Raw genomic sequence first — 72089 nt, 5'->3', positions numbered from 1 at the left:
ATACAAAAAAATCTACAAGCAAAGGAGTGGGATCCTTTAGCATAGAGATAGAATCTAGGAATAAATCATGATGTAATAAATGTTAAATAGTTAAGCCATAGTGGAGGTTCTCTAGGAGAATACGTCACTGAATAGATAGGATTAGTTAAGCATAATGGAGGTTCTCGAGGAGGTTGTCTCACAAAACTGATAGTTGCAATAAATTAAGCCTCTGTTTTAGGATCTGGTTGTTAGCATGAACCAATATATATGTAAGTTTGATGTTATTGTAAAATGATTTGGACCGCATGCTTTTATCATATATTTCCTAAAGGAAGAGGGGATTTCTCTATGTATTGGTCGATCCTAGAGGTGTGGTGACCTCCAAACCTTTTCTGTGCATCTGAACTTGTATTTTCCTGTTAAACTGGTATTTATGCATGTATTCGGCTTCGTTTTTTCTTCTGAGTCTTTATAATAGTGATTCGGCCTTGTTTTCCAATGAATACTTCGATTGAAGCTTGTTGGCGTGCATTTCCTTTATATCAGCATGCCCTATTTCCTTTATATGCATTGTTGAGTTCTGTAGGCGAAACTCTGGTTTACACTAGAAAACCGTGAAAAACTTAGTCAGAATTGAGTTCCGGACTTGAAATCCTATTAAATATGGCCGATACCCTTATCGGGTCCGCAACCATTATCGCATCGCAGTGTTTGAGTGGAGAGGGACTAGCCCTTTGAAGTGCCGAAGTCTAAAGTGCGACATTTGGATCCGAAATATTATAAGGGAGGTTTTATCACCTATCGGGTCCGCGGACTTATCGCATCACAAGTCTTCGACAGGAAGAACTTAGCGAGGGAGTATTGGAATCGCCAATTGCGATTGCCGATAACTCCACGTGTTATCGCATCGGAAAGGGACATCATGTTATGTTCCATTCCATAGGAACTTCTGATAGTGATTTCCAATAGTGTTATTCCATTTTATGGAGTAAAGACCCGTCGATAGTGTATTTGCGTATTAACGCATCCCTTTGTAAAACCCCATCGATAGTGTATTTTCATGCGTAATAGCACTATGGCAATTAAACCTCACCGATAGTGTATTTCCATGAATAATCACATTATGGCCATTTGGAGCCGCCGATAGTGTATTTCATGCATAGTTGCGTTAATTCCATTCAAAAGCCCCACCAATAGTGTAATTCGTAATTCCTGTGGAATTACAATTCCAATAATGGAAAAGAGGCTCTATTGTGTAAATTGTTCTTGATAACAAGGGTTGGGGTGATTAAGGAGAAAAGAGTGGTGATAGTGGCCAAAAAGGGAAATTTATGAACAATCAGTCTAGAAATAGATGACTGATACTCCAGTGGAGCAAGAAGAAGGAATTCCATTAGATTTAGAAGAAATTGTAACAGGATTTGCACGATTGTCTATATCGCCTGCACCCAGGCCACCATTAGTGGTATCAGAGCAACCTGTTGACACTGAATTGAATCTCAGAAGCAAAAGAAGGAGACCTAATATGGCTTTCAGAGTTGGAAGAGGACGAGGACATGGTGGAAGAGGTCGGCCAGTTGCAAATGCTAAAGTGATGGAAACTGTGCAACAGATGTAGGCTAGAATGGAAGCATTAACAACAAGGAGAAATATAGATGATGGGGATGTTAGTGAGCCTGAGGCTGAAGCTGAAGGAGAGGAGGAAGCTATAGAAGTTACTCCTGAGATGAGATTCTTCCAGTCAGTGTTGAGATCCACAGCTAGGCCGAAGATTGAGGCTTCAATATACGAAGGAGGACTAAATCCAGAAGAATTGATAGAATGGATTAATGGCATGGAGAAATTCTTTGATTATGAAGAAACAGAAGATGAGAAGAAAGTAAATTTTACTGTCACCAAGCTAAAAGGACATGCAATAGTTTGGTGGGATGGAGTGCAGGTAGAAAGAAAGAGTCTTGGCAAGAAACCAATCAGAAATTGTAATAAGATGGTAGCAAAGCTAAGAGGTAAGTTTCTACCAAGTAATTATCAGCAAACCTATTCAGATAGATGCAGAATCTTAGACAGAGGTCTATGATAGTGAGAGAATATATAGAGGAATTTTATAAGGTAAGCATAAGAGCTGGACAAACTCAGGATACAGATGAGGAGGTGGCTATATATGTGAATGGCCTTAGGATGGACATTCAAGATGAGATAAGTATACTGTCTCCTAAAACAGTAGAGGAAGCTTATCAAATGGTACTAAAAGCTGAAGAAAAACTCATGAGGAAGTAGTCTACTAGAGGGAGAGGTACTTTCCGAGGAAGGGGAAGTCAAGGTGGTAGAGGAAGATCTACAACACCTAAATATGGAGCTAGCAGCAGCTCAACCCAACATGCAACCACAGGAGGTGATGCAAGTGGCAGAGGGAGTTTTTCTAGAGGAAGAGGAGGTAGAGGAAGAGGAAGAGAAGTAAGATGTTACAGATGTAACAAAATGGGACACAGAGCTTTTGAGTGCCTAGAGAATGTAGGAACAAGTCAGAGGAATGCAATTGTTGCTCAAGTTGAGGGAGAAGCAACAACAACAGCAGTGATAGAAGAAGAAAATATACTAGAGAGAGGAGAATCTTTGGTAGTCAATAAAGTTTTTCTCAAGCCAACAAAGGAGATAGTTGAACCATCACAAAGAAAGACTTTGTTCAGAACAATGTCTAAGGTTTAAGGGAAATGTTGTCAGATGATCATTGATAGTGGTAGCACCGATAATTTGGTCTCTACAAAAGTGGTGGATAAATTGAAGCTGAAGACAATGAAACATCCAACACCTTACAATGTGTCATGGTTACGAAAGGGACATCAGTTGTTAGTGAATGATTTGAGTGAAGTGGAGTTGAAGTTGGGAAAATATAAGGATAAAATTGTATGTGATGTGATGCCTATGGTTGTGTGTCACATATTGCTTGGAAGACCTTGGCAATATGATAGAGGAGCTATGCATGATGGGAAAAGAAACACCTACAAGTTTGGTAATGATGGTATCAATCATACATTGCTGCTTATGAAAGAAGAAGATGCATCAGGAAAGAAAACTGATCCAAAAAGTCTATTACTAGGAGGAAAGGAATACTTACAGCAGATTGAAGAGAATGAGGTAAATTTTGTTGTAATTTGCAAGCCAAAGGTAATAATGACTTCTACTAAAGTTTCTGATTTACCTATTGAAATCCAAGAAATGTTGGACAACTATTGAGATATCATTGTTGATGATTTGCCTAATGAGTTACCACCCATTAGAAGAATTAACCATCATATAGATTTGATTCCTGGAGAAAATCTACCTAACAAAGCAACTTAGAGAATGACTCCCATAGAAAATGAAGAGGTTAGAAAGTAGGTTCAGGAACTGCTTGACAAAGGACTGACCAAAGAAAGTTTGAGTCCTTGTGTAGTATCAACAGTGTTGAGTCCAAAGAAAGATGGAGGCTAGAGAATGTGTACTAATTCAAGAGCCATCAATAAAATCACAATCAGGTACAAATTTCATTTACCTAGAATTGAAGATTTAATGGATTGCTTGAGTGGAGCAAAATATTTTACAAAACTAGATCTTAAGACTGGGTATCATCAGATAAGGATAGGAGAAGGGGATAAGTGGAAAACTGCCTTTAAGACAAATGAGGAATTGTATGAGTGGAGAGTAATGCTCTTTGGGTTGTCAAATGCACCAAGTACATTTATGAGACTCATGAATGAAGTTCTTAAAGAATTTATTGGTAAATTTGTAATAGTATATCTGGACGATATATTAGTTTATAGCAGGTCTAAGGAGGAGCACATGAGACATCTGAATTATGTCTTACAAAGGCTACATCAAGAGAAATTATTGTTGAATTTGAAGAAGTGTTCATTCATGAAAGAAGAGTTAGTGTATTTGGGTTTTGTTATTTCTGCTGAAGGGTTGAAGATGGATCCAGAGAAGATCAAGGCAATCATGGAGTGGCCTTCACCTAAAAGTATCTTTGAGGTAAGAAGTTTTCATGGTCTTGCTAGTTTTATAGGAAATTCATAAGGAATTTTAGTAAGATCAATGCCCCTATTATTGAGACCATAAATAAGGATAAACAACCATTTAGATGGACTGCTGAAGCAGAAAAAATTTTCAGTTGTTGAAGAAGAAAATCACTGAAAAACCTATTTTGGTTCTACCTGATTTTAGTAAGCCTTTCCAAGTGAAATGTGATGCCATCAGAGAAGCTATTGGAGGCATTTTAAGTTAGGAAGACAGATCTATAGCTTATTTTAGCAAAAATTTGAATGATTCAAAGAAGAATTATTCTTCTTATGATAAAGAGTTCTATGCAGTTGTGCAGTCATTGAAGAAGTGGAGACATTATCTGATGTCAAAAGAGTTCATACTTTATTCAAATAACCATGCACTATAGTATATTATGCAGCAGCCAAAGCTTAGCCAGAAACATGCTAAATGGGTAGAGTATCTTCAAGGTTTCCATTTTGTCTTGAAGCACATAAATGGCCAATCAAACAAAGTTGTAGATGCCTTAAGTAGGGGAAATGTATTACTTCAAGAGAGCCAAATTCAAGTGTTAGTTTTTTATTTTCTAAAAGAATTATATGAGACGGATCCAAATTTTAAAGAGACATTTGAAGCTTGTAAGAATCCTATTTTGATGGATAGGAATAAATCGTTGGATTATTTCTTACAAGATGGATTATTGTTTAAGAGAAATCAACTGTGCATACCAAATTATTCTATGATGGAGAACTTAATCAAAGAGAAACATAGTGGTGGACTTGCAGGACATTTTGGTACAAAGAAGACTTATGAACAGTTGAACAGATTTTATTATTGGTCGAAAATGAGATCTGAAGTGGAAAAGTATGTGAAAACTTGTAAAATCTGTCAATATGCAAAGGGAAGAACCCAAAACACAGGTTTGTATGTTCCATTACCAATTCCAAATAGGCCTTGGGATATGGTAAGCATGGATTTTGTTTTGGGCTTACCAAAGACTCAAAGAGGGAATGATTCAATTTTTGTTGTAGTGGATAGATTTGCAAAAATGGCACATTTTATTCCATGTTATAAAACTAGTGATGCTACTCATATTGCTAATTTGTTTTTCAAGGAGATAGTAAGATTGCATGGGTTTCCTAAGAGTATTGTCTCAGACAGGGATTCCAAATTTGTTGGACATTTCTGGAGAACATTACGGAAGAAGTTGGGAACTAAACTGAGTTTCAGTTCTGCCTATCATCCACAAACTGATGGACAGACTGAAGTCGTGAACAACAGTTTAGGCAATCTTTTAAGGAGTCTTATTGCAGAAAAACCAAAACAGTGGGATCAAGTGTTGGCACAAGCTAAATATGCATATAATGACTCACCTAACAGGAGTACATGACAAAGTCCATTCCATATTGTTTATGGAATGCATCTAGGAGGAGTATCTGAGTTAAGAAACTTGGGAAAAGATGAGATAAGAAGTGCAGAGGGAGAATATTTTGCTTTAGAAATGCAAGCAATACATGAACAAGTGAAACAACAGCTGCAGGATAGCAACATCAAGTACAAAAATAGAGTAGACATGAGAAGAAGAGAGGTGAACTTTGAAGTTGGAGATTTGGTTTTAGCACACCTCAGAAAGGAAATATTTCCAAAGAGGACATATAAAAAATTGAAGTTCAAGAAAATTGGACCATGCAGAGTATTAAGGAAGTTTTCTGCAAATGCATATGAAATTGAATTACCCCCTGATGTTGGAATATCTCCAATTTTCAATGTTGCTGACCTGTACAAGTATGAAGGTGAAACTGCAGATGATACAACACAAGATCAAGAGACACAAGAGATTGACTGGGTAAAACAGTTACCTATAGCAAAAGAATGGCAATTAGAAAGGGTTTTAAATATGAAAGTGTTCAAGAAAACCATAGGACAGGAGTACTTTCAGTATTTGGTCAAATGGAAGGATTAGCCAACTGCTGAAGCTACTTGGGTAACAGAAAGCATGCTACAGAAGCTGGGCAGTTCTGTAGAAGAGCTCATGGACAGGAGCCCATGAAGAATTTTGTCCTCAGGAGTATGATACAGGAGCGTGAGACTTGGGGGGAAAAAACTTCAAACTTATTTCAAAAATACCAAAAAATCTACAAGCAAAGGAGTGGGATCCTTTAGCCATCAATTTCCATGTTTTTCTAGTTTAGCATAGAGATAGAATCTAGGAATAAATCATGATGTAATAAATGTTAAATAGTTAAGCCATAGTGGAGGTTCTCGAGGAGAATACCTCACTGAACAGATAGGATTAGTTAAGCATAGTGGAGGTTCTTGAGGAGGATGTCTCGTAGAACTGATAGTTACAATAAATTAAGCCTTTGTTTTAGGATCTGGTTGTTAGCACGAACCAATATATATGTAAGTTTGATGTTATTGTAAAAGGATTTGGACTGCATGCTTTTATCGCATATTTCTTAAAGGAAGAGGGGATTTCTCTGTGTATTGGTCGATCCTAGAGGTGTGGTGACCTCCGAACCCTTTCTGTGCATCTGAACTTGTATTTTCCTGTTAAATTGGTATTTATGCGTGTATTTGGCTTTGTTTTTTCTTCTGAGTCTTTATAACAATGATTTGGCCTTGTTTTTCAACGAATACTTCAATTGAAGCCTGTTGGCATGCGTTTCCTTTATATCGGCGTGCCCTGTTTCCTTTATATGCATTGTTGAGTTCCGCAGGTGAAACTCTGGTTTACACTGGAAAACCGTGAAAAACTTAGTTGGAATTGAGTTCTGGACTTGAAATCCTATTAAATATGGCTGATACCCTTATCGGGTCTGCAACCATTATTGCATCACAGTGTTTGAGCAGAGAGGGACTAGCCCTTTGAAGTGCCGAAGTTTGAAGTGCGACGTTCGGATCCGAAATATTATAAGGGAGGTTTTATCACCTATCGGGTCCGTGAACTTATCGCATCACAAGTCTTCGACGAGAAGAGCTTAGCGAGGGAGTATTGGAATCACCGATTGCGATTGTCGATAACTCCACGTGTTATTGCATCGGAAAGGGCTATTATGTTATGTTCCGTTCCATAGGAACTGCCGATAGTGATTGCCGATAGTGTTATTCCATTTTATGGAGTAAAGACCCGTCGATAGTGTATTTGCATGTTAATGCATCCCTTTGAAAAACCCCACCGATAGTGTATTTTCATGCGTAATAGCACTACGACAATTAAACCCCACTGATAGTGTATTTCCATGAATAATCGCATTATGGCCATTTGAAGCCACTGATAGTGTATTTCATGCACAGTTGTGTTAATTCCATTCAAAAGCCCCGCTGATAGTGTAATTCGTAATTCCTATGGAATTACAGTTCCGATAGTGGAAAAGAGGCTCTGTTGTGTAAATTGTTCCCGATAACAAGGGTTGGGGTGATTAAGGAGAAAAGAGTGGTGATAGTGGCCAAAAAGGGAAATTTATGAATAGTTAGTCTAGAAATAGATGATTGATACTCCAGTGGAGCAAGAAGAAGGAATTCCATTAGATTAGAAGAAATTGTAACAGGACTTGCACGATTGTCTATATCCCCTACACCCAGGCCACCAAGTGTCTCCTACATTATAGGAGCCCTGGTTGAGTTTATTTTGAGTTGTAAGTATTTAGTTCAGCCTAACTAAGTTAAAGTGAGTTAAACTAGTTCAAACTGAAGGAGGAACTAGTGGGAGGTCTAGTAGTGTGGTGTTGCATGTAGTCGAGTGTGGTGTTGTCTGAAGTGCAGTGCAGTGTTGTCTAAAGTGAAGTGTGGTGCTGCATGATGTGTAGTGTGGTGTTGCCTGCAATGATCAACCAATAAATTTAAGATTCACTCATAATTAACTAATGCATGTCAGATCAGAGAAAGACCTAGTTGAGATTGGAGTTCAGGGTTAGTGCACTATCAGTTGTATAATCATATGAACTGTATAGATGTTGCATGAAATTAGAAGAAGAGATTAAAGTAACTGCACAATCCAATGGAGGAAAATTCTTATTAATAGTGACTAATTCCTCATTGAACAACGCAATGAAGTAGGAGCTTGGAAGGCTAGGAATTTGGCTAAGTATTGGCAGAAGGCAGTTAGTTAGGCAAAGGACAGAAAATACTTGTGCAAGTTGAGCTCAATGCTGAGAAGAGAATATTGCATTCATCCATGACTTGTCTAGGAAATAGTGACACAGATAGAGATAGTGTAGAGGTTTCTTGGGCTTGAGTAAAGCATTGTAATCTTCTCATATTTTCCGATTAATGCAATATACAGATAGCAAGGGTTTTTAGTTATGGTTCTTCTAAAATCTCCGTGTATTTGTGTTGTCGCGATTGTTTAATTGTTTTCATTGATTAGTAGAGTATATTCAAGTCTTTTGTTTTAGCATATTACAATGTATGGTTTGAATCTACAAAAAATTTCTACACGGTATCAGAGCTAGATTTATAGAAATTTCTACATGGTATCAGAACTAGATTTATAGAAATTTCTACATAGTATCATAGATGAAATCAAAATAGAAGAGAGGAACTCAAAGTTGTCCTTGCAGGTTGATGGAGCTCTAGTTTAGGGTAGATCCAAAAGACCTTATGTGCATACTTCTTAATGGAGCAATAAGGTTGCTAGTGGGAAGATCAATGAGACAATGTTTAGTGACATAAAAAGGAGTTGTGATCATTCACTTTGGTAGATTGAAGGGCAGAGAGATTTCCCACAGGGAGATCGAGACTTAGAAAGAGTCTAGTTTTAGAGGGAGCATCCCTATAGAAGCTAGTACTTCAGGATTTGGGGAGATCAGACTCATTATTGCAATAGTTGTAGCAACAGTGCAGAAGAAGAAACAAAGTAGTAGTACCAACAGTATGAGTAGATTAGATTTAGGTCATGCATGAAAATCGTTGAGGAAAAAGGCACAGGTTAGAGACTTGGTGATTGAGAGGGAACATGAATTACCTCTCAACATGCAGCCTCAGAAGAAGCCTCAACAAGTTGTGGAGCAACCACAATTGGAGAAGCAGAGAGGAGACTGAGTGGAGACATCCACTTAATCAGAGACATCTAGAAGGGGGGGATTTTGAGCTAAGTGGGAAGAAGGAGCACATGAAGCCATAGCTCCAGGTGTGAGGTGGGGCGATGTTAAACCTTAGTCCAAGAGTTTGAAAAATTGGGTAGGATCCATTAAGGTGTTTTTTGTCTCATGGATCATTACCTTGCTACGGGGGCCCATAATATTCAGTAGTAGGAGGATCAGTGTCAGTCAGATACTGAGGAGTGTAGAGTAGTGTTGACAACAAAGAAGGAGGCTCATGAGCAGAGTCAATAGTAACACAATTTTCCCAGTAGACAGTTGCAGACACAGTTGATTCAGTTTTTTTTTTTGGATGCTTTTTGGTTGCAGATGTTGTAGTAGAAACAACAACAATGACAAGAGTTGCATGCAGAACATTCCAAAGGTACTGGATCATAATAGAGTTGAATTCCTTTCTTGTCGAGAGGCAATGTTGAAAACAGCAACAAGAAATAAAATCCTAATTTAATTTGTCTTTGAGTTAAATTAGGAATAAAATTGTAATTCCACATCTCATGAAAACTTGTAATAGTTAACTAATTTATGTTGACTTAGTCGACTCAGTTAATTCAAGTTGAGGGAATAACTAGAGTCATGTAGAGTGTGTCCTACATTATAGGAGCCATGGTTGAGTTTATTTTGTGTTGTAATTATTTAATTCAGTCTAACTAAGTCAAAGTGAGTTAAACTAGTTCCAACTGATGGAGAAACTAGTGGGAGGTGCCTACAGTTGAGTGTGGTGCTTCCTAAAGTGCAGTGTGGTGCTACCTGAAGTGAAGTGTGGTGCTACTTGCAATGATCAACCAATAAACTTAAGATTCACTCATAATTAACTCATGCATGTCAGACCATAGAAAGACCCAGTTGAGATTGGAGTTCAGGGAAAATGTAATATTAGTTGTATAATCATCTGAATTGTACAGATGGTGCATGCAGTCAAAAGAAGAGCCTAAAGGAACTGCACAATCCAATGGAGGAAAATTCTTATTAAATATCGACTAATTCCTCATTGAACAACGCAAGGAAGTAGGAGCTTGGAAGAAGAATTTTTCTAACTATTTACCAAAGAAATCAGTGAGGCAAAGGATAGAAAATACTTGTGCAGGTTGAGCTCAAGGTTGAGCAGAGCATATTGTATTCATCCAAGACTTGTCTTGGAAGCAGTGAGATAGATAGAGATAATGCAGAGGTTGATCGGGCTTGAGCAAAGCATTGTAATCTTCTTATATTTTCTTATTAATGCAATATATAGATAGCATGGGTTTTTAGTTGCGGTTTTCCCCTAGACAAATCTTTGTGTATCTGTGTTATCACAATCATTTAATTGTTTCCGCTGATGAGTAGGGTAGATTCAAGTCTTTTTTTTAAAGCATATTACAATATGCAATTTGAATCTACAAGGAATTTCTACATTTTGAATCTAAAATTATGGAGGAGGTTGTTGATTGGGTTCCTAACCTTATTCATACGAGGGGAAGATGGAACCAATACCTAAATTCCATCACCCTCCATTGGCAGACAAAAACTCTTTTGGATAGAGTACTGAAAGAGGAGCATGAAAAATAAAAGAATGGCATATTTATTCTCTAAATGAGATCAAGCAAGTGCAACGATATCAACATTCATGCTTAGATAACTTGGATGCTCGAATGGCACACTTGGAAAGTCACCTACAATGCGATGTTAGGCCCTTTTCTTTAGCTAAAACAATTATAAAGGATCCTTCTCTAATGACTTCTAACTCTTGATCGTATGTTATATTTAATTGTAGTTTTCTTGATTATTTATGTAGCTTTGTTGTAGTTAGTTCTTGTAGTTTTAGACTTGGATTCTTATTTTTGATACACTTGACTTTAAAATAGTGGTCAACCAATTTGTTTTCCTTTGTGGTAGATAGTGGCCGATAATAGTTTGAATGTTGATGATGGAGAAAATGTAACTTGAATTTTTAAGGAAATACAAATTAACTTAAAAAAAAACTATTAATATTAATTAATCTGTAATTCATTCTATATTCAGTTGATATGTAATATTTTAAAAATATTTATGTTAATAACAAAAAAATTATTTTTGAGTTAGCTATAAATAGAATATTTCAATATCCTTATTAAATAACATGATTTTATATCTACTAAGAATAAAGTAATTTAAAATAATAAAATCCTTATATTTTTACATTAGGAGAAGATGTGTAATTTATTTTATTTTTAATATAGAGTTGATATATAATATTTAAAAAATATTAATAATGTTTTTTAAGTGGGACTTATAAAACAAATATTTCAATATCCATGTTGACTTTAAATCAAATATATAGAGAGAAAGAAATAGAAAAGTGTTCTTATTTCATTATTTCATTAATAGATGCTTTCTCATTAAGGTGTTATATGTAACATTTAAAAAAATATTAATAATAAAAAGAATTCCAAATATTATTTCATTATTTCATTAATAGATGCTTTCTCATTAAGGTGTTATATGTAACATTTAAAAAAATATTAATAATAAAAAGAATTCCAAATATGTCTGATATGGAATTTATGTGTAGCACCTAATAAAAATTAGTTAAAATATTTTATTAGTGTGTTTCTCAAAACTAGCATACATTTAACTTAATTCTTGATTTACCAAAAGTAGATTTGTATTAATATTTCAATGTGGAGAATGTCAATCATAAATAAAATATTTCAATGTCCACTAAGTATATATTTTATAAAACTAATAAAAATTAGTTAAAATATTTTATTAGTGTGTTTCTCAAAACTAGCATAAATTTATCTTAATTCTTGATTTACCAAAAGCACACGCGAATCAAATCTTTTAACGTGTCATTGAGAAAGATATTTGGATTTAAGAGATTTGATGCCTCCATATACTTGGTAGATTTGGAATTAATATATATATAATTTAATTGCAAATTTTTATAAAATTTTTTAATAAAAAAATATGGATATTTAAGAAATTTGATGTGTCTGCATACTCTGTAGATTATATATATCTATATATATATATCTATATATATATTTTAATTTTAATTTTAATTTTAATAATAAAGGGAAATTAAATATTAAAAGGGTGTATGAACTGATTCATCACACCACAACCCATCCGATCGCTAATCATGAGCGTCAGGCAGCCTAGCTTCCAGATGTGAACCGCTTCTTCGTCTACATCACTATTATTGGTTGAAGAAATTTGATGCTCGAATGTTAAACTCTTCTTCCATTTTTGTTTAAGTCAAACGTTCAGAAATTCTTTATTGGATATGGCTACATATGGTTTAACTGTGTTTATTCTCAGCACGTCAATGTGTGTTGCTTAAATGTTTTTAGTTCTTTTCTCTTCTGGATCTCCTTTTCAATATATTTCAGAGAACTAATTTTTTATTCAGTCAGTCTGGACGATACAGAGCATCGCCGACATGTGGAACAGCATGTGTCATCCCATCTTCAAGGGCCATATGGAACCTCCCGATTATCTCAACAATGCTCTGAAAGAAGTGCTTATAAGGAAGTATTACATGAGCATTGTCAAAAAAGTGGTGTGGGAATTCTACTGGGACCGTCTGTCGAAGCCCGGAAAGGGTGTGGCTATGTTTGTTGGTATTCTTTTTCTCGCCATTGGTTGTGCACAGACCTTTGTTTAGAGGGATTGGACTAGCAAAAAGCTCCCCACCTAAGTAAGGTGCTGTGCTGAGGGTTGTTAGAAATAATTCCAGAACTATAAATTTTTTAATTCGAAGTAGACGTTGAATGGGAGCTCTGCTGCTCGGTAGACCATACAAGTATTAAAAAGCGGTGGAACTGAGGTATATGGATTTTTTTGATAATTTAATGTTTATTAAAAAAATTTAATTGAGTGTTTAAATAATTTTATTAATAATGCAAACCTTTTCTAGAGATTTTAGCCCATAGTTCAAAAAGTACATATGAAAACCATATCTAACCTGTAAAAAGTCTAGTTAGATTTACCTGCCCACGGAAAGGCTGCATACTCTTATAAACTAAATTTGTTAGAAAAGGAAAAGTTCGTCTAATTATTGGGGAAACATCCAAAATATTTAAAATTTTAAAAATCTTAAACATAAAAAGGAGACGGCGAGCCTAGGCCTAAATTTATGGTGAGACTGGAAATAACTTTATGAAAAAACGTTTAGAATACATCCAAAATATTTAAAAATCTTAAACACAAAAAGGAGATGGAGAGCCTAGGCCTAAAGTCATGGTGAGACTTGGAAATAACTTTATGAAAAAAACGATTAGAATACATCCAAAATATTTAAAATTCTAAAAAATAAAAAGAAGACGGAGAACCTAGGCCCAAAGTCATGGTGAGACTGGAAATAACTTTATGAAAAAAACGATTAGAATACAGACTAGTCCTTCACCCCAAGGGATAGCCCTGCGTCGAATTCTCTGGAGAGACTAGCATGAATGTGATTAATGATCCCATAGTGCATTGTGGATGTTGCCTTGAAAAACATAATACCGTACTAGCATGCAATGAGATGGGATGACATAAACCCTTTTCAAATCCCACACTTCAAACATAGTTAATTAATTTATGGAAATGAATTTAACTTAAAATATTTAATAATATAAAAAAGTAATTAATAATATTATTTAAAAATAATAATAATACTAATCTTCTAAATTCCAATCCTTTTATCTACTTTTATTCCCTTCAAGATTGCATCTTTGCAAGGCACTTTTCTGTGTACCTTTATTAAATATTTATCACTTTAACTTCATCCAATACAATTTTATCTTATTCTTTAAACCCTATAAAATGTGTAATATTTATACATTATTTTATAATATGTTTTATATTTTTAAATATATTTAAGTTATATGTTTTAGATATCCTTAATTTATCAAAATATAAAAAGTAAATTTTAAAACAATTTAATTACTTTTATTAAATTATATTAATTTAGTGAGGATTAATAATTATCTTTAGTATTAAATTATTGTATTTTTAAATTTCTATACATTTTATATTAATAAATATTAATTTATATTTATATTTTTAATTTTTCATTTTATTTTATGTTTTATAAATATTATCCTATCTTCAACATTTAAAAAATAAATATAAATACAATACTTTTATGTTCAAATTCAAATTTATAGTTGCTTACTTGTAACTTTGGGTTAGAAAACGTGAAAGTAAAATAAAATGAAATGATTTTCAAAATATTATTATATTTAAATTTACAACATATTCTTTTATTAATAAATATTGCATTTCTTTATAATTTATACTATTCAGAATTTATATACTATCACATTTTTCATTTCTCTGTCCTTACCATTTAGTTTTTGAAAATATACTATGTGATTCAAATTTACTTTACACTTTTATCTAAGTAAAATTACATAACGGTTAATTTATTATTAGTTATGTTTTTTTAAACTAATTTTAATTAGTTATACTTATTTTAATTTTATATTTCCAGCTTACCCTATTATACTGAATAATATTTATACTTTTCTACATTTTTATTTTAAAAAAAATATTATTTTATATTATAATTTTTTTAACCTCTTACTTTAATAATTACAACCATGTGACCTTCACCAGTTACTTTTACAATATATCTCTATCGAGTCCTTTAAACTTACCATATATCTCTTATTATTATTTAGACCTTTATAGTAGGCAATACCCTTAAGCGAGAAAGGGTTTAATATGAGTTACATTGTGTATTTTTAACATTTAAATTATTAAAGTATTATGTATTTCTTTTCTTTTTCTCAGTTATTTTTATGTTTTGATTTATTATATATATATTTTGATGAATTATAAAAAAATAATTTTATTATATATATATATATATATATATATATATTATTTGTGTAATATTTAAGTTTAAACAATAATATTTTTAATATATATTTTTATTTTCAGAAGTGTTAAGTATTGAAATTTTACTATTATGTTTTCAAATATTTTCACATATATTATATTATATATATATATATATATATATATATATATATAAAAGAGTTAAGATCATATTTTGATGATTGTTTAAGAATTTTAACATAATTATTTTTTTAATAAATTTTATATTTATGTGTGAAATAAAGAGGGAGTAATAAAAAAAAAGAAATTATAATTTATGATTTTAATATATTTTTGAAAGAAAAAAATTATATATAATGTAAGTTGTGTATAAATTTATATGTTTTGTTTTATTTAATATAGATTTATGTAATTTATCGAGAAAGCATGTAAAAATTAAATATACTAAAAAGTTGTTTATTAGCTTTGCAATTAATACCATGAAATTTGTAAATACCAAACTTAATCTAAAAAAATTAAGTCATTGAACATGTAATTTGGAATGATCAATTCTATCAATAAAACCCTGAATTTAAAGGATGTGAATTCTTTTTAAGAACTTTGATTGTGGGGACAACTCCTCTACAATCTAATATAGAGGAAATGTTGTATTAGTGTTAATGTCTAAACATTTACATGTCAATTTAATTAAAAATAAATAAAAGCTAAAAATAATATAAAACTCAATATATCATAGATGTTGTAGTGTTTGTTCTAAAATGGTAAAAGTAATATAAAGCCCAATATGCGACAAGTTGTGTTGAAAAATGACTATAAACATTTAAATATTGGCTTAAATAATAAGAGTAATAAAATAAGAGTGACCTAGGGGCAATGCCACTGCCTTCTGTTTTTCTGCACATTGTTACCATGTGGCTTTTGTTCACACATAATTATTGTTATGCAAATTTCTTTAGTTTCGACAATGCATGCATATAGCTGCGGTTGGTGTACTTAAACTAATGTAGTATATGCAAGCAAACAAAAATACACTAAATTTTAAGATTGCGGGACATTACTTCCTAATCTAGTAATAGAAATATTATTTTTTAAACTAACTACAAATATTACATGTTTTAATATCAAAACATAATTGTTGCCTAAATTGGAAGAAATTGGTGTAGAAAATAAACATTTTTAAACGCATGAATTTTTTTACACCAAATATTTATGACTAGAATAAAAAAATACTAAAATAATACAACTATACAAATCATATAAAAAAACAAAAAACAAAAAAAAATTAAACATTTTCCCAATTAAATAAAATTATATTATATACCTTACAAATTAATAAAATTAAATTATTACAAATAAATAAATATAACACTAATATCATATTAACTTTTTCACATATAAAAATAATATTAATAAAATAATTATTCTACAAATAATTATATATATATATATATATATATATATATATATATATATATATATATATATATATATATATATATATATATATAATTTCATCTCATTTTAATATCTTAAAAATTAAAAAATAAAATCCTTCACAATTTTGAGCTTTACACTAATTAGGAAGATCCTCACAAAGTCATTTAGAAAATTACAAAATGGAATCTTGAAGAAATACATGAAAAGACATGTGAAGAGTGATCCCATTTCTCATAATGGACTTCTGTCATCAATAATTATAAAATTTTAGATAATAGATAATTATAATAATATTAAATTATTAATCAATTTCCACGGTATTAGTAAATAAATTACAGAAGCAACAAAATTTGCAAGTCAAATACAAAAGTTGCATATACAGTTTCGAAAGACCATTCACCAATCCGAAATTGAATATTTAGCTTTTCATAATATTAAACTGAATCTTCTCGAGACTAGAAGGAGTCGAATTTGCATATAAAAAATTATAAATAAATTTCACATTAAACTTCAATGGGAAGACTGTAACTGTGACCCATAAAAATCGAATTTCAATAAGAAGATTTATGAATACTTTTCTCATTAAAAACCAATTGGAAGTCTCTGTGATCATGAATTCCAAAGGATAGGTATTTTACACCTATTTTGTGCATCGATTCTCTAGGAATATGTTTTAACAATAGGGACACTATAAACTTACTCTACTCAGCCAGTTTTAAAGGAGCAAAAAAAAAAGTTGGGCAGTTGGCAGGCCCCATTCAGCTTGAAGGACAAAGTTTCCCTATTATGTATTTGAGTCATTTCTGTCTTAGGAGTTTGTTTTAAACTTTTTCCTGAACATAAAAGCTTTGTAAAAGTTGTTAGAACAAAATTTCACACACATTGAAGCAAAATATTATGTATGAACAATAACAATGCCCAGCAGATTAACTTGTGAGCTCTTATTGAAATCACATAGAATATCATCAATGGATTACTAGGAAGTCTGAGATCTCTGCACTCAAATATATGAGATTGATCCATATTAGCACAGAGAACATGTAACTTCAGTGATTTGATTATTACTAATTAGGCGTTGAGGCATTTAGTTAAATATCAAAAAAATATAATTATAGAGAGGATTGATCCATATTAGCACAGAGAACATGTAACAGCAGTGACTTGATTATTAGGCGTTGAGGGATTTAGTTAGAGAGGATTGATCCATATTAACGGAAGGAGAACCTGTAACTGTAATGATTTGATTATTAGGTATTGAGGCATTTAGGTAATATCAAAAAAATAAAGCTATAGAAAAGAGTATGTATGAATAAAAATCTGAGGTGCAGATAGTTTTAGACAATTATAAAATTCTATGGATTAAAATTTCTATTCGTGACTGCAATTAATTTATATACATAATTCTAAATAATAATGGACAGATAAATCTAGACAACAGGAACAAATTAAAAATCATATTAGAGATTTATGGACAATAATCAAAATGGTCTAAGCAGTCAAGGTGTAGCGACGTGTTCCCTGAGATACAATTGCTCTTTTGACTCTTGGATATTTTTCTTGAAGTCTCTGTAAACAAAAGTGTAATTGGAACAAAATTGTGTGGAAATGATACTTTTTTCTTGAAGTCTTTGTAAACAAAAGTGTAATTGGAACAAAATTGTGCGGCAACGATACTTTGAACTAAATACAGATGCCATTGGTACTAAGAGTGGTAATGTTCTTTTGGAATTGACTCAATTTCTCCAAGTGGCATTGTGACAAAACCTGTGTAAGTGAGCAATTGAGGAAATATTAGTACAAGAAAAAAAGGTAGCATATGAAGGATATTGTGCAAAAGATCTAATAAGTAAAGTTATTAGTTACACCATGTTCACTGAAACAACAAAGTTGGTGGAATTGATGTTGCAAGAGAGTTTGTTCAAAGTGGCTTGATATGAGCAATAATGTTGTTGAGTGTTAAAGTGAAGATGTCGTGTACAGAGAGTTTTCTTATATGTCTTCCACGTACTCTTTGAAACTTGTCTCTGCAATTGTTGGGCAGTATTGTTGTAGTTGTGCCATTTGCAAAGTGCAATCTATCTTGTTGTCACTTGTCTCCACTGTTCAACTATGGCACTTGCAAAGTGAAATCTATATTGTTGTCACTTGTCTCCAATTTGTAATCGACATTGAGGTGATAATAACTTATTGTGCTTTCTTTGCACAATGTGCAGATTGATGAGTTCAGAATCATGGGATTTGAACATTTTTGACAAAATTGTTAATAGGGTGGTGAAAATACATTTTTTGCTTTGTGCATTCCTTGCGCATTTTTCAAAAGAGATTAGAATCATTAAGTATTGATGTTTTTTGGTAGACAAAATGTGAAAAGTTTGAAAAAATATAGCATGTATGTAGAATGAGAGAAAAACAAAAATATAAGTAAATACCTATATTTTTTATTTCATGAAGGATAGTAAGTGTGTTTTTGCACAAGTTTGGTTTAGAACATCGATGCAAGTTACTATTGCAGACCACAACACTTGCCATCCTTTTGGCCCATTTCTGACAATGTTTTCGAATATGTAGAATGTTGTGTTTTTGAATGCTAGCTGATGCTTTATTTATAAGAAATTTTCTTTGTAACTTTCACTTAGTTGCAGCTGGCAGTGATTGCAAATAGGAAAGTGTCACAACTAGGAAATAATGTAATTATTAAAGCACAAGTTTTTTTCTCTATGTCATTTGACAAGAAAAGGAAAATCACAACAAGAATAATTGATCAAGCTTGCAGCATAAAATGGAGAATAGTTTGGAGTAAGAATTCACTTACAATGGCCGTATCACTGGAATTTTCACCATCTTCATTGCTTAATTCAAATTGTCTATTGTTTTGGTGGCATGCTATCACTACATCGACAATAGAACCAATTGGATATGCATCTATTGATATAATAAGTTATTATATCATTGTGTCTGGAGCAAGTCAGTCTACGATCATTGAAAACTTGGGATATTAGTTCCATTTTATTTTTTCCATGTAAAATTATACAACTCTTTGCATCACCTCTTTCATATATTCCTTTGTTTCGTACTGCAAATTCTGTAATATAGATACTTTTTCCATGACAAAATTTGTCACGGAATCGGTCTATAAGGTTGTTGCTTATATTCACTGTGATAGTTAGCTGACTAGTTTTTTCAACAAGATCTACCTACACAAGTTGTGCTTTGACTAGTGAATTTTAATTTCTGGCCTATCCTAGTCCATATACTAGAAGCACATCACCTTCAAAATCATTTGTATGTGCACCTGTGCACAATTGTATGATTGAGCATGAAAATGTTTGTAGAGTTTTTAATATGTGCATTTACAAGAGTAAATGCACATATAATGTTTGTTGTGTGATATAATAGAAGTGGTTCAAAGTGGCCGCATATAAGATTTTGGTTATGTAATAAAATATTGAATTGATAACCATAATGCTAATTGAAATGAAGAAATGGTTGCCCATTTGTAAATAACTAAACATTTTCTGGAATTGACAACCAATTAGAAAACCATTTGATGCAAAAAGTGTCTCTCCATAAGCTAACTCTTGAATTAGTAGAAGCAGAAGCAGGTGTAGACAATCCTTCTAAATATGTTTCACCATCAGTAACTTGGTGAAGATATTCAAGGAATTCAAAATTTAGTTCAATATACAATATTGCAAAGAAGCAACATGTTTTTGAGTTAAATAATGTTGAAAGTCCTTTACAATTCCTTATGATATTTCAATTGATGTATAGTGGAAGTGAAGGAGGACGAGAAATGAGTCAAAAAGACAATACCCTGGGTTGTAGAAGAAACATTGCAATCTATATCGGTGAAACTTGGATAATTTTTTATCAATTTCTTGGAGATGTGATTCATGCAATGCAAAATCATTTTTAACTCAATCACCAAATATGGCAAGTTGTTTAGTGCAATTTTTATATAGAGTTCAGAGAGAACAACTTATTTCAAATATTCAACTCGCAAGTTCTATTGAAGAGGACTATGGAACTTTCTATGTAACTTGTAGTTTGTCGCATTTTTCTTTTTACTTTTATGATAATAGGACAATATTTAGTTTGTTTTGTCACAAAGAAAATCAAGAAGAAGCCATAAGTAAATAAAGAGAAATTGTATTGTTTGCATGCTTTCAAATACTAGCAAACATAGGGAAAAAAATCTAAAGAAACATGAAATGCATTTCATATGAGGCATAAAGGAAGCAATCACCAATTTGGCATTCTTTCTGCAAAAGAAAAATGAAAATCTTTCAATGCAAGTAGATTCTTGAATCTCTTAGCAAAGAGATATTCTTCAGTAACAAATGATATATCGAAGAACATGTAAAATAATGTGCTCAGTGTAGACGGCGAATGTTTTAAGGAAAAAGAACAAAGTCAAGTTACATGCTAGCAATAGAGATGAACTTGACGAGGTAAAAGACAATATTTTCTTCTCCCTTCTACGACAATAGCACAATCTTGTGTAGCTTTTCTGTCACAAAGACGATGAAGAAGAGTCCATAAGTAAATAAAGAGAAATTGTATTGTTTTCATGTGTTCAAATACTAGCAAACAAGGGAAAAAAAATCTAGAGAAACAAGAAATGCTAATTTTAAACAAATATTGCATATGAGGCATAAAGGAAGCAATTCCCAATTTGGTATTCTTATTGCAAATGAACAAAATGAAAATCTTTCAATGTAAGTAAATTCCTGAATCTCTTAGCAAAGACATGTTTTTCAGTGACAAATGATATATTGGAGAACATGTAAAATAATGTGCTCAACATAAATGATGAAAATCATAAGGAAAAAGAAAGAAGTCAAGTTCCATTCTAGCGATAGAGGTGAACTTGACGAGGTAAAAGACAATATTCTTGGTGTTACGGTGCGGTTGACATGTCTTTCCATTGTTCATGATTGGATAAGAAACAATGTTCATAAGAATGAGTGTCAAGGGATTTTTGCACTCATTGTTTTCATTTTCGATTATTTGAGTAAAGCAAGTTGTATAATTGAATGTTTTGATATAAATAGTATGTTTGATCCACCAATTCTATTAAATTACTCTTTAGTTGAGATGTCTTTGTTTAGCTTCAATGCAAATTGAATGCATGTTACATATTGAACACCCAATTCAATATTTTCTTCAAAGATGTTTAAACAATAATAATAATATAGCTCTAAATATATCAAATTTTATCTAATTATACACAAAAACCTTTTAGAATACAAACCTTTGGTCTCATGTCACGACTTCTCAAGCTTTCAAAAAGTTGATTTGCAATTCAACTCATGAGGAAAAGAATTTTAATTTCCAATAATTATTTTTAAATTTTTTATGAATCATATCAAGTCACTCTTTAGCAAGATTAAGGGTGGCCTGAATAATTGGTTGACTTTGAGCTACAGAAACATGGTTGGATAGGGTATCAGGTGGGTTCATGCTAGCAATGAGAAGATACCCATGGATGTTGTGATTAAAAAATTCAGATCAAAATTGAAAGAAAGAAAATTTATGGGGCAATCAATGACAAATAATTTCACCTTTTAACTTGAAAATACATAATATATGAAGGGATAAAATGCATAAAGTCAAAGAAATGAACCACCACAACAATATAGAGTTGGGCACATGATTCAGTTGAAAAAATTATGAATACAAGCCAAAAAAGTAAAAACACAACAACAATATTTGAATAGGACATATGTTTTACAAATAGTTGATATTGGGTCCATGCAATAATTGGTCATTCTAGAATTATAATTTATAAAGGTTCTCTTTAAAAAGAATGAATAAAATATATTAAATTTCGTTTTATTTTTGGAGTTTTCCTGTAGTGGCCTTCTATAAGGTAAAATATGTGTTTTTTATAATTGCTTGTGTGTATTTGCTCCCATGAAATTTTATTGTTCTTTTGGCAATGAGATGTTAGATAATGCATTCATTGCATATATAAAAAATAATAAGATTATATAAATTGAAGATGCGTTATCACACACTATTTAGACAAATAATTTCCATCATAGAACAACTTAATAATTTTTAATGACAATACATCACACATGACAAAATCATCAAATGAATTTAATTGTGTAACTAAATTTTCACTACTTTCAAATTGTTAGTTTTGCATATCTATACATTCAAACTAAGAAATAAAAATCCAATTGATCTTAACCAAATAAGTCTGACTTATTGAAGATCTCCTTATTGAAGATCTATTGATTTCAAGTGTCAAAATTAAATTAACTAATTTGATATTGATTTACATCTTTGCATGGAGAAAAAACATGAGATTTGGTCTATCAACATATCCATCATGTAAATTGCAAGAATAAGTATGTTTCATGCCAAACTTTGACACTGACTTAATATCCTTTACACATGAGGAGGCATATTACACTCATTAGCACCAACATATGCACCAAAATAAGATGCATCTAATTCACCTACCACCACTTTTGCAATGAAAGTGTTTACCACTGGTGTTCTTATTTGCTTTATTTCTACAACCCACTATGTGACTATCAACCTCTCCCTCTTTTGTGAACTGTTACAATGATTCTAATGGTGGAATCACAACACATTCCACGATTTCAAATTTTTCACAGTTGCACGTGACTGCTTGTTAATGGATTTCACTCAAACTAGTAGATGAGTCCTGACTTCATCACAACATTGAAACAAAGAAAAATGTAGCTGCCTAGGGAGCTTTCCTCTTTCAATCCTTTTGAGTTTCAATTACAATAACTAATATTAGAAAGAGAGATGCAAAAACTAGCCCCACCAGCTGAAAGAGTTTAGATGCCAACAAAATAAACATTTTATTTCCTATTGCACCCCCGTTAATTGACTAAAAAATACAAATGGCCTCGGGAAGTTTACATGCAACCTTACAATATTTCACCTTGCCACATAGTACTCATACTCTATGTGCTCATAGCTCAAAGTTCTCTCTACATGCACAATGTGCTCCAAAGTCTCTTTGAACTCTTTGTAGATCACTGATATATTTGATTATGCAAAGGGCAACAAAAACATTGCTATGATGCAACAATATTCCTAAGTTGTTGTTAGAATTTAAGACGTTTACAATGTCAGTTCAATTTGCAAATTTGAAAAATATGTAGTTAAAAATAAATCTGGAGAACTTAATCTATATTTTTTGTTAAGTGATCATAGAAATAACAACGGGGTTTATGTTAGCATGTGATTTCTTTCCAAAATCAAGTGTAATGAAACATAGTCTTAAGATTGCATGTAAACAAATAGGCCAACATGTTTCATTTTAACGTGTTTCTGTAATTTTAAAATTCAAGAAATAACATGGTTGACTCTAAACCTAGGTATTGGATTTTGGATATCCTTCAATGAAATCTATTCACTTAAGTTAGACCTTGGCTTATGAGAATTATATGTGAGACATGAGTAGGGTTTATGAAAGTAATATGTAGCACTAGAGACCTGTGTTTATGAGAATTATATGTGAAATAGGAGTAAGATTTATGACAGTAATACATAGCACTAGAAGGAAGTGGACATATGCGTTAGAAATTTTGGCACTATGAATATTCATGATAGATAATCATTAGACAATTATATAAATTGTAATATAGTCCTCGCATTTTCTAGTTATTCACATTAATATACGTTTTTTCTTTCTATTACATTCTTCCTATATTTATCTTGAGGTATCTAATCTATATCCACGCAATTTAATATGGAAAATTTTATAAATGGTAACTTTGTCCTTGTATTTTTTATTATTGAAAGTGTCTAATAATGAGCCATTAAACAAATACAAAACATAACATAAAATTTATGTGAATGTCATTTTACTATATTCTCATCCAAAATAACAAAATATACACTTCAATAACATAATATAAAGAATCACAAATACTTCTTTCAAATCTTTGTGAGACCATGGATACTTGTTTTTCACTTCAACCTTCAATGAATATACGATTGCAATAAATTTCTCCACAATAAAACGTCCACGACACATATGGATACTTGTTTTTCACTTCAACCTTCAATGAATATACGATTGCAATAAATTTCTCCACAATAAAACGTCCACGACACATATTTTTAAGATATGCATAACCAAAACAAGTAAAGAAATCTCTTTTAATATCTTTGTTTCATCCATATACTATTAAAACTTGGGATGGCCTTCATGACTTAGAAGATATGCTTAAGATGTGGCATAGAGGCATGATGATATAAACATTACCCATTATAAAAAAGGAATAAATATAAAATACTTAACACGTAGAAAATGTATGGCCAAAGGATCAAATTGCTTCTTGCAAACACAATTTTGTGAAATTCAAGAGCGTTGAATTCTATTTCGGAAGCGAATAAATATACAAAATTGAATAATCATGAGAACTTTGTGTTGAAGGAATTCAACGCAAGATGCTCTTTTCATAAAATAAAAAAAGAATGATTTGAACATAAATTAAAATAAAAAATAAAGTCATCTAGAAATAGGCTTTAATTAAGAATTAAACAAATATATATATTATCATCTCAACAAATTTCTTCAAAAAAAAAAGCCAAAAACATGGATTAGAGTTACTTGAGAAAAGAAACCTCCAAAAGCATAAATTGGAGTATGCCTCCTTTCATATTTAACATAAGTGTTAAAACTAGCAATTGTCCCAAAAGATACAAAGAGAGGCCGATAGGATTATTAAATTGGAATTGTTAAATTTTTCTAGAAGAATTAATTGGTTTGTGGAAAACCTTGTTTTCTTGGACTGGATCATTGTGCAATTACTTTTCTTTAGATGTTTTGTTTATATCTATATTACAAGGAACACATTGGATGTCTTATTTCATTTCTGCTATCCTTACTAATATCCTTTCCGTGCTTTTTCTTGATCAATTTGATGAAATATTCCATTATCCTTTGGTCAAAGTCCTCACCTGCATATTAGTGTATATCCCTGTAAGTTCAAAGCTTGAAAGCCAACCAAAAAAGTCAATGATAACCACCGTGCATGTATTCAAATTCATAATGTAAAACTGCTAAACAGCCAAACAGAGTTTAGACAGATTACCTCCAAGATGGGTATCATTGTTTGTAGCCAAAACCTCAAAAACTTTGTTGTCAATAGTCAGACCGCTGACATCAAACGTGCCCACCAAGATCAAAAATAAAAATATTTTTCTCTCCACCCTTCTTGTCCAAGCCATAAGCTATTGCTTTCACTGTGGATTCATTGATAATACGAGCTACATTCAAGCCAGCAATAACACCAACATCCTTCGTTGCTTGGTGTTGTGCATCAGTAAAATAAGCTGCGCAAGCCCACAAGTTAACAGTCACAATGCAGTCAACAATTGGTTACCCACAAATTTGACTTGGTATGTCTGGGTGAGTCAACTTGGCAGACCCAACCGGGTTTCACTAGGACAGGCCATGCCCTCAGACCCAACCGTTACAAAATCACTGGAAAAACGAGCACAAATTTGACTCACTGAGTCTGAACAAGTCGACTTGGCAAACCCAACACCTTAGGCCCAACCAGGTCTAGTAACAGATTTTCTTTTCTCTAGTGTTTTAACAAAATCAATACAATGCATTTTCAATAAGATAACTACAGAGACTCCATTAATGCTAATACCTACACATTGAAACTTGATTTTACAAAAAGTGAAATAATTATAGAATGACTAAGAACATCATGCACAAATCTAGCAGACTTGCCGAGATCTAAGAAAAGGAATATACCTCGAAGAACATTATAATTACAGATGAGTGACAATAGCTGATTCTTATGTGTTTTGTAACTCATTGTTTAATTTATGACTAAAGAAATACCATGGAAACAAAATATACAAACTTATCATATCAAACATCTTAAAATGAAAAAGGGTACAGAGGGAATTGACAGGAATTGTGAGAATCCACAAATTTGTCTCTTAAAATATGTGCCACAGCTGGATATCGAATCCTTAAAAGAAATGCCCATGAGAAGAACCTGAAATGCAAAGTTCATGATGTAGTGTCCAACGAGACAAAAGGTACCTTAATGCAATAATACATTACCTTCCAGCATCAATGGAGCTATGCTAAACCTATAAATAGCCTACCAAAAGGAAGGTACATATACTTGCTCCTTCAGATTCTGTGTTGCGCTTTCAGTTGGGAATCCCCGGACAACACCAATTGTCCATTGTGCGATAATCCCAGCACAAATAGCAAATCTTAATTGCTTCTCCAACAACACTTGATCATCATATAGCTTCGGTTGTGAAGTCAACTTTCTGATAATGCTTGCAAGACATACACAGTTACTAACAATGTTGAACTCTGCATCGACATATCATCCTTCTATTAGAAGTATAAGAACTCTTCAGATAGATCCTTGAGCAATGTGGCTGCATTCAATGACTACCTGCTACAATAGCATCACTAGAACCATCCCTATCACACGTGAATGGCGTGACCAAAACATCTTCTGTTCCTATTACTGCACCCTCAAATGTAGATGTGTAGTAGTGTATGCGGAAGGTGCCATCAATGACAAACATAATCTTTATGTTATCATGCCATAACGGTGCAATTTCCTCTTTGGTGTAATGATAACACCTTCGTCGTCGTTGCCTTTTTCTTTCTACGACTGACTGTTCATAGGAATGTGCATAGTATTAAGGCCTGTAATTCCTCTTTCGCTCAAAATAATCCTCATCAATAAAAAATTCCAATTCTTGGATGGTTACCTCAATGACATTTGCCTCATTCCATGCACTTTGGATAAGTTTTCTTGTCTCATCTCGAGACCTCCAAAGTGGCAAAGGGAGGTTTACATAAAAAATTATAACTCCCCCAAATTCTTTTGACGTTTTGATTGCAGCAAGAAGAGTGGCATGCATGGATTGTTCAAGAAGAACCATGGAATTGAAATGAAACATCCTGGCCTGCGTGAAAAGTTTAAATATTTAGTCACAGATAAAGAGCATTTAACTCCATCCTATGGTTATCAGCACATACTGATTACAAAGTAGCCTGCTTCTGTAAGATGATCGAAAAATTGGACCAAACTGAAAAAATATAAAAAATGGGAAAGGTCAAATATATAAAAGGCGAAACTAATCAAGCACATGAGATAAGGAAAATGTTGCGAAAAAAGAAGAAGTTAGAAGTATACATTTTGTGTGGATGACTATAAGAATACCTCTTGCAATATGTCGATGTTAATATCAGAAATGTGAAAACCATCTTCTGGACATGGGTTGACACATTCCATTCCTAATTTTCCTTCCCGACGGGTTAGCTTCATGTAGGAAACTGCTGTGGATGCATAAGGATCAAATTTAACACCACGAGTTTGGACATGTTCCTTGTTCATTGTGAGAACCATTTGATAACCAGTGGGATCATTACCTACTTTACCCATAAATGCTACTCTACCTCACAACCTTACAAGTGCAATAGCAACATTGGATGCTGGTCCTCCCGGTGCCCTGACAAATTCTAGAGGACTCCATTGCAAGCCCTTCCATGTAGAATACTTATCTTCATCCATTTGTCTGTCTGATACCCTAACAGAAGGAATAAACTCATTCTGCGCCAAGCCAAAACAGCATACCAAAGGAGGCCAATCATATTCAAAGTTATGATCATCCTCCTCACCCTCTACGTCCAACTCCATAATTTTTTCTTCTTTATTTTTGTTGGTCATTTTTCAATGGAAAAATACCAAAAACCATTCAAGCAAATACCACAGAGCCAATGCTCTGTTTCATTTCTTCCAGGACCTTTTCACAGCGAAGCTAATAAAACCAAATGACTCATAACAGTCCATTACACAGCATAAAAACATTTCTATTGCTTAAAATATAAAGCCTCATACAAACATTCATCCTCTTTGCTGAGAGGAATTCACCAAAAACAATATTAAACAAAAACTCTGTTTTCACCCTGAGAAATTACTGAGCTGGGTTTACTGCTGTAAATCCCCTTTTACATTCACTGCAGTCAAAAACACTTTACTGCTGTAAAATAAAATTTACATATGCATACAAATGCGCTCCACCATTTTCCTTATACACTTCTGTACAAAACCACACATGGTTTTTCTTACACCTCTGTTTCACAAAAATGCCACACAAAACATTACAACACTGTTCTTGTCTTTTTACACACTGCTGTGTGTTTCACCTTTTACTGCACCATCATTTTACAATGCTCCACAAAAAAAATTCAACCCACGAGCTCTTTTCATTTGGCTCACACTATTCTCTTCTTCATGCACTGCTGTGCGTTTTCTTCTCTTACACTACGCCCTTCTCTTTACCTTCTCTTTACAATGAGCAATAAAAAAAATAATACATGCGCTCCCCTGTTTTTTTTACACAGCTCTGCAATATTTTCTACATGCATCATACATTGGGCAACAAACTGGCATATGCGTTCTTCATCTTCCCATATACTACGGTGCATTTTACAACTTACCATATATTAACCTACGCTGCCTCCATCGTTTTTACAATAGCCAACACTTAAAAAATTTACAACACACCGAGCGCTACTTCATGCACTGCTGTGCATACTTCAACTCACTTCAGCTCCCGCGCGCTCTCATAAAAAAATGTCAACACATATTACAACCCACATATATATTTGGCTCATTAAAAAAATCAATACGATGCATTCAACTACCGTGGGCCTTTTAAATTTGATATGGTCAATGTTCATTTAAAAATATGACACATATAGTGTATGTACCCATAACCATTTAAGACGGGACTCACCAAAACTTACGACCAACCATTAAAGACCATTAATTCTTCCATCGCAGACAGGACGGCAGTCAACCAAGCTTTGTCCTCACTCCACGCAAAAATTCTGACTTGACGTGGACGGGCTGCAACTTCGGAGATCGACGGTGGAGAACACGCAACCAGATCGGACGGCGGAGGTTGATATCGGAAGGCAGCTTGTTGCTGAGCTTTACCTACCGATGGGTCAAAGTTGCCTACGTCAGGCGAGAGCCACGTGCCTGCACCAAAACGCATCGGAGCAACGAATACGGAAACTGCTTTTCCGGAAAAGCGGTGCGATATGTTTCTGGGCAGTTTTGTGGTTTTGCAGGCAGTTTTGGTTGATAGCGTACGGCAGCGTTGAAATTAGATTTCAACACTCCCCTTTAATTTCAACTGCTGGGCTTTCAATCTTACCCAAGCACTTCCTCACATAGAGGGGTTCACCAACTGCTGTTACAAGAATATCTTCCTCACATAGAGGGGTTCACCAATCTTCCTCGCATAGAGGGATTCACCAACTGCTTCTGCTGCAGTTCATAAACAAACAACAAAGTTGTCTTCCTCTTAATAGAGGGATTAACCTGAAACTGTGCTTAAGAGCACCTTCCTCATGACAGAGGGATTCACCTGTGACTATGCTGAAAAGCATCATCCTCTTGATAGAGGGATTCACCAAATGACTGTGCTGAAAAGCACCTTCCTCATTAACAGAGGGATTACAAACAGACACTGCTTTACATGCAGTTCCAAAACAAACAATCGTTGCACTGCTGTGTGTGCAAACTCATTACAATGTTCTCTTATGCTGATGCATATTCTCTGCTGCACTGTTGTGCCATCTTCTTTACTGTGTCTATCCCACACTGCTGTGTCTACACTTGCTGTTGTGTTGCTGCACTTCACTTACATTTCTTTGCAAACTCTGCATTGCTGTGCCTTCCCTTTCTCACATTCACACTGTTGTGTGAGAATTCTTTACTTGCGCACTTATGCGTGCTTCCCTTCTTCACAATGGGAAAACTTTTCTTCACGCTGCTGCGTGCTCCCCTTCACTCATTACAATCATACTTCTGCTGTGTCTCACTTGCATTTCAGATGCAACCAACACACTCACTGCTGTTGCATTTCAATTCAAATGAACAACAAATTCATTACATTTACCTTTACTGCTGTAAGGAAAATTTCTTTTGCATGTGCTGCTGTTCAAAACTTCTTGCTGCTGCATTTTTTTTTATTTGCATTGCTGTGTGCTTCTCCTTCTTGCCATCATGCTGCTGTCCATAACTTCTTATTTTCTTATCACTGCTTTGCATTTTCATTCCCAATACAAAACATTTTCCATCTGCTGTGTATTATACTCACTCTGCTGTGAGTATGTTCTCTCACATTACATAAAATAAAACTACATTCCATGCTATGCATTTCAATGCATGTGCTCCAAAAAAAAATTCAAGCTGTTGTTTTATGTTTTGTCCTCCCACTGCTGTGAGGGTCTCCATGCTCTGCATTTTTCTCTTATCTCGCTGCTGCTCTTTACATTTCAGCGCTGCCATCTTTTCTTCTTTATGCATTTCTGTGCATATTGCATAAACACAAAGCAAAAACATTGCTGATTTCATCACTGCTGCATATTACCTTTCAGAGGGATTAACAAAGATTTCATTTGCAACTGCTGTGCTGCAATACTTCCATCATCAACAAATGACTGTTAATACAGTTCAGCAAACAAAAATTCAAGCTCCCCTTTAGTGTATGCTTGTCTTCTTTTGGCAGACTCTTCTCAAAACAAATTTAGATCAGCTGCGTTGCTTAAGGGGCTTTCACACTGTATTTCTTTTCTTCTCCATACTTGTGTAACTTTCTTCTTTTGCATGGGTCTAGCTTGCATAGCAGCCCATCTTAAGTTACAATCTCGTGCCATATGCCCAATGTTATGACACTTGAAGCATTCAACATTTTTCATGAATGACATTTCATGATTTCTTCTAAAATTGTTTCTTGGAGATTTTCGGAGACCACAACATTTATCTTTATGAAATGTTCTACAGTCTTTTGCCATATGACCAAAGTTTGAACAAGCATAACAATAACCATAAAATGAACTTTGGTACCTGTGAGATGGAGGTTTCCTTGATGCACTTCTGAAGCCTTGCTGCCTTGAGATCCTTTGATGATAACCATTGCATCTTGCCTCTTTGACATCAGCTACATTGCTTCTTGGAGCTGGTTTTCTACTTGGAGCAGGATCTCTTCTATTGCAGCCTTCATTTTTCTCCTTGCCTTTGCTGGAACTAGGAGCATCACCATCTCTTTCTGGCTTCTTCGCATCTCCTTTGCTTAAAGCATCCTCATCCTTGTTTGAGGGTTCACCTACATACCCAAGTCCTGATTTGTCAAATGGAGATCTGTGATAGCTGAGCATGTCATCCAGAGCTTGAGAGCTCTTCATGATCTTGTTCATCCCTTCAACCTTCTTCCTGAGGAGGACAATCTCTTCTTCCAACTTTTCACACTCATTATTTTTCTTTGCTAGTTGTCCCTCAGTTTCTTCCTTGCTACAAGTAGCTTCAGCTGCTGCTACTTTAAGAGAGATGATGTCTGTCTTCATTTTGGAGATTTCTTCATATTTTGCTTGACTGCTCTTCATTTTCTTTTCAGCTCCTTGTGCCTGCTTCTTGGCTTCTTGTAGTTCAGACTTAAGGGAGGAGACCTCTACCTTGTACTGTCCAATCTCTTCCATAAACTTATTCACTCTCTTATGTCTTTGTTCAAGTTGGCTTGTCAAGGCATCTGCCTGCTTCTTTGCTTCATTCAATTGATTTGTCATGGATATGACTTCTTCATGATGTTTCCTCTTGCATTGATCAAGCTCCTTCTTGAGCTTGGCAAGCTCTTCATCTCTTTCCTTTACTTGAACCTCGATGAGGTCAAGCTTCTCATTCTCAGCTTCTATGATGGGTTCATGACTTTCTTCTTCACTGATGGTCATGGTCAGTGTTCCCTTTGCATGAAGGTCATGCAGTCTGTCCCATATATCCTTTGCTGATGTGTATTTCCCTAGATTCTTCTTCACAGAATCAGGCAGTCCATCCAAGATAGTCTTTGCTGCCTGTGCATCATATTCCATGGATTCTTTATCCATCTTGCTGTCATCAATCACTGACTCCCAGACTTCAATCCCCTCAAACATTAGGAAAGCCCTCATCTTTATTTCCCATACATCAAAGTTTCCATCAAACTTTGGAACCTCAAATACAATGCTTTCAAATAGATTGCCTTCTAGTTTAGTAGAGGAGGGAGACACATTTTTAGCAGGCTTGGAGGCTTTCTTCTTTGACCTTGCCATTCTTATCTAGGCTTTAAATACTTGACTGTGTTTTCTTTAAATCACTCACTGTTCCTTTAACAGTAACACAAAAACTTTAAGAAATACCTGAATCCCTTTGGCTGAAACTTCACACTGCTGGAGAAGCTTTACTGCTGCAACAACACCTTCCTTCAGCTTCTTTGAGTCTTCAAAGAGCCTGGACTAGCTCTGATACCACTGTTGGTCATTTTTCAATGGAAAAATACCAAAAACCATTCAAGCAAATACCACAGAGCCAATGCTCTGTTTCATTTCTTCCAGGACCTTTTCACAGCGAAGCTAATAAAACCAAATGACTCATAACAGTCCATTACACAGCATAAAAACATTTCTATTGCTTAAAATATAAAGCCTCATACAAACATTCATCCTCTTTGCTGAGAGGAATTCACCAAAAACAATATTAAACAAAAACTCTGTTTTCACCCTGAGAAATCACTGAGCTGGGTTTACTGCTGTAAATCCCCTTTACATTCACTACAGTCAAAAACACTTTACTGCTGTAAAATAAAATTTACATATGCATACAAATGCGCTCCACCATTTTCCTTATGCACTTCTGTACAAAACCACACATGGTTTTTCTTACACCTCTGTTTCACAAAAATGCCACACAAAACATTACAACACTGTTCTTGTCTTTTTACACACTGCTGTGTGTTTCACCTTTTACTGCACCATCATTTTACAATGCTCCACAAAAAAAATTCAACCCACGAGCTCTTTTCATTTGGCTCACACTATTCTCTTCTTCATGCACTGCTGTGCATTTTCTTCTCTTACACTACGCCCTTCTCTTTACCTTCTCTTTACAATGAGCAATAAAAAAAATAATACATGCGCTCCCCTGTTTTTTTTACACAGCTCTGCAATATTTTCTACATGCATCATAAATTGGGCAACAAACTGGCATATGCGTTCTTCATCTTCCCATACACTACGGTGCATTTTACAACTTACCATATATTAACCTACGCTGCCTCCATCGTTTTTACAATAGCCAACACTTAAAAAATTTACAACACACCGAGCGCTACTTCATGCACTGCTGTGCATACTTCAACTCACTTCAGCTCCCGCGCGCTCTCATAAAAAAATGTCAACACATATTACAACCCACATATATATTTGGCTCATTAAAAAAATCAATACGATGCATTCAACTACCGTGGGCCTTTTAAATTTCATATGGTCAACGTTCATTTAAAAATATGACACATATAGTGTATGTACCCATAACCATTTAAGACGGGACTCACCAAAACTTACGACCAACCATTAAAGACCATTAATTCTTCCATCGCAGATAGGACGGCAGTCAACCAAGCTTTGTCCTCACTCCACGCAAAAATTCTGACTTGACGTGGATGGGCTGCAACTTCGGAGATCGACGGTGGAGAACACGCAACCAGATCGGACGGCGGAGGTTGATATCGGAAGGCAGCTTGTTGCTGAGCTTTACCTCCCGATGGGTCAAAGTTGCCTACGTCAGGCGAGAGCCACGTGCCTGCACCAAAACGCATCGGAGCAACGAATACGGAAACTGCTTTTCCGGAAAAGCGGTGCGATATGTTTCTGGGCAGTTTTGTGGTTTTGCAGGCAGTTTTGGTTGATAGCGTACGGCAGCGTTGAAATTAGATTTCAACAATTTTCAGCGGTTTTCTTTCTCCTACTCTTCTTAGGCACATCGCTCCCACTAACGTCTGCTGAAATTGTTTTCTCTTCACTTTTTCTTCTCCTCGCAATCCTCTTGATAACAAGGGATGTCTTCTTTGAGCTTGAAACAACATTACCTCCTATTCCAAAAGAATCAGGTCAAGGGAAAGAATCAGGTCAAGGGTAGCAAAGGCAGGTAGCGATTCATTGTAGCATCCCACAAGCCCTCGACAATGACTACTACTACAAAAAAAAAAAGAACCCACAATGCGCTGATGGATAAAAATAGAATACTTGAAACGACTAGTCGTACTCCTACTTTCCTCACAAGCAAAGTAAACATTTATGTAAGAAAGCAACTACCTTTCTTTCTACTCTTTTGAGGAGCCTCTTGAACATCTGTGAGTGGTGTATTTGAAGTGGCTTCTTCTTTTGGGGATGTTGCTCTGACAATGCACAGTTTATGTAACTTTGCAATCCTAGAGAGAACCAAATGAGGAACAAACAACATAGAACATTTTGGATTGGTCCAGCGCCTACAAAAATTGGGTGTCAAATAAGGGTTGAATGCAATGCCCTAGCTTATGAAATATTATTACATGTCTATATTTTTGTATAAGCTACGTATCCATGTGAAACAGAAAACATTCATAGTCCTGTTTTAGTTTGTGGAAACAGAGTAATAAAACACACACAGACATGGCAGCAGACGAGCAATGTTTTTGGTGTCCACCGTAGAAAAGAGAAGAACCTCAGAGGGTTAACCACTCAGCTGGGCAGAACCGATGAATGAAGGGGAAGCGCAAGGAAGTTACGGTTGGTGAAGACACACTCCATGGGAATTTGTTGCAGTGGACTAGGGTTTGAATCTGAAACTAGTGGAAACCTCCAAACCGATTATGTTTACCCTAATGTAGCAAGCTGGAGCAGGCCTGCATTTAGTCGATCTGAAATCCCTCGCGAAGGAAAATCCTAGATGACGAAGAAACGAGTGACTATAACACAGTCAGCACTGAAGGCAGCCCTATTTTTAGCGGAGTAGTCTATAATGCGACAGTCAAAAAATTTGTGCGTGGATTGAAATTCTTTGCAATGATTCAGAATGTCAGGGATTTATGGATCATTTTAAATGATCTAGGAAAATAATGGTTTGAGTCTTCTATCCTTCTTTCAGTGGCAGAGGAGTATTGTTTCCGTCCCCGGTACCTAATAGACTAATTTTTTTTTTCAAAGATCCCGTCCTTCGTTGCAAATTGCGCCGCCCACGCTAGGGCGAGCTGCTCGTTTTGCCGTCGGCCCACGAAGTAATTGATGGCAAATCCGATCAGGAAAGTGACGCAGAAGAACTCTATGTAGTAAGACTGAGGGTCTGCGGGGATCAGAGTTTTTGCATAACAGGGTCAGGTTCAATGCCCAGCAGAACTCGGAGGTAAAAGGAAGGCAACTCAAAGGATATTTGATAAAAAAGCAGTCAAAGTGCAATGCATGCTTACCAAATTACACTTCAAAGCGGTTTAATGGATATTTGATAAAAAAGCAATCAAAGTGCAATACATGCTTACCAAATTACACTTCAAATCAGTGGTTGAAAATGAAAGTGTTGACAATTGTTGATGTATAAAAAATCCTATCAACCTAAAATGAAAACCATTCACCAAATATTTTAATGTAAGAATGGTTTCATTCCCACAACCATACCATATATAAATTATAATGATAATCACTTGGAAAGAAATTAGGAAAGTTTGAAAATAATTCGATATTCGTGGATTGTATTTTCTTCCAACAAAATAAAAATAAAATAAAACGTTGAGTCACGGCGAATTTCAATTCCTTAAAAGAGTGAATTTAATATATATATAACTAGCATTTGCACCTGATGTTGCAAAGGAAACGCCGTAAGGCATAGAGTGTGGAAGAATAGGGACATGTGAATGGGCATTGTTGAAAGCAAGGGTGGATGATAAAGAGTTGCAATTGAAATTGTTAATTATGTGTATGTTGAATATAGATATTTTATAAATAATAGTGTGTAGAAGAATAGTGACATATGAATGGACATTGTTGAATGCAAGGGTGGATGATATTGAGTTACACTTGAAACTATTAGTGATGTGTGTTTTGAATATGGATAAGTAATAGTAGTGTGTGGAAGAATAGCAACATGCCGAAAATAAGGTCACTGCAGAAGAAACAAATTCCTGGTACACGTGAATTCACCCTGGCAAGCAATCCATTCAAACCTTCTATGCTGAGTTTTCTCCGTGCTAAATATTTATACTTTTCTGCCTTCCATAGTTCCAAGAGAACATTATGGTCAGAAAAATTGTTGCAATTAGGAAGGGACACCAACCTCCTTGTGGTACCTTATTCAATACAGATGATAGATAAACGCCTTCAGAGATAGCAAAAAACAGAGTGAAGGGTAGTATAAGCAAAATATTTTGTGTAAACGATGTCCCGTGCACTATTTGTCATAGATTATCCTTCTAATATTCTCACCAGTGAAGGAAACAAGTTTTTCCATGCCCCAAAAGTCAATAAAAACAACATATTATCAATACAACAATCCAAAGGTTTCTATCTTCCTGTATTTTACATCACAACTGAGCATCAAGGGTTGGCACTTCCAAAGGAGCATGATCAATTCTTCTTAAAATTCGCCACAACCAAAACAACACCATCAAGACCAGTAACAATATAAGTAAGAAAAATAAAATATCTAACCATATATATGCTATTATTCTCCGCTGGTAATCCATAAGTGGTGACGTTTCAAGAGCTGATGCGAATTCAAGCAGCGAGCTAGCCAATGTTGTCAATTTGCTGTAAAACATTTGGTAGACAAACTTTGAATCTCAAATTCACCAAACAATGAGTACTATTAAATAGCTCTAATTATCTCCATATAGCCCAGCTCACATATCCACTATCAAAACTGAAGTAAATTGAAAACGCTATCAAAACTTTTATCTCTTCCAAAACATAATTTAAAAACACATTGTGATATCTTGTCCATCTTTTACCTATCTAATGACAACCTAAAAATCACAAAACTTTGGTATTCTTCTTCTACAATGCCAAGATTTCAAATCATGATTCATACGTAGATAATCTACCATAAATTCCATAAATTTAAAAATGAATGCATATTTAAAACATGGTAAATGCTTAGAATTTTCATTATATACTGAATATCAGTACATTATGATATGAAATAAGGCAACATTTTTCATCCCTGTGGTGGAAAATAAGATTGAGGGAAGCAGCTAAGAGCCATGGACTGTTTTATGATTGAGAATGTTGCTGTAATCAATGCTTGACTGGCTACAATGGCTGCTAAAGTGGCAACAATGAACATTAACCAATACACAGGCTGTAGCATTTCTTTGTAAAATGTAGAGCCTATGTCCCTTGGGTTTTCTATCAAATAAGTCACTTGTCTCGTATATGTGATAAGCAGAGATTGGTAAACCAACACACAGAAAGCAAGCTGCAACGAAAAACCCAAATTTCTCATTATGGTACTAAAACTTGAGGATGAAGCACGCAGGTATGATGAAATACTAATAATTATGTCCTTGACATATAGCTTGGACCTGGATTGATTTCCTGTTGAAATGGCCCAAGTCTGCAAACATGGCCTCGGCACCTGGATCCAGTCAGAACAAAGCACTGATGTTAGTGTTTCTATTTGTATAGCTTTAACATAAATAATTGGGATGAAGTTATGAATTTTGTTTGAGAAAATCATTGGTATGGATTTATCAATTGAGTTAGAAAACAGTTCCAAGTATACTATATGATAAAATGAGACACATATCATCATGCGAATAATCAATACCTGTTATACATAAGACTACACCTGCAAGCATCACCCATCCTTATTAGTGATATTCATGAAAGTAATAGTATATATAATATGGGTTGAATGCCTTGAATGCTCTAGGATAATATTTCACAATATTATACTGTCCTATCATGATGTTGGTCACGAACCAGGCAATCATTATGGGTGAGAACATGAAGCTAACTTTACTTGTACCGAGTACTTACACTCTAGATGAAACACCAATGTATTCAAAATGCTTCTGAGTACTCTAGGTGAAATTCATAGCACTCAGTGCCATTCATTTCGATATAAAGACAAAACATGATTTCCAACTATGAAAATCTGAATAATGAGGAACTGGTTATCAGAAATTATGTAGCTTTCCTAACATCCCATGGCATAAATATCCAACTGTGGATCCTCTTTCCAACAACTTAATTAGTCTTCTCACTTTTGGATTTGGGTACACCCTTGTATGGTGGTATCTTGATTGCAGATTCCCCGAATATTTAGGGGAGCAGTGAAATATTTGACATTATTTTTTATATCGATTGCAGATTCCCCAAATATTTGGAGGCGCAGTTAAATTTTTGACTAAGTGTTTTATCTGGATTGCAGATTCCCCAAATATTTAATAATCTGGCAGACATAAAAACCGTGAAATTTTTAACCGTGCCCATATCCTTGTCCATCCAATTGCCAAATATTTAGAAAATCGGCAATAAGATAAGCTCCAGGATATGGTCGTGGATGCTATTTTCCAGGCATTACATGGATACAACAAGAAGTCTTTACACCGGCTGGCGGGATGAAATGAATGGCAGATAGAGAAGATAACGTTTGATCATCTTGAAGGGGCAATGCAGAAAATATTCTGTTGACTTAGCCTGAGGATATTCACACTGATAGAGATACGTACAATTTGACATAATCTTTAAATGTTCAAATGAGTCATGAAAATAACTGAATCATTTTGAATAAGAATTATCGCTGTCTTTAATGAACTGTCCATATATATCAAAGCATTTCGAGGCCTACTAGAAGTGCACTCGAGAAATATATATGTATAGAAACACTGTTTTCTTTTTAATTGAAGTGAGGTTGGGTGTATTTCCATAACAATGTCTTCCCTAACGAAGTCCATGTAATTTGTGGTCAATTTATTCACTACCCATGTAATTATATCTCTAATTATCACCTCACTTCAGCTGAATTGCAAGGCAGCACTTGCAAATGCCAGAGTGGAGTCCTTTCTAGGATATCATGGAAATATTAGTTATGAGATATATGCTGGGTAAGTGCCATATCTATCCAAGGTAAAGTATATTTATTCATGAATAAATTCCATGTTCAAATGTAACAATAATTGAAAGTAACAAATTCAAAGTGCCAGATTTTTCACTGGAAAGAATATCTATTCATTAACACAAACATGTTCAAAAATAGCATGCATGAATTTGCTCCTGTTTGTAAATAAACAATTAGCTGTGTATTTATGCAAAGATTAAGAACATAACCAAAGAGTTCATAGCTTGTAGAATGTTCATAGCCTGTAGAATGCATGCTTATATGACAAAGAAAGATAGAAAAACATAAAAGATATACAACTATCTAATTGTTATGCACAGACTGTGAATATGTTTGAACAGAGTTTAATTTCTATGGATACTTAATAAATTTGGTGACAATTGAAGCTAAAAAATATTAAAGTCAAAATTGTTGCATGGAGAGTTCAAAATATGTAAAAGACTAGGAGCGAAAATTGCTATATGGAGTGCTTAAAGATGTGATTCTACCACTCTTATATTCTATAGGATGACCAATTAACTGCATGAAAGTCTTTGTGTTTTCTTCATATTCATGCAGGTATGTGACAGTTAGTGAGGCCAATGGAAGAGAACTTTTCTACTATTTTGTGAAGTCAGAAAGTAATCCAGCAAATGATCCACTTCTTCTTTGGCTTGAGGGAGGTCCTGGTTGCACCGGTTTCACTGGATTTGTCTATGAGATTGGTCATCTATGGGAATTCTTGTTCTTATTGTCTGTTTCAATGCTCAAAGTTGCTATTTACTGAATGAATTTTGATCTTGTACATATTAAGTTTTCAAATTGTGTAATCTGGCCATGGGAATGGCTTGTTCAAATGGCTAACTGTAAGCTCACTTTTACCCATGTTGTTGGAATTGGCACCCAAAACCGAGTCAACTGCTGTTATAATTAGGCTTATGCAATTCTAAGATATCATTGTAAACCAAAGAATAACGGAAATCGATAAATTATGGATTTCATACTCTTGAAACATTACCTATTCATTGTTCAGCATTGATCTTGAAAAGATAATGCACTTGCCAGACTTGCAAGGCTAGGCAGGGTGGGAGGCTATTTTGATGGAATCCTTGTGTAGAGAAAAACAGAACATAATAGTGATTTTTAGAAATTTGTAAAATAAAATGATAGAGATCTTCTAATATTTATCCCAAAGTTTTTCTCCTATTGCAGGTCCAATGAGTTTTGATCTCAGTAACAATTCTGGGAGTTTTCCCATGCTCATCCCCAATCCACACTCTTGGACTAAGGTTGGCGTTCAAGGCTCCTGCCTTTGCCACTATGGTTATAATGAATGTTTTCAATTAGGGCACCAATTCTTTTTCCCTCTTTCAAACATTCGTCAAGTGAGCATACTAGATTATGTCACTGATAAAGCATCTCTGTTATCAAATTTTATGTTCTGTTGCTTTCATCACTTTGGAATTTGCCATTATTAAATTGTTTCTCATCCAACTTGGACTTAACTTGGATGCCACTGAATGTATAAATTTTTGTTGTAATGGATTAACCTTGAATGGTTTTGCACATGTAGGTCTCCAACATTCTTTTTGTTGATTCTCCAGTTGGGACTGGTTTTTCTTACTCCAATACAGCTACAGATTACAAGACTGGAGATTTTAAGGCTGCTTCAGATATACATACTTTCCTCATAAAGGTTTTCAGTTCTATCACGCTACAAAAAATTAGTTTACAAGTGTATAGATTTTTGTGAATCTCAGTATAGTTTATAATCTTGGATGTAGTGGTTTGAAGCATTCCCTGAGTTTCTATCTAATCCATTTTATGTCGGAGGGGAATCTTATTGTGGTATTAATATTCCAATGGTGGTACAGGAAACAGTAAATGGTAAAGCACACACGACCCATGTTTTGTTATTCAGTTGACTTCTTGGATTCTCTGTTTTTGGAATAGGCTGGAATTTCTTTGTGGCAGCAGGAGTCCTATAAGTTGATTTGAGGTTGCATTTCAGGAAAACATATGCTCTAGACATTGTATTTTTCTTAATACAATTTGTTTTATGATTGATACTTTGATGCTTGACCGTTGCAGCCTCTCTTTCTTGGCTATGACAGGAAATGAAGCAGGTATTAAACCAACCTTGAACATTAAGGTCAAAAATATTTGATAATAATTGAAATTCATAGCTTTCTTCATTCAGGCCTCTCCAAAATATGTTGGTGACTATGAACAGCGTTATGTTCGTTAGGAATTTTACTAGATGGTCTCATGGTCTGACTTCTTGCATGGCTAGTTTTTCAAGGTTATCTGGTTGGAAATGGGATGGCAGATGAAGTATTTGACAACTCAGAGGTGCCTTTTGCAGATGGAAAGGGACTTATTTCTGATGAATTATACCAGGTGTGTAACCTGCAACGTTAAAATAAGAGACCATGAAATCATAGGCACACCATGCTGTATGCATAATGCAACTTGAAATTTCCAATAAAAAGATTAAAAACATTTCATCTTGTCTCTGAATAAAACGAAGAATGAATGAAGAAAAGTTACCGGATAGTTTCCAAAGGACCCACTTCAGTTTTAGCCATGGCCACGGACAAAGCTCCACTGGTAAACTCTCTAAATGATCTGCCTTTGAATAAAGTCTACATGCATATCAAGATTAATAGGTGAGAGAAATTGGGATTCCCATATCAATATAAAGAGACAGAGCAGTCGGAGGGTCAACATTTTCTTCAAGTCCATGCAATTTGTGGTTAATTTATTCACTAACCATGTAATTATATCTCTAATTATCACCTCACTTCAGCTGAATTGCAAGGCAGCACCTGCAAATGCCAGAGTGGAGTCCTTTCTAGGATATCATGGCAATATTAGTTATGAGATATATGCTGGGTAAGTGCCATATCTATCCAAGGTAAAGTATATTTATTCATGAATAAAGTCCATGTTCAAATGTAACAATAATTGAAAGTAACAAATTCAAAGTGCCAGATTTTTCACTGGAAAGAATATTTATTCATTAACACAGTCATGTTCAAAAATAGCATGCATGAATTTGCTCCTGTTTGTAAATAAACAAATAGCTGTGTATTTATGCAAATATTAAGAACATAACCAAAGAGTTCATAGCTTGTAGAATGTTCATAGCTTGTAGAATGCATGCTTATATGACAAAGAAAGACAGAAAAACATAAAAGATATACAGATATCTAATTGTTATGCATAGACTGTGAATATGTTTGAACAGAGTTTAATTTCTATGGATACTTAATAAATTTGGTGACAATTGAAGCTAAAAAGTATTAAAGTCAAAATTGTTGCATGGAGAGTTCAAAATATGTAAAAGACTAGGAGCGAAAATTGTTATATGGAGTGCTTAAAGATGTGATTCTACCACTCTTATATTCTATTGGATGACCAATTAACTGCATGAAAGTCTGTGTTTTCTTCATATTCATGCAGGTATGTGACAGTTAGTGACGCCAATGGAAGAGAACTTTTCTACTATTTTGTGAAGTCAGAAAGTAATCCAGCAAATGATCCACTTCTTCTTTGGCTTGAGGGAGGTCCTGGTTGCACCGGTTTCACTGGATTTGTCTATGAGATTGTTTAGCTATGGGAATTCTTGCTCTTATTGTCTGTTTCAATGCTCAAAGTTGCTATTTACTGAATGAATTTTGATCTTGTACATATTAAGTTTTCAAATTGTGTAATCTGGCCATGGGAACGGCTTGTTCAAATGGCTAACTGTAAGCTCACTTTTACCCATGTTGTTGGAATTGGCACCCAAAACCGAGTCAACTGCTGTTATAATTAGGCTTATGCAATACTAAGATATCATTGTAAACCAAAGAATAACAGAAATCGATAAATTATGGATTTCATACTCTTGAAACATTACCTATTCATTATTCAGCATTGATCGTGAAAAGATAATGCACTTGCCATACTTGCAAGGCTAGGCAGGGTAGGAGGCTATTTTGATGGAATCCTTGTGTAGAGAAAAACAGAACATAATAGTGAGTTTTAGAAATTTTTAAAATAAAATGATAGAGATCTTCTAATATTTATCCCAAAGTTTTTCTCCTATTGTAGGTCCAATGAGTTTTGATCTCAGTAACAATTCTGGGAGTTTGCCCATGCTCATCCCCAATCCACACTCTTGGACTAAGGTTGGCGTTCAAGGCTCCTGCCTCTGCCACTATGGTTATAATGAATGTTTTCAATTAGGGCACCAAATTTTTTTCCCTCTTTCAAACATTCGTCAAGTGAGCATACTAGATTATGTCACTGATAAAGCATCTCTGTTATCAACTTTTATGTTCCGTTGCTTTCATCACTTTGGAATTTGCCATTATTAAATTGTTTCTCATCCAACTTGGACTTAACTTGGATGCCACTGAATGTATAAATTTTTGTTGTAATGGATTAACCTTGAATGGTTTTGCACATGTAGGTCTCCAACATTCTTTTTGTTGATTCTCCAGTTGGGACTGGTTTTTCTTACTCCAATACAACTACAGATTACAAGACTGGAGATTTTAAGGCTGCTTCAGATATACATACTTTCCTCATAAATGTTTTCAGTTCTATCACGCTACAAAAAATTAGTTTACAAGTGTATAGATTTTTGTGAATCTCAGTACAATTTATAATCTTGGATGTAGTGGTTTGAAGCATTCCCTGAGTTTCTATCTAATCCATTTTATGTCGGAGGGGAATCTTATTGTGGTATTAATATTCCAATGGTGGTACAGGAAACAGTAAATGGTAAAGCACACACGACCCATGTTTTGTTATTCAGTTGACTTCTTGGATTCTCTGTTTTTGGAATAGGTTGGAATTTCTTTGTGGCAGCAGGAGTCCTATAAGTTGATTTGAGGTTGCATTTCAGGAAAACATATGTTCTAGACATTGTATTTTTCTTAATACAATTTGTTTTATGATTGATACTTTGATGCTTGACCGTTGAAACCTCTCTTTCTTGGCTATGACAGGAAATGAAGCAGGTATTAAACCAACCTTGAACATTAAGGTCAAAACTCTTTGCTAATAATTGAAATTCATAGCTTTCTTCATTCAGGCCTCTCCAAAATATGTTGGTGACTATGAACAACGTTATGTTCGTTAGGAATTTTACTAGATGGTCTCATGGTCTGACTTCTTGCATGGCTAGTTTTTCAGGGTTATCTGGTTGGAAATGGGATGGCAGATGAAGTATTTGACAACTCAGAGGTGCCTTTTGCAGATGGAAAGGGACTTATTTCTGACGAATTATACCAGGTGTGTACCCTGCAACGTTAAAATAAGAGACCATGAAATCATAGGCACACCATGCTGTCTGCATAATGCAACTTGAAATTTCCAATAAAAAGATTAAAAACATTTCATCTTGTCTCTGAATAAAACGAAGAATGAATGAAGAAAAGTTACCGGAGAGTTTCCAAAGGACCCACTGCAGTTTTAGCCATGGCCCCAGACAAAGTTCCACTGGTAAACTCTCTAAATGATCTGCCTTTGAATAAAGTCTGCATGCATATCAAGATTAATAGGTGAGAGAAATTGGGATTCCCATATCAATATAAAGAGACAGAGCAGTCGGAGGGTCAGCATTTTCTTCAAGTCCATGCAATTTGTGGTTAATTTATTCACTACCCATGTAATTATATCTCTGATTATCACCTCACTTCAGCTGAATTGCAAGGCAGCACCTGCAAATGCCAGAGTGGAGTCCTTTCCAGGATATCATGGCAATATTAGTTATGAGATATATGCTGGGCAAGTGCCATATCTATCCAAGGTAAAGTATATTTATTCATGAATAAAGTCCATGTTCAAATGTAACAATAATTGAAAGTAACAAATTCAAAGTGCCAGATTTTTCACTGGAAAAAATATTTATTCATTAACACAGTCATGTTCAAAAATAGCATGCATGAATTTGCTCCTGTTTGTAAATAAACAATTAGCTGTGTATTTATGCAAAGATTAAGAACATAACCAAAGAGTTCATAGCTTGTAGAATGTTCATAGCTTGTAGAATGCATGCTTATATGACAAAGAAAGACAGAAAAACATAAAAGATATACAGATATCTAATCGTTATGCACAGACTGTGAATATGTTTGAACAGAGTTTAATTTCTATGGATACTTAATAAATTTGGTGACAATTGAAGCTAAAAAATATTAAAGTCAAAATTGTTGCATGGAGAGTTCAAAATATGTAAAAGACTAGGAGCGAAAATTGTTATATGGAGTGCTTAAAGATGTGATTCTACCACTCTTATATTCTATTGGATGACCAATTAACTGCATGAGAGTCTTTGTGTTTTCTTCATATTCATGCAGGTATGTGACAGTTAGTGAGGCCAATAGAAGAGAACTTTTCTACTATTTTGTGAAGTCAGAAAGTAATCCAGCAAATGATCCACTTCTTCTTTGTCTTGAGGGAGGTCCTGGTTGCACCGGTTTCACTGGATTTGTCTATGAGATTGGTCAGCTATGGGAATTCTTGCTCTTATTGTCTGTTTCAATGCTCAAAGTTGCTATTTACTGAATGAATTTTGATCTTGTACATATTAAGTTTTCAAATTGTGTAATCTAGCCATGGGAACGGCTTGTTCAAATGGCTAACTGTAAGCTCACTTTTACCCATGTTGTTGGAATTGGCACCCAAAACTGAGTCAACTGCTGTTATAATTAGGCTTATGCAATACTAACATTGTAAACCAAAGAATAACGGAAATCGATAAATTATGGATTTCATACTCTTGAAACATTACCTATTCATTGTTCAGCATTGATCTTGAAAAGATAATGCACTTGCCAGACTTGCAAGGCTAGGCAGGGTGGGAGGCTATTTTGATGGAATCCTTGTGTAGAGAAAAACAGAACATAATAGTGATTTTTAGAAATTTGTAAAATAAAATGATAGAGATCTTCTAATATTTATCCCAAAGTTTTTCTCCTATTGCAGGTCCAATGAGTTTTGATCTCAGTAACAATTCTGGGAATTTGCCCACGCTCATCCCCAATCCACACTCTTGGACTAAGGTTGGCGTTCAAGGCTCCTGCCTCTGCCACTATGGTTATAATGAAATGTTTTCAATTAGGGCACCAATTTTTTTTCCCTCTTTCAAACATTCGTCAAGTGAGCATACTAGATTATGTCACTGATAAAGCATCTCTGTTATCAACTTTTATGTTCTGTTGCTTTCATCACTTTGGAATTTGCCATTATTAAATTGTTTCTCATCCAACGTGGACTTAACTTGGATGCCACTGAATGTATAAATTTTTGTTGTAATGGATTAACCTTGAATGGTTTTGCACATGTAGGTCTCCAACATTCTTTTTGTTGATTCTCCAGTTGGGACTGGTTTTTCTTACTCCAATACAGCTACAGATTACAAGACTGGAGATTTTAAGGATGCTTCAGATATACATACTTTCCTCATAAAGGTTTTTAGTTCTATCACGCTAAAAAAAATTAGTTTACAAGTGTATAGATTTTTGTGAATCTCAGTACAATTTATAATCTTGGATGTAGTGGTTTGAAGCATTCCCTGAGTTTCTATCTAATCCATTTTATGTCGGAGGGGAATCTTATTGTGGTATTAATATTCCAATGGTGGTACAAGAAATAGTAAATGGTAAAGCACACACGACCCATGTTTTGTTATTTAGTTGACTTCTTGGATTCTCTGTTTTTGGAATAGGCTGGAATTTCTTTGTGGCAGCAGGAGTCCTATAAGTTGATTTGAGGTTGCATTTCAGGAAAACATATGTTCTAGACATTGTATTTTTCTTAATACAATTTGTTTTATGATTGATACTTTGATGCTTGACCATTGGAACCTCTCTTTCTTGGCTATGACAAGAAATGAAGCAGGTATTAAACCAACCTTGAACATTAAGGTCAAAACTCTTTGCTAATAATTGAAATTCATAGCTTTCTTCATTCAGGCCTCTCCAAAATATGTTGGTGACTATGAATAGCGTTATGTTCATTAGGAATTTTACTAGATGGTCTCATGGTCTGACTTCTTGCATGGCTAGTTTTTCAGGGTTATCTGGTTGGAAATGGGATGGCAGATGAAGTACTTGACAACTCAGAGGTGCCTTTTGCAGATGGAAAGGGACTTATTTCTGATGAATTATACCAGGTGTGTACCCTGCAACGTTAAAATAAGAGACCATGAAATCATAGGCACACCATGCTGTCTGCATAATGCAATTTGAAATTTCCAATAAAAAGATTAAAAACGAAGAATGAATGAAGAAAAGTTACCGGATAGTTTCCAAAGGACCCACTGCAGTTTTAGCCATGGCCCCGGACAAAGCTCCACTGGTGAACTCTCTAAATGATCTGCCTTTGAATAAAGTCTACATGCATATCAAGATTAATAGGTGAGAGAAATTGGGATTCCCATATCAATATAAAGAGACAGAGCAGTCGGAGGGTCAACATTTTCTTCAAGTAAAATTTACTGCGGTGGGTTTAGTATGAAATTCTCTCTACTCGGTTCAGTAAATAATACTTAAATCATTGGGATTGAAATTTGAAATTGAGGATCTCCAATATTCTACTCTGGAGTCTGTACCAAGGGTAGAAAAGCATACTTACTTGGAATGCTTTGCGCAGATCAGAAGCCTGAAAATTTTCTTTGCTGGGTAGTTTTTCTAGCTTTGCCTCCATACTTTTCATAATTAAGGGATCCATGGTGCTCAGAGCCAATAGCTCTATGACTTGAAGTTATGGGATTTTCACACCCCACCTCAAGTATGGACGGTTAATCTCAGAAACCCAAATTCCATAGAGGAGACCCACAATATCCATTGCCTGCCTGCATGGTGCCATTCGACCCTTGCTCGGCAACCCCAGACGAACCACATTGCGCTCAACAGCATTCGGCTCTAGGAATCCGTTCCCCGCCTGCGTCGAGAGGTCCTTCGAAACAGCCGTGGATTGCAAGGATTGACATCGCAGAGAATTGAACCTGAAACCTCTGCGTTTGCCGTGAAACACAGACGAGGACTTGAGGAAGATTGGGACCGATACATTCGAGCAAGTGCTCGGGGAAGGAAGCAGTTGATGTTGTGGTGAAGCCGCCGCTTTGATCGACATTACAGAGTCCCGATAGTTGAACCGTCTTCTATAAATTGTTACCAAAACTCTCAACTCAACAATGGAGATCTGCCAGTTGCGATTCTTATAACGTTTCGGTGGAATCAATCCGATGGCTGAAACAATTTTAATCGTCTAACAACTAAATCAAGCGCTCACAAATGGACACGTAACCTCAAAAGAGAGTTGGTTTCAGAGGGGAACGCCTTACGGCGTAATTAATTTAAATTAATAAATTTATTTATATAATTATTAAATAAATATTAATATATTTTAAATCTTTTTAAATATATCATATAAATTTTAAATTTTGTGGAAAAAGTTTTTTTGGAGTAGTTTAATTGGTAATGGTCGTGGAAATGAAGTTTTACTGAATAGAAAATTTTGAATTCAAATCTTATGTTATCTCTTGATTCAGGTAAGAAGTTGGACATGATGAAGATGTAGTCCTGCCAAACTTTAAAAAAAATCAATATATTTGAATTATTCATAAAAAAATATAGATATTTCTCTCCAAATTTACATATTTTTAAAAAAATAAAAAAACTCCAAAATATATATATTTAATTAACAAAAAAATATTAATATAAAAAAATGAAATTTCATTTTTAAGTAACTAGAAAAATTGAAATTTCTACTTTGAAAAGTAAATTAAAATTTGATATCATATTACTTGCATTTGAAATTATTAAATTAAAAAATTAAATAAAGAAAAAAGCGGCGATTGGATATTAAAATAGTTATGAGATATGTGGATATATCCAAAATTTCCAAGGATTCTATCCTCTCATAGTAAAAAAGAGGGGTCTATACGTTGAATCAATACTAGTATGTAATGCTTTTATACATCGAATTAAATACAAAATGAAACAAATACTACTACGTTGTCTAGTTTTAGTTTCGAGTTTAGTTTTAGTTTTAAGGGATGTCACTTTGTGAATTTTTATAGAGGCTATATATTTAAATGAATGAAATAATAATGTTACGGAGGTTAAGAAAAGTCAAATATAGCTTAGTGTAACTTATAACATTAACATTACATTCATATGTAAAATAATTTTTTTTAATCATGAACTATGATAATTTAACATTCGTATTAATTGAAAATTTATATTAGGAGAATTTATATTAGTATATAGACTATCAAAGGCACACATTATGAATGATTTACAATAGGTTAAGACTAATTATGATAATGGTTGATTTTATCATACCCATTCTTAATTGCTTCTTGCAAACTCATTAAATCTTGATATACCTTTATGTACATGTTAATAAATATCCTCGAAGGTGATGACCTCACATCATTTCCTAAACTATACGTGTCTAGCTTACATAAAGTTCTAATTAAAATGTCAAGTTGGATTGCTGTCTAATGGTCGTCAGCTGTCAAGCCTCCATTCTTCTGAACGCCATGCAGTGCTTACAGCGTCGTGTGATCGGAGGGCTTGATCCAACAGTCCATCATGAATTGAGGTATTATGCTAACGACTCGGTGACTTGCCTCCCTCCTTGGGTCATTCGGCTTGGTAAGGTTTTTGGAAACTTGCTCCTCAAAACTCTAGCTCCACCGGGTTATGCTCGTTCAATAGGCCCTTCTTCTCCAACTATATGCAACAAATATTTCACCCAGAGCTTCAAGACCCACAGTCGTTGTGGCCATACGCTCTCCACTACTATTGAATTGTTGTCTATCATACTCAGGTGAGGTTGTAATTTACAGTGACTTGTTTTATTTACAGTTCAAAGTTTAAGTTCCCCTTTTTACCTCGTGCTTTTACATGCTTGACGTAACTAATATAGGGATTTTAATCTTCATCTGTAGACACGGTGACTGCTGCGGCCTCTGATTCCCTTGGCATTGAGGATAATGATGCTCTCAGACTCTTGAAAGGTAAGGTATCAAGTTTTAAGTTTGACTCTCTTCGAATGTTCTATAATTTTCTTTACCTCATTGTTTAACCACCACGACATCTTGGTGGAGGGCAGCCTCTGTCCATCAGAAGTTTGGATGTGTGTGCCCAGGTCCATAATACCTCGCGACGAGAGGACCTGAGCTCCTTCATGAAAGAACGGAAGGGTATGAACATCTCCCTTAAGGTTGGATTGAACTCGGCAAGAGTGCCTATTGTTTTCTAAGAAATCTACTTAATATTTCCTTTTAATAGTTAGTTCTGGGTGTGAAACCCTTGCTGTAATAAGCTTTAAGCCCTTGTAGAGGGACTAGACTTCGTTACTTTTCTTGTTGGCAGTATCTTATTTGAGGGCTGGTGCATCCACCCGGTTGTATGAACAACTTAATTATAAGGTGGTCTTTAATGGGCACAGTTAAATGGTATCACTGTTTTGTATACATTTCACTTAATTAAAAGGGTTTAGCAGTCGTATTGAGCTGTTTCTTTTCAGATATCAATTGTTGTACAATGTCTTCCTTTAAATCGAATTATGGTTCTGCATGGTGTATGTAATTGTTCACCTTAAATTATTTTACTAATTTCTAAACCCTCCTCTGCCAAAAGTCGAATCTCCTGCCAATTTGCTTGAGTCATTTTTGAATTAACAACCCAAATCCATAGACTTAGTTTCCATTCCCTAGTCATTCTGGTTTTTCACACCCGTGGCCCATTCATTAACCTTTACCCAAAATGGAAGGGTTCTTTGTTGAGAACTAGGATTGTTAACAAACTAGGGTTTTACTAATTGGTCAACAAACTGGGGTTTTACTAATTGGTCACCTCTTTCTGTTTGTTTGGAAGCTTCCACAGCTACACCATGTATATTCGTACTTTGGAATTCAGTGATGCATAATTTCTATCGTACCTTTATTTGTTTTCAGAGATCAATTTCCAAGATGATAATGATTTTACCCATATGTTATTGAAATCCTGGTTCACCCAGAAGCAATTTTGGTATTCTGCTTTAGTATAAAGGTAAAGTAACCTCTCTTCCTATTGATATAAAGTTTTCATTAATTACATAGTCTTTAGGTTATATAGGCTTCTGGGCTTATATATATATATATATATATATATATATATATATATATATTTCTGGTCAAGGATAATCACATAATCAAACTAGTTCACATAGTTCTTACACATGTATACAATAAACTAGTTCACATAGTTCTTACACATGTATACAATCTTGTTCGTATTGTCAGAATACAGTTACTGTAACTAGACTGTTTAAGTTATTCCTTCGTGCAGCATTCGTTATTCTCTGTTATAACACCTATAACTTCTAAGTCACTCTTTGAAAGTAGCTATCCAAGTTAACTGCAACAGAGTAAATGCAAATAAAGTGATAGTACTCAGATTAAGTGTCAATACTTCATCCATCTAGTTCATGGTACTACTAGATAATATTAACAGGCATGCATTACTACTTATCTGCTAAATTCCTACTGCTAACAGATAACATTAACAGAAATGCATATATTACTTATCTGCCATTGAAAGATCAATTTACTACCAGAGGAATCCTCTCCACCCTTCCAATTAGAATTTGGTGATTACATCCAAAAATATCCACCTAAGCTCCTCTTTATCCTTCAAAAACATTTTCTCAAGGCAACAGCTCTATTGCGTCGGCCTCAGGACCCCAAGTCCAACCTGCAATTCCTTTCTTCCTCTAGGGAAGATAATCTTAAAGGGGGTTTCCCACTGAACTCTTGTTAAGCTCAAGAAATCTTTCTTTTCTTTTTTTCCAACCCCCTTCTCCTCCCCTTTCTTCCCTCTTGTAAGAGAAAAGAAGGTAAGGGAATAACTTCTCCTAACTGATAACTGTCTAGTGAAAAGAGAGTTACTGAGGTTCATCGGTAATTTTTCAGATCTTCCATAGAGACAATGTTAATGTTTCCATAACTAACTTAATTACCATTCATTATTAATGACATCACAATAACTAATTGTTTATCAGTTTACTCATCTGTAATAGTAAAAATGTCCAAAAAGTAAATTAAAAGTCTGGGGATGTCACATCTCTCCCCCCTTAGTGGAACACCATCCCTGGTGTTCATTCTTCCATCTTCTCCTAAAACAATGTAGGATATGCCTCCTGCATAAAGTCTTTATCCTCCCAAGTGGATTCTTCTGGGTTGAAGTGCTTCCATTACACTATAACTTGGATGATAGCTTGCCTCTGCAATGTTACTTCTCTTTGATCGAGTATAAGTAGGGGCTCGACAAGAAATTCTCCTTCTGACTCGACTCGCCACAAGTACAATTGCCATATAACTGACACACACATAAACATATATACATATGAAAAATAGATTTTGCCTATATCCTATATATATTTTTTTATATACCTGAAGCTCTTGCTAATTTATGATGTGCCTGGGGTCATAAACGTACTTCTTTAAAAGGGAAACATGAAATACATTGTGAACCCGGATGTGACTGGGTAGTGCGAGTTGATAAGCCATTAGTCCTATTATGTCTAGAATCTTGAAAGAATCACAGAACCGGGGGGCCATCTTGGCACATTTTACCCATCTTTGTGTGCTTGTCTTTGGTTTAATCCGCACATATACATGCTCTCCTACCTAGAACTCTCGGTAGGTTCTTTTTTTATCAACATACATTTTTTTCCTATCCTGAGCGACCTTCAAATTTTGTCGGACCTTTTTCACGGTTCTTTCCATTTCCTCCAGCATATTCGGTCCTAATATAATTTTTTTCTCGGGACTGTTCCAGTTTGCAGGGATGGTACATTTTCTTCCGTAGATTATTTCAAAAGGACTCATTTTCAATGACTGATGATAGCCATTGTTGTAAACAAACTCTACCAAGTGTAGGTACTCTTCCCATTTCCCAGGTTGCTGCATCACGTACATATGCAACATGTCCTCTACAACTTGATTAACTCTTTCTGTTTGTCCATCAGTTTGTGGGTGATAAGTAATGCTGAAGTGAATTTGTGTGCCTAGGACTATGAACAATTCTTTCCAAAAAGAAAAGGTAAACTTAACATCCTGATCGGATATTATGACTCAAGGCATGTCATGCAACCTAAAAATATCTTTCATAAATATATCTGCTATTTAGGTTGTTTGGTTTGTGGACTTAACAAGTATAAAATGGACAGTGTTTCTCAGTTTGTTTACCACAACCATAATTGAATCATTTTTTCGTTTTGATCGAGGTAAACCAGTTATTAAGTCTAAGGTTATTGTATCCCATTTCGATTCAGGGATGGGTAAGGGATGTAGTAACCAAGCAGGATGCTGATGTTCACCTTTGACTTGCTAACATTCTAAACATTTGGATAAATATTATGAAATGTCCTTCCTCGTACCAGGCCAGTAATTATTTCTTCTTGATAGCAGAAAAAAGCTTTTGATAGCCTAGGTGAGTAGCACGAGGACTTCTGTGAAATTCATTTAACATACTTTGCTTTATTAACAATTGATTAGGAACATATATACGGTTTCTAAACATTAGCAAATTCTTAGAGTTAATATTGTACTCTTTTTGCTCTGCAAAATTCTGTGCAAATTTAACTTGTTGCCAAAGATAGCCATATTGAGCATCCTTTGGAGCGCTTCCTTTATTTGCTTAGTAAAATTGAATTCGACTTGATTAAATGAAATCTCATAAATATGATGCAACTTTCTATTTAGCGAATCTACCACTCAGTTCTCTTTTCCCTTTAAATGTTTAATTTCAAAATCAAATTCACTTAAGAATGCAATGCACCGAGCTTGGCACGTGTTCAAAGTAGGTTGGTTGAAAAACTAGTTAAGCTGATGTGGTCTGTTCTAAGAAAAAATCTTTTCCTTGACAAGTAATGTAGCCATACTTTTAAGGCATGAACTACAACAGTTAACTCCAAATCGTAAGCAGAATATTTCTGCTCACGCTCTTTTAACTTACGACATTTGTAAGCAATTACCTTATTGTTCTACATTAAAGCTTCGCCTAACCCTCTTTACATGCATTTGTACACACTATAATATCTTCCTCAGGATTTGCAATCTTTAATACAGGCACAACGGTGAGTAAATGCTTTAACTTTTCAAAAATTTCTTGACAGTCTCTGGACCACTTGAAACTTGTTCCCTTTTTCTGCAAGGAGGTAATTGGATAAGCCACCTTAGAAAGCCCCCTTATAAATCTCCTATAATAACCAACAAGGCCCATAAAGGAGGATATATCCACCACATTGGTTGGAACAGGCCAGTCCATGATGGCCTTAATTTTCTCTGGATTGATAGCTATACCATCAGAAGATATAACATGTCCTAGATACTCGATTTGATCCTTAAAGAAGTCACACTTGCTAAATTTGGCGTAAAGATGATTTTCCCTTAAAGTTTGTAACACTATCCGAAGGTGTTCTTTTTGTTCCTCTATGCTTCTAGAGTATACCAAAATGTCATCAATAAATATAAGAATGAATTTATCAAGGAAAGGATGGAAAATTCCATTTATCATACTCATGAATGTTGCTGGAGCATTAGTGAGTCTGAATGGTAGGACTACAAACTTGTAATGGCCATAGCATGATCTGAGTGCAGTCTTGTATATGTCTTCATATTTAATTCGAATCTGATGATAACTTGATCGTAAATCAATTTTTGAAAATACCACATCTCCTTTAACTCGATCAAAGAGGTCATCAATTCGAGGTAAGGGGTACTTATTCTTAATGTTTAAGTTATTTAGTTGTCTGAAATCTATGCATAAACGCAAAGTACCATCCTTCTTTCTCACGAATAAAATTGGGGCTCCCTAGGGTGATACGCTGGGTCGAATATAACAATTATCCAATAGCTCTTGGAGCTTCATTTTTAGTTCGGTTAACTTAGGGACACTCATTCTGTAGGGATCTTTGGAAACTAGGGCAGTGCTAGGGACCAGCTCTATGGTAAAGTCAAGTTTTCTCTTAGGTGGTAGCCTAAGAATATCTTCCGGAAATACATCTTAAATTCTTGAACCACTGGTATTTTCTCTAAGGCAGACATTTTATCTTTAGAGTTTGTATACCCTACTTGAACCACATAGATTTGACAACCTTTATGCATGCATCTTTCTAGTTGGTGGGTTGTAATGAGTTGTAGATTGACTTCTCTTCTTACACCCTGAATTTCTATTCGGGTGCCACCAGTGGACAGGAAGTTAATGGTCTTATCCTTAGAGTTTACTAAGGCCCATTTTTGTTCCATCCCATCCATGCCTATCAAGACATCATGGAACCTAATGGTAGTATATTTAAATTTGCCTTAATATGTTGTCTTACCAATTCTATTTCAAAGTCTTCTATTTTTCCATTAACTCTTCTTTTAGCACCTGTGGCTAGTTGGTTCCACCGGACGAGGTGGATCCTACTCCTTGTTCCATGTTATGTCCGCTGCTTCTCTGTGCATCATAAATTTTTTGTTATTCCTATGCTCATCCACTCAAGCCTTAGTGTAGTAACCTAATGGCTCTGATACCAAGTGTAACATATAACATTAACATTACATTCATATGTAAAACCATTTTTTTTCCCATGAACTATGATAACTTAACATTCGTATTAATTGAGAATCTATATCAGTATATAGAGTGTCAAAGGCACATATTATGAATGATTTACAATAGGTCAAGATTAACTATGATAATTGTTCATTTTATCATACCCATCCTTAATTACCTCTTGCAGACTCATTAAGTCTTAACATACCTTTATGTACATGTTAATAAATCTCCTCGAAGGTGATGAGCTCCTATCATTTCCGAAACTATATGTGTCTAGCTTACATTACGTTCTAATTAGAATGCCCAGCTGGACTGCTGTCTAATGGCCACCAACTGCCAAGCTTCTATTCATCTGAACACCATGTGGTTCTTGCAATGTCATTCAATAGGAGGGTTTGATCCAACGGTTGACCAGGAATTGAGGTATTATGCTAACAAATCGATGAATTGCCTCCCTCCTTTGGTCATTCGGCTTGGTAAGGTTTTTGGAAACTTGCTCTGCAAAACCATAGCTCCACCGGGTTATGCTCATTCTGCGGGACCCTGCTTCTCCAGCTATATGCAACAAAGATTTCGCCCGGAGCTTCAAGATCCATAGTCGTTATGGCCATACGCTCTCCACTTCTATCATAGTCGTTTTCTATCATACTTAGGTGAGGTTGTGATTTATAGTGACTTGTTTTATTTACAATTCAAGGTTTAAGTTCCCCTTTTTACCTCGTGCTTTTACATGCTTGACGTAAATAATAGAGGGCTTTTAATTTTCATCTGCAAACACGGTGATTACTGCTACCTCAGATTCCCCTGATGCTGAGGATAATGATGCTCTTAGACTCTTGAAAGGTTAGGTATCAAGTTTTAAGTTTGACTCTCTTTGAATTCTCTATAATTTTCTTTACCTCGTTGTTTAACCACCACGACATCTTGGTGTAGGGTAGATGGACAATTTACCTCGTTGTTTAACCACCACGACATCTTGGTGTAGGGTAGCTTCTGTCCATCGAAAGTTTGGATGCATGTGCCTAGGTCTAGAACACCCACCGACGAGAGGACCTGACCTCCTTCATGAAAGAACAGATGGGTATGAACGCCTCCCTTGAGGTTGGCTGGAACTCGGCATGAGTGCCTATTGTTTTCTAAGCAATCTACTTAAGATTTCCTTTTAAAAGTTAGTTCTGGGTGCGAAACCCTTGCTGTAATAAGCTTTAAGCCCTTGCAGAGGGACTAGACTTTGTTACTTTTCTTTTTGACAGTTTTGTTATTTGAGGGCTGGTGCATCCACCTGATTGTATGAACAAATTAATTATAAGGTGGTCTTTAATTGGCACAGTTAAATGGTATCATTGTATTATATACATTGCATTTAATTAACATGGTTTAGCAGTTGTATTGAGCTGTTTATTTTTAGATATCAATTGTTGTACAATGTCTTCCTTTAAATTGTATTATGGTTCTACATGGCATATATAATTGTTCACCTTAAATTCTTTTACTGAGTTTTGAACCCTCCTCTACCAGAACATCATTCCTTGGTGTCCAAACAGGACTGGCCGAAGGAATCAATCTGGGGAAAAATAGTAGTTTTCTTTGATGACGAAATCGAATCTCCTGGAAATTTGCTTGAGTCTTTTTTGTGTTTTTTCTCACTTTATTTTTTGCGAATTAACAACCCAAATCCATAGACTTAGTTTCCATTCCCTAGTCGTTCCAGTTTTTCACACTGCTGGCCCATTAGTCAACCTTTACCCAAAATGGAAGGGTTCTTCATTGTGAACTGGGATTGTTAATAAATTGGGGTTTTACTAATTGGTCACCCCCTTCTATGTGTTTGGAAGCTTCCACAACTACACCATGTATATTCCTACTTTGGAATTCGGTTATGCATAATTTCTATCGTATCTTTATTTGTTTTCAGATATCAGTTTTGAGGATGATAATGCTTTTACCCATACATGATTAAAATCCTCGTTCACCCAGAATAAATTTTGGTATTTTTCTTTAGTATAAAGGTAAATTAACCTCTCTTCCTATTGAAATAAATTTTTCATTAATTACACGGTCTTTAGGTTATACAGGCTTCCATGCGCATATATATATATATATATATATATATATATATATATATTTATTTATTTTCATTTCTTATCAAGGATAATCTTGTTCTTATTGTTAGAATACAATTATACTATAACTAGACTTTTTAAGCTATTCCTTCCCGCAGGATTCATTATTCTCTATTATAACCCCTATAACTTCTAAGCCACTATTTGAAAGTAGTTATCCAGGTTAACTGCAACAAAGTAAATGCAAATAAAGTGATAGTACTCAGATTAAGTGCCAATAGTTCATCTATCTAGTTCATACTACTACCAGATAATAATAACAAGCATGCATTACTACTTATCTACCAAATTTATACTCCCATCATATATTATTAACAAATATGCATCTACTACTTATTTGCTAAATTCCTACTGCTAATGGATAATATTAACAGATATGCATATATTACTTATCTGCCATTGAGAGAAAAATTTGTTGCCAGATGAATCCTCTCCACCCTTGCCATGAGAATTTGGTGATTATGTCCAAAAATCCCCCCAAGCTCCTCTTTATCCTTCAGAAATAGTTTCTCAAGGCAACAGTTCTATTGCCTCGGCCTCAGGACCCCAAGTCCAGCCTGCAATTCCTTTCCCTCTCTAGGGAAGATAATCTTAAAAGGGTTGTCGCACTCAACTCTTGTTCAGTTCAAGGAATATATATATATATATATATATATATATTCCATCCCACTTCTCCTCCCCTTTCTTCCCTCTTATAAAAGAAAAGAAGGTAAGGGAATAACTACTCCTAACTGATAATTGTCTGGTGAAAAGAGAGTTACTGAGGTTCATCGGTAAATTCTCAGATCTTCAACAGAGACAGTGTTAATGCTTCCATAACTTAACTCAATTACCATTCATTATTAATAACATCACAATACCTAATTGTTTATTAGTTTACTCAACCGTAATAGTAAAAAGAAAATGTCCAAAACTAAATTAAAAGTCTCGAGATGTCACATTTAGGTTTGATAATTATTTACACTAATTTTTTTAGTTATAAAATAAGGTTTAAAATAATAAATAATGAATTTTGTTAATAATTTAGATATGTATAAAAGTTAAATAATAAACTAACATCTATAATTTTAATAGATTTTAATAGAATTTTTATTTGAAATTGTTGTAATTAGAAATAGACAATTTTGAATTCTATATGTATGTTGAATTTTAAAATTTGTTAAGTTTGGAAGGGATAATATTCTTGACTTTGGAATTTGGTGAATTTGGAAATAAAAAAACTATATTTATACTTTTACATTTTTTTTAAATTTTATTAAATTTTTATTTATAAAAAATAAAAAGTCAATTTAAAGTAAAAAGGCAATATTTAAAGATATCCTGTAATATATTTTTAACTTAATATTTTTTAAATAGTCTCTCTGATGGACTCTATAATCTGGTAGATAGAAAGAAATCTACTATAAAAATTTGACAACGCTACCTAACATCCACGAAATATAGCTTGTTATTTGTTAATGAAACTATAAATAAGTTCTTTTATTAAAAACGACTAAAGCAGTTTTAGTCGTGGCTGATAAAGTCATTAAAATGAAATGAAACATGGAAATTAAAACTAAAAGACTAAAAATGTGCACTCATGTAATTTATGAAGCAATCTGTGAGGAAGCAGCGACAACAATCTTGGAATGCGCCGAAGGCATGTGAAATGAATCCCCATAACCTCAATAGCAACCTCATTATCTTATTGCCATCCAGTTTCTTATGGAAGAAAAAAACAACCAAAATTGGAACAATAGGTAGTGTGACTGAGTTGACAACGTTAGAGGATAGAAAAGCTACCAAAAATATCAATCTGAAGATTCCAAAGTAAATCGGTTGCTATTCACTGTAGAGAAGGGTGATGCAATAGACCTCTTTTCCATAATTGAAGTGCTGGTATTCTGATGCCAACTGTAGAATCTTTGTGCTGCTAAGCAGATCCAGTACACAAGCTAATGATGCCCCCAAGAATATTATTCCACCAAGAATATTATTTCTTGAGATATAAGAACTATGAAGATTTTTTTTTTTTTTTTTTTCTACCAAACTTTTGGAACACAAACTACATTAGTGGAAGAAGCAGTTGAGCTATAAAAGAAGCTAAAATCATACAAAGAAATCCTAAAATGAAGTGGGTTGTGCTCAGTCATGGTAATTTGTCATTTGAGTTGATTCCTAAAAAAATCACACTAAACAAGCTCAACAATTGATTTCAAGGCATAAGGGCATATTGTTTTTGTTGATTAAAATGAAACAAAATACAGCATTGAAGTTGGAAATATTAATCTCAACCACCATCTTAAACACACTGACAACCACCATACTTGCCAAGTCAACTTTTGCAGGATGTGATTTTGTTTGCAGGCAGAAGGGCTGAAGTTCTAAGTAAAAGTACAACGTTGACCATTCCACAACACATCAGATAATTAAAGCACTTAATACATAGTTGGTAAAATGTATATTCAAGCATTTACTGTGCAACTCTTAGTTGTAGTCCGGCTGAAGTTCTGAGTAAAAGTACAACGTTGACCATTCCACAACACATTAGATAATTAAAGCACTTAATAAATAGTTGGTAAAATGTATATTCAAGCATTTACTGTGCAACTCTTAGTTGTAGTCCGCAACCTCTGCAAGTTTAGAAAAACCATCATTTTGTATAATAGCCAATCTTGTGTCTTAATGATTTGCTCTGTCATGTATTAATGTCAAATTTGTATGTTGAGATAAATATGAATTTAAAGAGTCATTTGTATGGTTAAGTGAAGGAGAGGGTGAAATTATGTGAGGTAGTGAGGAGAAAATCATGGAGCAATTTGTGATGGACACGTGAAAACCAATTTACAGATAGTTACTCCACAACCCAGCGTAAATAACAATAAGATTTTGTGTTTCCACTTGGAGTTGCAACCTCCATTTATCACACTAATGTATTTTCCTATGTTTTGAAATATGTGAGGTAGTGACGAGAAAATCATGGAGCAATTTGTGATGGGTGCGTGAAAACTAGTTTTACAGACAGTTACTCCGCAAACCCAATGAAGCAAAAATAACAGTAAGTTTTTGTGTTTTCACTTGGCGTTGTAGCCTCACTAGTTTTACAGACAGTTACTCCGCAAACCCAATGAAGCAAAAATAACAGTAAGTTTTTGTGTTTTCACTTGGCGTTGTAGCCTCCTCCATTTATCACACGAATGTATTTTCCTATGTTTTGAAATATAATCTGCAACTTCCATTTATCACGCCAATGTATTTTCCTATTTTTTGAAATATAGTCTAGAGCATGGTTTGTCGCGATATGGTTTTAAACCTTCATGAGTAGATTTACCACAACCTTTTGGTTTTACTCTATTTTGATGTGTATTAAATTTCAATTTCAATTAAGCCTCTGTGTAGTTGCAATATCCTTCCGCAACTGATTTCTGAGTCAGACTCCTCTCCTCTACCCCTTGAAATTTTTCTAACATGGTATTAGAGCAAGTTAAATATTGCTAGTGTAAAAACAAGTGTTTTTACTAGCAGTTAAAATTGTTTTGAGGGCATATTGTTTTTTAGCATATTTACCAGTAGGTAGAAAGCTTTTTTTCTCTCTCAAAAATGGAAACATCAAACACAAGCTTAACTAATCCTCAGATACCTCAGTTTAATGACAAAAATTATGATTATTGGGCTATTACAATGAAGGTCTTGTTTTCTTCTCAAGACATTTGGGATTTGGTCGAGAATGGTATTCAAGAAATAATAGATGCAACAACATATAATGCCTTGTCTCAAGTAGAAAGGGATCTATTGAGGGACAACAAGAAGAAGGATGAAAAATCCATTTTCTATATTTTCCAAGTAGCTCATGAAAGTATTTTCCCAAGGGTTGCAGTAGCAACGAAGTCCAAGCAAACATGGGACACCCTCGAGACAATCTACCAAGGCATGGGAAAAGTCAAGACAACAAAACTCCAAATGTTGAGAAGAGATTTTGAAAAACTTTGTATGAAAGAGTCGGAGAATGTAGACTTGTTTTTTACACATGTAATTGGGTTGGTTACTCAAATCAGATCTCATAGTGAGACACTTGAGGAAAGGAGAATAATTGAGAAGGTTTTGAGAAGTCTGCCAGCAAGGTTTGATGCCATAGTTGTGGCCATAGAAGAGAAAGGATCTCTCATAGTTCTCAGTGGATGAGCTTCATGCATCAATGATTTCTCATGAACATAGACTGAATATAGCAACAAGCTCCTCATTGGAACATGCCTTCAAGACACAAGTTTCATTTGGTCAAGGTCGAGGCGGAGGAAGATCATATGCTAGAGGAAGAGGATGAAACCCACACAGAGGTGGAAAAATCAACCCTTTAAGCTCAAGTGGAAGGGGCAGCAATCAAAATCCAAGTCAAGGCCCAAGCCAAAATCAAGAACAAAGTCAGAGGTATGATAAATCTCAAGTTCAATTTCATTATTGTAAGAAGTATGGTCATTATGAAAATGAATGTAGAAAGAAGAAATATGACATTAGTAACAAACCAAGTGTAAGTTTCACAAAAGAAAATCAGAACCATGATAGCATGTTTTTAGTTTGTAATGTAGCACAAGAAAAACAAAGTGATATATGGTATCTAGATTCAGGGTGTAGCAACCACATGTCAGAGAACATAGAAATGTTTTCTAATCTAGATGAAAGTGTAAAATTTGAAGTGACATTAGGGACTGATAGCAAATTCTCTGTCATGGGCAAAGGAAGAGTCAATATCTTAACAAATAAGGGGGAGAAGAAGTGCATCTAAGATGTTTACTTTGTCCCCGATCTGAAGCATAACCTCATAAGAATTGGACAACTCATGCAAAAGGGCTACAATGTCTTTTTAAAAAATTATGAGTGCACAATTTTGGATATGCCTCCAAAAAGACAACTGATTGCAAAGGTTCAGATGACAATCAATAGAATCTTTCCCCTAAAGATAAGATCAGATTTGAAAGAAGAAGGTGCACATGCACAACTATCAATGAACTCACAAGAGGATGGAAGAAAAGATGCAGTTGTCACACAAGTAAACTTTCAAGCAGAGGTCAAAGATGAAAATTGGTTATGGCATTTGAGATTTGGACATCTCAACTTTGGAGGTTTGAATTTTCTACATAGGAAAGGCATGGTGAAGGGATTTCCACTTATAGAAAAATCTGACAGCCTATGTGAAGGATGTATCTTGGGCAAGCAACATAGAGAGACATTTCGAGCACGAAAGTAAATAAGGGAAAAGAAACCTTTGGAGATTGTCCATTCAAATTTATGTCGACCAATGCAGACACCATCAATTTGTGGCAGCCACTATTTATTAACCTTCATAGAAGACTAAAAATGGAAGACATGGGTATATCTCCTAAAACATAAAAGTGAAGTGTTTGAGCGCTTTTGCCAATACAAGGATCTTTTTGAGAAGCAAAGTGGACACCACATCAAAGTCCTCATGACTGATAGAGGTGGCGAATATATCTCAAAGGATTTCCTTCATTTTTGTAGGGAGCAGGGAATTCACAAGCAATTTACAACAAGGTATACACCTCATCAAAATGGTGTTGTGGAAAGGAAGAATAGGACCATTATGGAAATGGCAAGGAGTATGTTGAAGGAAAATCATTTTCCAAATGATTATTGGGCTGAGGTCGTTGCTTGTGTAGCATATATCTTGAATAGATGTCCAACCAAAAGCATCCAAAACATGGTTCCTGAAGAGGCATGGAGTGGAAGAAAGCATAGTGTCACTCACATGAGAGTCTTCGGATGTGTGGCTTATGCACATGTCCTAGATGAGTTGAGGAAGAAGTTAGACAACAAGAGGGAGAAATGCATATTTGTTGGATACAATGATGAATCCAAGGCATACAAGCTCTAAAATCCATCAACCAAGAAGGTGATAATTAGTAGAGATGTGTAACTGTTCATAGAAGAGGAAGCATGGGATAGAAGTTTAGAGAAGACAGTCAATGTGAAAGCATGTATAGCACACGAGGACAAAGAGGAATTGACAGCAGCAAGAAATTCCTCTATAGTGGATCTCTCTACTCTTATTCAAGCACAACAAAGCAAGCATGAAGTAACACCATCAAAACATAATAGGACAATGTCACACAATCAATAAAGTGCTTCTCCAAGCACACCACAATGAGAAACAACAAGTGACATGTCAAGCCCATCTTCTGCAAGCACAAGAATACCAAAATTCAGAAATTTAAATGAGATTTGTGAGCAAGATGAAGTTGGTAGTAGTGTTGGTCTAAATTCCTTATTTGCATTATTTTTTCATGTAGATGACCCAATCCATTTTGAGGATGTAGTCAAAGAAGAAAAATGGGTTGCGGCAATGGAGGAAGAAATAGAAGCAATATAAAAGAATGACACATCGGAGTTAGTGAACCTTCCTCAAGGAAAGGAAGTCATTGGAGTGAAGTGGGTCTATAAGACCAAGAGAAATGCCAACGGGAAGATTGAAGGGCATAAAGTGAGGCTAGTTGTCAAAGGATACAAGCAGCGACATGGAAGAGATTATGCAGAGACGTTTGTTCCAGTTGCAAGGATGGAGATAATGCATATAACTGTGATGATTTCTACACAACATAAATGGAAAGTGTATCAAATGGATGTAAAATCAACATTCTTGAATGGAGCGCTAAAAGAGGAAGTGTATCTTGCACAACCACCTAGTTATGAGGTAGAAATCCAAGAAGACAAAGTGTATCGGTTGAGGAAATCTTTTTATGGGTTGAATCAAGCACTTCATGCATGGTACAACAGGATAGATGCCTACATGTTGTACAATGGTTTCGAAAAATGTGTCGGTGAGCCTACTCTCTACATCAAAGAGAGTGATGGTAAGATTCTCATTGTTTTCTTATATGTAGATGATTTGATTTTTACAACCAATGATGATTTCCTCATCATTGATTTCAAAGAAGTCATGAAGAGTGAATTTGAAATCACTGACTTGGGGTTGTTAAGGTATTTTTTGGGCATAGATGTGAAGCAAAAAGAAAATGGAATTTTTATTTCTCAAGCAACATATGTAGCAGACATTTTGGAGAGGTTTAAGATGCAAAACAACAATCTCGCCCCAACTCCAACTATCATGGGATTGAATTTGAGAAAAAAAGATGCAACAATAATGTCAATCTAACATTATACAAAAACATGATAGTCAGCTTGATGTATTTGACTGCCACTAGGCCGGATATAATGTATGCAGTGAGTTTGGTGTCGAGATTCATGGAGACACCCAAGGAAACACATTGGCAAGTAGCAAAAAGGATTGTAAGATATGTCAATGGCATAAAACAATATGGTATTTTGTACACTAGAACAAATGATTTCAAGCTGGTTGGTTACACTGACAGTGATTGGGCAAGAAGTCCCAATGACAGAAAAATCACGTCGAGATATGTTTCTCATTTATGTTCCAGAGCCATTTCATGGGCCTCCAAGAAGCAGTAGATAAGTTCATTGTCAACAGCAGAAGTTGAATATGTTGCCGCAACAGTAACAGTGTGTTAGGAAGTTTGGATGAGAAGGATGTTGAGGGATATTCACCACGACCAAGAGGGAACGAAAACTATTTTCTGTGACAACACTTCTACAATTACATTGTCAATGAATTTTGTCTTTGAGAAGGGGAACAAACATATTGATGCTAAATATCATTTTATCAGAGAGTTGATTAACAATGATGAAATTGTGTTGCAGCACTGCAGGTTGCATGAACAATTTTATGATATTTTCACAAAGCCATTGGCACATGAAATTTTTTTTTATCTCATAGATTGTTTGGGAATTGTCAATGGCAACAATCGTTATTAAGGGGGAGTGTTGGAAATATTAATCTCAACCACCGCCTTAAACACACTGACAACCACCATACTTCCCCAATTAACTTTTGCAGGTTGCGATTTTGTTTGAAGGAGGAAGCAGTGAAGTTTTGAGCAGAAGTACATCGCTGACCATTCTGTAACACATCAGACAATTAAAGCACTTAATATATAATTGGTCAAATGTATATTCAATCATTTACTATGCAACTCTTAGTTGAGGTCAGAAACCTCTGCAAGTTTAGAAAAACCCTCATTTTGTATAATCATCCATCCCATGTCTTAATGATTTTCTCTATCATGTATTAATGTCAAATTTATATGTTTAGATAAGTATGAATGTAAAGAGTCATTTGTATGTTTGAGCGAGAGAGAGGGTGAAAGTTTGTGAGGTAGTAAGGAGAAAATCGTAGAGCAATCTGTGGTGGGCGTGTGAAAACTAGTTTTATAGGCAGTTACTCTACAACTCTAGTGAAGCGTAAATCACAGTAGCTTTTTTTCTTTTCATTTGGACCTACAGCCTCCATTTATCACGCAAATGTATTTTCCCATGTTTTGAAATATAATCTAAAACATGGTTTGTTGCGATATGGTTTTAAACCTTCATGATTAGATTTACCACAACTTTTTGGTTTTACTCTGTTTTGGTGTGCGTTAAATTTCAATTTCAATTAAACCTCTGTGTAGTTGCATAACTGAACTCCTCTCTTCTGCCACTTGAAATTTTTCTAACAATTGACAGCTAATGGTGTCACGCATATCAAAGAGAAATTGGATACTAGAAGAAAGGGAAACGCCAAGAGAGAAGAGTAGTTTCATCCCAGCTACCACTACTCCCAAGGCTACCACATATTTGGCGGCATTTGTGAAGTAAAATCAGCACAAAGTATTCCTAGCTGGAAATCCCACAATAGAAGTTAAAAGACAGTCACCAGAAACCAATGCCTTATCCCCTCTTTGTAATTTCCATGTACATTTTCTGAGCAGGTTTCTCCCAAAACATTTCAACTCATTTGCACTTTGATAAATATACCCTATTGACAAGAAAGAAAGGATTTATTCAACGTAATAGGGATGCCCAGTTGGGGCAGTGGCTATCTTTGTAAAAGGAAATTTCTAAAATAATACAACTTGGAAAATTCTAAAATTATATAACTCCTTGGTTATTTCAACTCCTCCATACTTCTTTTTACTTTTCTCTACTAGACCCCCAAATGCATGCTACTAAGACACTACAGGCTTCTCTCACAGTTCCTATTTTAACTGAAAGTGATCCTTTGATTTTTATTCTTGAACATTTTTGTTCTTAGCATATTCTATATTTGATAATTTCGTCTTCTAACCTAGTTTTTTAAATTTTTTCTAAACTATTTATTATAAAGCCTAAACCATAAAAGCTTGAACATATTCAATTTGTTATGAGAGGACAATTGAAATACATAGCTAATCTTAGTGCTCCCACACATAACGCTGCAAATTTTGCTCCAGGCACACAATGTACTGGTATGTTGAATGCACAAATTCCTCATGATACATTGAATCACATGCTACACCTAAGGCACAATCCATAATTTTTTATTAAGGCTCTCAAACAAAGTAGTAATAGCAGTTGTTGTACCTTTGAGATAGTAATAGGTTAGCTACCAATGCGAGAGCATCTAAAATAATTGTTTTGGGGTTTTTGGTTTTAGTTTTGGAAGACCAATGAATGAAGACAAATGTAGAATTGAAATACTTAATCCTTTGGATAATATTAATATCTCAGCAAAGGGTTTTTATAAAGCTTTACACAGTGATATAGATCAAATAGTGGTGAGAAGAAGACAAAAATTAATATGATTATCACAATTTCCAGACTGTAAAATAGAACAATCATAAGTGTGAAAACCTTCTAAAACATTCCAAAGGTTCAATGTAGTATACTTAAGCTTACAAAAGATGTTGATGATTTATTGATTAGAGGGGATTAGCTAAACAAACAGTTCATTAATCCATTCTCTTAATAGATGATCACTTCAGGAGCTTATAGGAATAAATTGAGACACAATTCTTCCTACCTAGAGATCTCCATAAGTCATAAGCATATGAAGAAAAACATAATGATTGATAACTGGAAAAACTTACAAGATAACACAAACTGTGTAAAACCAAATTCAAAATCCTCTGCTTTGTATTAAGGTTCCAGAAAAACTGAGTACATCAAGTGTCTAGAAAAGCTTCCTTCAAAGGTGCAACCAGGTTCAAAGTAGAATGAATAGTCAAGACTTTACAAGCAATGAGTCTTGAGCCTTGAACTTCAAACAATAATGACTCGAGAAGAGAGTTATTTATACAATAATGAAACTAAGAAAATATCCTAAAACTGATTGAGATTTATTCTAGGAAAGGAAAGATCTTCATGCAAGAAGATAAGGGCAATTATTGAACTACTTCTTCCTATCCCTTTTATTCAGGTTGTGTTGGCTTTGCTGTTTGATATTTTGCCCTTTAATTTGCCTGATTGTTTGTATCCTTTACGCTGGTTGATTCCTTCATTTTGATCTTTCATTTGATACTCTTTAAACTCTGTGAATATCCTTTAACCCTGCTTTGTAGCCTTTACTGTGTTCTTTTACCTTTACTGTGCATTTCAGGTTTTTACTGTGTTTTTCAACAGTAAATCGTTTTAGATTTTATGTCACATGGTAAAGTAATTTGATATGATCTTTGTATTTGTCTTCCAACTGTACATAGGCTTTTTCCTTTGTAATCTTGGAACAAGAGTCTTTACCTGCAAAACACATAAACTATTAAGAAAAACATAGGTGACAGAGAAGGTCTTCAATGGCTTTATAGAGGTTGAAGGGATATTGGAAGGAGTTCAGAGTGTATTGGAAGGTAAAATGATGGTTTTATTGGTCGCAGAGGCTTATGGAGGCTTTACTGTGAAAATAGGCAAAATAGAGCAAAATGGTGATTTTTTCGTTTAAACAGAAAAACAATTTTCTTTTTGAATTATGGTGCAAAGTGAACAGTGGCCATTTTGTCGTTATGCAGGAGGTGGTTTTGGTTTTCATTGCACTGCTTATGAAGCGTGGGCGGTTTTGGGAGGGGTCACCCGATATGGTCTAGAGCCTGACACGTAGCAAGGGAGGTCAGTGTAATACTACTTTTTAGGTCCGATAGATCATTATTTGGTCTCAGCGGACGTTAACCATCATCATCATCATCATCATCATCATCATTTTGGGTGGGTAATGCCCGTACAGAGAGCCAACCTAAAATCGCTAAGGGCCATTGGATTTGAATGTGCGTGATCGGATGGTGGTGGAGCGAAAGAGTAGTACAGAGCTATTATGGCGGTATGGCACTTTATTGTGGGTTAAAGATTGAGATTAGCAGGGTTTTATGGTTAAACAAAGGTTTAGGTTGATTCTTTGTTTAAAACATAAAAACAGTTTAACAAAGAAAATCTTTGCAAAACAAGGTTTGGCAGACTTGAAATAATATGAATTTGGGTGGATAAATGACATTGGGTCCAGGTTCATCCCATATCACAATCGCAGTTAGCAAAGGAAAGGCATATCGCAAAGGAATGCAATAGGGTCCAGATGCGATGTAGGAATAAATCATATATGATATGTGATTGGGTCTGGATTCCCATCGCATATCGGAGATCGCAATGGCGGAGGGTAATGCTTTAGCCGGGACTTGCGATGAGGGGTGGATGCGATATGAAAATGGATTATGATATATATTGCATCGGGTCCGAGTCCATTGTGCATCCCATATCACAATCGGAGGAGAGTGCATGCACGTTGAAAGTTTGCGATCCGCCAATATGCGATATGTTATGAAAATACATAGTTTTATAATAAAACTAAAGGTTTTGAGTTATTTAATAAAGGGAGTTAATATATACGAGAAAAGGGACTTTTAGGGGTTTAATATGCTAAGTTAGCATTAATATGAAATATGAGTGGAAAGGGGAAATACACTAAGTATTATGCTTTTCATGGGTTATTTTCTTTTCGCATATATATCAATACTTAGGCTAAAACATCTTTTTGTGGGTTTTTCGGGTAAAAAGGGATTTTACATGGGGTTTTCACTTTTCCTAGGTAAAAAAGGATTTTGACCTTAGGAAAAGGGGTTTTTATGGAAAATGAATGAATATGAACTGTATGAAGGTAGGAAGGGGAAATTAGTAAGTATAGGGATGAATGGGGATGATGGAAGTTAATTAATTGACTTTGTAGACCTTCATTTGCTTTGCGTAATTGCCCCATGGACATAGAAACATATGGTAAAACATGATAAATGTACATTTTGTCCAATCAATCATTAAACTTCTGCAACCTTTCTTCTACTTACCCTTTGCTTATCCTATCATTTTTTCTTCACTTAATAGGTGCATTTAAGCTAGCAAGCCCTTTTCCTTTCTTTTTATTTTACAAAAGAAAACTATCTAAATCTACTCTTATAACCTCCAAGGGCTCAGATTAAACTCATGAGCACCTTATTATTCTCTACCTAACTATTGATCTCCCAAGATTAAACAGTTTGGCCAGATCTTTATTCTCTAACTATAACATCAAATTTAAAGTATGAATCAGTCAAGATTAAACTATTTGACTATCATGGGTTGTGGCATTTATGACAAGCTGCACACAACCATTATTTTGCAGAAAAAATAGTAGTGGAATTTAGACTTGCTCACTTTTAGAGTTTATTTGTTTTCTTTTCTTTCTAATCTAACATTTTCTTTTTGCCTTGATTTTTTAGGGCATCTAACCTAACATTTTCTTTGATATGGACATCATCATAAAGATATTTTTTTAAAAGCATTTTATTCACTATTGTTATGTCCATATCCTAAATTAACATTTTTTCAAATATTCTATCTTATCGAAACCGAAATTTTTTACAAGAGCAGTAACAAGAAAAACTAAGAAAATACTTAAAGTGGTGATTTGAAAACTGAAAACTTTTAATGGAAAAAAAATATAGAGAAATACCTGAAAGCACTGATACCAAGTTGAGATGATAACAACAGCCAACTTCATAGTAAAGGACTTTAAATTTGATAAGTTTTGTTTGAATTAAAGTAACCAGTTGTTGTTGTTGTTGTTGTTTTTCCAAAAGGCCTAACACATAAAGAGCTCCATATACAGAAATGAACACATAGGAAAATAGACAAATGGATCTTGCATAATTTTTGAAGGTAATGTAACACTCAACATAGAGCCTATTTGTTGTAGCAAACTTATCACCGTTGAAGATCTAGCCATTATGATAAATCTTTTTGCTTCACAGTCCAATTGAACTATGTTAAATTCCATGTAATTAAATCATGGTCTGTAATCTATCAAATTTAGCGAAAATTTTTAAATTCTAGTGCCACTCACAATAAAACATATTTAATACAAGGGATTTACCACCATATAGCCATATGGGAAACTATACAACAATATGAAATTTTAAAAATGTACTTAAATGCCTAATGTATAAATCATCAACTTTCTAGTTGAAAGAAGTGGAAATGATGAAAACATGACGATAATAATATTTGTGAGATAACCTAGATCTTAGAGGGATGTTGAATAATTTTATTTCATAGTTGATATTCATTGTTTATATAAGAAAATGAAATTGATTCATGATAAGAATGCTTATAGTGTATTATTTCTCTATATTTGATGTGTGTTGAGATGATTCTCATATTTAAGATGTTATGGGATGATGTTATGTTAGTATGTGGTTCTATTTATTATGTGATGTCATGATATATGTTCGATGTAGATATGTTGATGTCAGAACTCATGATGGTATTTCAGAATGTAAAGGATGTGGTTATTGCATGCAGATTTTATGACATGCATCGACATGCTATGTTTACTATTAATAATGTTATGATAATAATTATATTATGTTCTCATAATGGCATGCAAGAGTTGGCATGTTTATAATTTTATTATGATGTTATAACTAATGCATTGACTGCATGTTGAGATGTTGTAATTGATAGGAAATCCATAAATGGGCCGAGAGAGTCGAATTATTTAATGATCTTGTGCGAGGCCACACCTGCGAGGGAGAATATGTAACACCATATGGGTTGGGGAAAAAGTCAATCAACACTACATATGCTAGTGGTTCCTTTGTCTTGTATAGCTATTGATGGATAACACTTGAGGGGCTATGGAACCATCTTGAGGAGATCAACTACCTGATAATGGATTGGGATGGGGAAGTTTGGTGGGGGTGTAAGGAATTCGATTCTTGGGGT

The 72089-nt window shown here is 34.6% G+C and overlaps 2 protein-coding genes and 1 pseudogene across 5 annotated transcripts; 1 reads left to right on the top strand and 2 right to left on the bottom strand.

The window, feature by feature from the left end:
• Positions 1-26449: 26449 nt before the first annotated feature.
• LOC149249786 (fructokinase-like 1, chloroplastic) lies at positions 26450-28015 on the bottom strand (annotated as a pseudogene).
• A 9354-nt stretch (positions 28016-37369) lies between these two features.
• LOC149249784 (potassium transporter 26-like) lies at positions 37370-48445 on the bottom strand. Of its 4 annotated transcripts, none has more exons than XM_089458778.1 (6): positions 47903-48445; positions 47567-47661; positions 44708-44985; positions 41822-41916; positions 37752-37804; positions 37370-37645 (listed from the first exon to the last, which is right to left on the bottom strand). In XM_089458778.1, exons 3-6 carry the CDS (start codon positions 44806-44808, stop codon positions 37385-37387), a joined length of 510 nt encoding a protein of 169 aa, XP_089314904.1. In that variant the 5' UTR covers positions 44809-44985; positions 47567-47661; positions 47903-48445; the 3' UTR covers positions 37370-37384. The 4 variants fall into 4 exon arrangements, with proteins under 4 accessions (XP_089314904.1, XP_089314907.1, XP_089314905.1 ...); XM_089458781.1 differs by having other exon boundaries at positions 44708-44802; XM_089458779.1 differs by lacking the exons at positions 47567-47661; positions 47903-48445 and having other exon boundaries at positions 44708-46473.
• Positions 39168-41814, top strand: LOC149249785 (serine carboxypeptidase 1-like). Its single transcript, XM_089457551.1, has 3 exons — positions 39168-40043; positions 40845-40967; positions 41056-41814. The coding sequence occupies exons 1-3, from the start codon at positions 39816-39818 to the stop codon at positions 41194-41196; spliced, it is 492 nt and encodes a 163-aa protein (XP_089313677.1). The 5' UTR covers positions 39168-39815; the 3' UTR covers positions 41197-41814.
• Positions 48446-72089: the final 23644 nt, after the last annotated feature.

This window comes from Pinus tabuliformis, chromosome 7, assembly GCF_031772625.1.
Source record: "Pinus tabuliformis cultivar Carrire ecotype Pingquan chromosome 7, CPIR1, whole genome shotgun sequence".
NCBI classification, from domain to species: Eukaryota; Viridiplantae; Streptophyta; class Pinopsida; order Pinales; family Pinaceae; genus Pinus; species Pinus tabuliformis.
Note: the sequence above shows the minus strand (reverse complement) of the source record. Positions and strands in the feature narration are given on the sequence as shown.

What these genes read in the sequence shown, in the direction of transcription:
- LOC149249785 (XM_089457551.1), top strand. Translation starts at nt 39,816, where the DNA reads ATGAAAGTCTTTGTGTTTTCTTCATATTCATGCAGGTATGTGACAGTT. An exon ending in TGTCTGTTTCAATGCTCAAA is followed by an intron (nt 40,044 to 40,844) that starts GTTGCTATTTAC and finishes TTGCACATGTAG; the next exon opens with GTCTCCAACATTCTTTTTGT. An exon ending in TACATACTTTCCTCATAAAG is followed by an intron (nt 40,968 to 41,055) that starts GTTTTCAGTTCT and finishes TCTTGGATGTAG; the next exon opens with TGGTTTGAAGCATTCCCTGA.
- LOC149249784 (XM_089458778.1), bottom strand. Translation starts at nt 44,808, where the DNA reads ATGCAGACTTTATTCAAAGGCAGATCATTTAGAGAGTTTACCAGTGGA. An exon ending in GGTCCTTTGGAAACTATCCG is followed by an intron (nt 37,805 to 41,821) that starts GTAACTTTTCTT and finishes GACTGGATCCAG; the next exon opens with GTGCCGAGGCCATGTTTGCA. An exon ending in TCAACAGGAAATCAATCCAG is followed by an intron (nt 37,646 to 37,751) that starts GTCCAAGCTATA and finishes TTTTCGTTGCAG; the next exon opens with CTTGCTTTCTGTGTGTTGGT.